This window comes from Taudactylus pleione, unplaced genomic scaffold, assembly GCF_031769625.1.
Source record: "Taudactylus pleione unplaced genomic scaffold, aTauple2 ptg000792l, whole genome shotgun sequence".
Taxonomy (NCBI): Eukaryota; Metazoa; Chordata; class Amphibia; order Anura; family Myobatrachidae; genus Taudactylus; species Taudactylus pleione.
Genome location: NW_028285194.1, coordinates 8,207,431 through 8,279,519, shown reverse-complemented (window position 1 = coordinate 8,279,519; position 72,089 = coordinate 8,207,431). Strand labels below are relative to the sequence as shown.

Genomic DNA, 72,089 nt, shown 5'->3' with positions numbered 1-72,089 from the left:
AGGCCCTCTGATCCTTAGTTCTTTCCATTTTCCAATTTTCAATGCAATTCAAGTCAAGTGATTGGCTGGGCCATTCTAGCAGCTTTATTTTATTTCTCTGAAACCAATTGTTTCTTGCGTGACACCTAGGTAATGACACCTAGGTACCTTTTTATAGGCCATCAGTTGGGACTGAACCAGCTTATATTAATTTGCACTGACAAGGGGCAGGATTGCTTTGTAATTACTGATAGATTTAAGCTGGTGTCTTGGCTTTTGCACCTCCCTTTCTTAATGTGTTCAATACTTTTTCCCTGTGTCATCTACCATTATTACACATACAGTAACTTTATTTATGGACATCTATGGTTTGATTTCTTTGCATGTGTGGATTGCATGGGTTGTGGCTGACAGTTGGTGAAAATGTAATTACAATAGCCCCATTACAAATATGTAGATATGTGAGAAAAATGTAGATGTGTTCAATACTTATTTTACCCACTTTATATATATATATATATATATATATATATATATATATATATATATATATATATATATAATTAAAATCAACAACTCATTACATGTCAGGAGCTCTCATACTGCAGTGGCACTACAAGTTCCAGCACACCCAGCTAATAAGGTGTACTTTGACTTGTAGTACCACTACTGCTATATACTAATGTTCCATTCTCTACTGGCTGGGCATGGTCATGTCAGTTACATGGATTAATACAGGACTCACATAACTACCAGAATCTGCAGCTGTGGTGGTTAAATGTTGTGACATGCAGCAGAGAAGGAAATAGGAGTCACACATCAGGTAAGGAAATAGGAGTCACACAGAGGAGAACACACTGATCCAAGACACAGACTGTACAATGAGTGTGTGCGTCTGCCAGCAACAGTTTGTAAAACGAAAAACATGTCCCCAAAACGAAAGGTGATCTGGTGATGACAAGGAAAGGACTAAGGGCCTGATTCAGCAAGGATCGCTGATGCAATCACGGCTGCAAAAGTATGCTAATGCATGCAATCGCAAAGCGCTCGCACGTACAACATGCAGACACCCAATTCCCCATTCTCTCACATCCGTTATACAGTACCTTGCAAACTTCCTCAAACATGGAAACATAATGGACCATTGACCCCTTACGCAGAGTTACAGCAGCCCTGACCTTACCTCTAAATTGCTAAATTACCTATCTAATTGCTAAATTGCAGTGAGTACTCAAGCTGATAGCAGTGGTGCCTTCGCGCGCACACACACTGCGATGCATACGCATGCACAGAACGCAACAATTGCCATCTGCATATGCTTTAGCAATAGCGATCCTTGCTGAATCAGGCCCTAAAGCCACAGAGGAGAGAGCCAATGGCTGACTTCCGACATCACAGAGCACATCAGTCATGTGACTGTCAGTGCTGATTTGTAGCCACATCGAGACTAGCACTTTTACCTGGTATAGTAGTTTAGTGTATGGGGTGAGATAAGTATATAGGCGGCTGATAAGTCCTGGGGCAACTGATGCTGTCAGCTCCATATAAAAGAAGGATGTCTCTCAGAGACACCTTTTTTTTTTGTTAGGCGGCTCAGTAGTGCCAGACCAATACTACTGAACTGCTGAATTAGACCAATACTCATGAAGTGCTTAAGTTAGTTCAGATAATAACCCAGACACCATAACAACAGATGTTGGAGGGGGGAGATTGTCCAGCATTTTACAGGACTGGCTTATATTTACTTAATAGGTTCAAAGAGGGTCTCTGAAGGTTGCATAATGTGGCCTGTACATTTCCTAAACCCATGAATCTTTAATCAATGTGTATTCACAGAATGACAAGGCCATGGATATAGTTCTGACTAATGCTATGGCCACCACGGTCGCCTGACATGAACCCAATCAAGCATTTATGGATGTGGTAGAGAAGTCCATTTGCATCCAAGTTCCTGCACCTACAAATATATCAGGAAGCTGTGGGAAGCTATCCAGACGGCATGGGTCAACATCTCTCCAGAGGTCTTCCGTCCACTTGTGGAATCAATGTCACGTCTAGTTGCTGCACTTAACTGGAATTACAGTGGGTCCTACATGATACTACTCATCTATCCCCTGACTTTTGGCACTTCATTGTACTTCACAGACAGGAGGCTCAAGTCTTGCTGTCACATCAGTGGAGCATTTGCTGTTGTTCCTACTTTTTGCCAGTAGACCAGAGTTACATTTCAAACATATTAGGATAAATCCATTGTCTTTTACTTTGGCAGGAAGCTCAGACAGACACCAATAATTTATTTTTTTCTAATAGACCTTATTCTTTTCTCTTCTGTATAAAACTATGAGGTTCTCAAATTAAGGTAGCTGAAGGCTGCATAAGCCTAAAGCTACATAAGTGTACAGGCTTGGAGCCAATAGTAATAAAGAAACCAGGTTACATAGTTGTTGATTGACAGGTCAGTAGGACCTGTGTTTCTTTGTCCTATCAGAGCATAGGTAGGGCGGGTCTTTAGAAATTATAACGGTTTAAGTGGAAGCTAAAGACTTCCTCTTTGCTCCAGGTTTCCCAGGATTCCGGAAGGCTAAGTGTTCTGTGTGCCACAACTTGGCCCTGTCAAATTGTTTGGCCTGTTAAATATAATAATATTCTTATTCTTTTATTCATTATCCCTTTGGTTATATTATTTTGTCTACAGTATTATTCATTATCATTTCTTTCAATTTATTACATTCTTGGAAAAATTTTCCTTTCACTGTTTTGATACGTCCAGACAATAGCGCTCCGCTCCCCCCCCAGCCATTTGGCTGAATTTTCTCACCCCCTGTCTTCTGGCTCCGCTGTCCGCAGGCATCTATCCCCTGCTGGGCAGCTCCCCCAGCCCTCCTCTGTAGCCCAGCAGCCCCCTGCATCCCGGCGTGCTTCAAAAAGGCATGCCCCTCCGCCCCCACCTTCCATGCCTCAGGCAGCAATGGCCCCTCACGCCGCCGCCGATGGTGCGCTGGCGGCATTCGCAGCGGCTGAGCTGGTTTCAGGAACAGCCAGTGCGCACCTGATGCCGGTGCCATTTCCCCCTCCTGTGGTGCTTGCAGCTCTTCTGGCGGGAGGCTTAGTCACTCCCGCCGTGCACGCGCCGCCAGGACCTGCCACGAGTAGCGCGGCCATTTTCTCCCTCCCTCACAGCTCACTGACTGTTCCCCCGGCCCGGGTGGGCTCCGGCCGGGGTCGTAAAGGGTGGCGAGTGTCTGCCATTAATGAGGCAGACACAGCCGTTTTGGCCACGCCCCCCGCAGCTATTTTAGGCTCTTATACTGGCCAGGTCTCTCATGAGTCAGCTAGCGCTGACAGAGACTTGGCCCCTTTCGCCTCGCCTCCATTTTCATTGTCCTCTATCCCCATGGCAGACAGCCTCACTGTCATAGCCCCTCACACAGTGCAGGTTCAACAGGACAGACATTTCACCAGCATGTCTGCCCCCTGTTCCAGCACACAAGCAGTTCTACAGCAGGTCACACCTTTATCCCAAGATATGGTGCAGCCTATCCTGCCTGCATTGCATTTGGATTCTGCCAGTGGTTCCAGCACACCTAGTGAGGAGGATGATTGTTTGTCTATTGTAGTTGAACCTGAAAATTCTGCTCCTCCACCTACATCGCCGCTACTTTTTTCAGAGTCAGCGGCGTCATCTTCTGCTCCACCCCCCCAGGCGCACCTTGGCTTAAGTGGGTCAGGTGTCCCCCCCCTCATTTTATTCCATTTTTCCATTTGGGCACGGTTTTAATGCACAAGCAGCTAATATTAGCAACCCCACCTTTCCCTTATGGCCATTTCCCCCTCAAAATATGCAGTTGTCAGCAAGTGGATTTAATCCAGCTGGCATGGGTTTTTTCCCATACTGGTCACCGCAAACCTGGGGTTTTTCTCCATTTAATTGGCCCGGGCAATCACAATTGAATGCTTCAATAGCTAACGCTAATGCAGCTCCTACCCCCAGCGTAGTTCGGGAACAAGCTTTAACATTACAGGCGCAAGTCACACCAACCCCTTCTCCTGTTATATTGCCAACAGCCGCTCCTCCAGTTGCATCCTCAATGGCAGCGGCGGACGCTGGATCATCCGTGCCAATGGCGACATCTGAGGCAGGCGATGGGAAGGCGAAGGAGACGAGTATATCACAAGCAGTGGAGCCAGTGGCTGGTACATCTAGTGCCAGTGAGTATGGTGCTATTACACAGACATCAGATCACACTAGCTCTTACACTAGCGATAGTAGTTCTTCTTCGGGCTCACCTAAGAGGCCAAAGAAAATTATGAAAATTTTGGAGAAACATTTTAAGGGCTCGCATAAGAGTGAGTCCAGTAAGCATTCTGCGCAGACAGTTAGCCTTCCTAGCAGTGGCGGAGATTTAGTGCATTGCGCGAATACAGCAATCACAAGGGGTTTGCGCAGAAGCGGAAAAGAAAGGATAGTTAAGGGACGTTTTGTGGATATGTTCAAAATTACGGAGGAAGGTAAAAAAGGTTTGTCAGCAGCAAAGGCATCAGGTGGCATAGGGGAGGAGGCCTATAGATGCTACAATAACTGGCTTAATGGTATGCTAGTTTTTGGGGCATGCTATGCAGAATCTAGGCCCACAGAGTATTTGAACATTTTAAAATACATACATTTGATACATGGTATGTACGTAAAATCTAGGGGCAATATTTGGCGATCTTACGACGAAGAGTTTCGTAAGAAACAGGACGGGCATACCATTATGTCTTTTGGATTTAAAGACGTAGAGGTATGGTTAGAAGTCACTCACCAGAAGAAAGGGCCGGAGGTGGCGGTTAGTAAAAAACAGTTTGGGGCAGCTAGAGCGAAGCAAAACACTTTCAAAAAGGGAAATGTTTTGCTTTCAATGGAGGGCAATGTGATCGGGGGGCGAGCTGTCGTTTTCGACACCTTTGTTCCAATTGTGGGGGAGGGCATTCTGCAAAGGAATGCCAGAGAGTAACGGCAGCAACAGCTCCCTCGGCGACAGAATCTCGGAAATGAGTTAAATAGAGCTCCTACCCCAGTGCAATTATCGCAATTGTCAAAATGGTTGGGGTGGTATCCAAACAAGCTTGATGCCGAATTTCTTAGGGAGGGTTTTACTGTGGGTTTTAGAATTCCTGTTTGCAGACCGGTGGTTGCCACTGCTTTGCGCAACCTTCGTTCCGCCAGGGATTTTCTTGAGGAGGTGCAGGCTAAGTTAGATGTTGAGCTAAAATTAGGTAGGATGGTTGGGCCGTTTAACAGCCAACCTATAGAAAAATTGTGCATCTCACCCTTGGGTGTTGTACCAAAAAAGACGGAAGGAAAATTTTGTTTGATTCAACATCTTTCTTACCCAGCAGGTACTTCAGTAAATGAGGCCATTGATCCTGAGATTGCTAGTGTAAAGTATCAGTCCTTTGAGGAAGCTTTGGTATTAATTCGAAGTTTTGGCCCAGGGGCTATGTTAGCTAAAATCGACATCGAATCGGCTTTTCGCCTGTTGCCTTTGCATCCGGAATCCTTCATGTTGATGGGTTTCAGATTTAAAGGACAATACTATATTGATCGTTGTTTACCCATGGGTTGCGCAATATCATGTGCTTTTTTTGAAAAGTTTAGTACCTTTTTGCAATGGTGTGTGCAAGCGGGTACAGGTCACACTGGGGTCGCACATTATTTGGACGACTTTCTGGTGGTCGGATCTCGGGATAGTGAGGCATGTAAGAAAACACTGTTTTCAATACAGGCGCTGTTTAAGGTTTTGGGGGTACCTATTGCTCAGGATAAGACGGAGGGTCTTGCACCTTGTTTGTCTTATTTAGGTATCGAAATTGATACGGTAATGGGATGCTGCCGTTTACCATTAGACAAGGTACAGCGATTAACGGAACAGATAAGCGGATCTTTATCAGGTAACAAGATCGAACTCAAGGAAGTTCAATCCCTTTTAGGTTTGATGCATTTTGCATGCAGGGTAATACCGGTTGGAAAGGTTTTCTGTAGGAAGCTTGAAAGGGCTACAGCCAGGCTCACTTCTCCGCATCATAAAATTAGATTATCTAGGGAAATAAAGGATGATCAGACCATGTGGTTGTCATTCTTAAGGGACTTTATTGGGGTTAGGATTTGGTTGAGTGGACCCACAGACAGCCCCTGCTTGCAACTGTTTACAGATGCTTCAGGTTCAGTAGGTTTCGGTGCGTACCTAGATGGGGAATGGTGCGCGGAACAGTGGCCTCAAGCTTGGCATACTCCCGGTTTGACCGCAAACTACTGCTATTGGAGCTTTTTCCAATAGATGTTGCAGTTGAATTATGGGAGCAGCAACTTCGCAACCGGAACATTGAGTTCTGGTGGTACAGGGGTGGTACAAGCTATAAATAATCAGAGAGCTGAATCACCTTTGGTGTTGCGTCTTTTACGACATTTAGTGCTTAAGTGTTTGGAGGCAAATTACTTTTTTCAGGCGAAACATGTCCCAGGAGTAGACAATTGCATCGCCGACGCGGTTTCACGTTTCCAGTGGTTGAAATTCAGGGCGCTCGCTCCCAAGGCGAATCTCCAAGGTTTAAAATGCCCTTCCTCTGTCTGGCAGATTATCGAGACGGGTTAGAAGGATTAGCTGCCATGGCGTTGGCGTCGTCCACGAGACGGGCCTATTCCAAAGCATGGAAAGATTGGGAACAGTTTCGGGTTTCTAGTTTATGCGAAGGTAAGACCTGCGAGCAGAGCTTAAGTGCATTTGTTTGGGGGTGTTACAAACAAGGTTGATCTAGAGCATCGACTGCTACAGCATTGGCAGGGATTTCATATTTCTCAAAAATGCATGGTAGAAATGACCCCACAAAATAATTTTTAATTACAAAAGCAATGAAGGGTTGGGCCAAATTGGAAGGAGTAAAGGAGGATAAGAGACGTCCCATTGACTTGGACTTGCTTAAGGACCTAATTAGTTGTTTGCCCAATGTAGCTTCCAATGAGTTTGAAACAATATTGTTTCAAACCGCATTTGCCATGGCCTTCTTTGGAGCATTTAGGGTTTGTGAGCTAGTAGCCGCCTCCAAGCAATCTGCGCAGACTGGTCTACTTGGAAAAAATGTGGTACAAAAGCCTAAGGCCCTACTGTGTAAAATTCATAGGTCTAAAACAGATCAGCTAGGTAAGGGAAAATGGGTGACGGTTCCAGCCCAAGTTGTAAGAGAGGTGTGCCCAGTAACCTTAGCAGAAAATAACTCAAGAGTACGTCCCAGGGATGGCCAGCATTGGTTGGCGCATGCAGATGGCTCACCGTTTACTAGATTTCAGTTTTCTGCAGTGTTTAAGCGATGCTTAGTATTTTTGGGGTTGGATGTGGCAGCATATGGCACACATTCATTCCGTATAGGGGCGGCCACTTGCGCAGCAGAAGCGGGTTGCTCAGAACCGGCCATTAAAGAACTTGGCAGTTGGAAGTCAGCAGCGTATAAAAAGTACATTCGCAGTAAGGCACAGCGCTAGGCATTATGCGCTCCCTGCGGGGTAAACCCAGGCTTAGTCAATTTAACTCGCCACTATTGTGGGGGTACGAAGGGATTTGCCCTAAATTTTTTCCCTTTAAATAAGGTTTTTTTTATTATATAGGTTTTACCTTCGTCTGGGTTGCCCGTCCTATTGCGCTCCACTCCCCTTCCCCCCCCATCCCAACCTTTTATGTTTCATGTTGTTTGTGTGAGCATGGCGTTGATTGGTTGGATTTATTATTAATTATATGTCGGATTATTATCTGTTACAGATGTTCTCCAGACCTCTTCAGAAGTCTGGTTCGTGGGTCAGTCGTTCATTTATTGGGCGGCCCACTCGACATCGGCCATGGAGGCTACTGCATTGCTCAATGGTCAGAGGGTTAGGTGGATAGGTATCAGGGGTCTAAAGTGGGAGGGTATGGATAGTTTAATTGAGGATTCCATAATAAAATGGGGACCCCCGGGATGCCTAGTCATACATGCAGGGGGTAATGATTTAGGTAATTGGACAGGGATAAAACTTATAATTAACATAAGGGCAGATGTTGATAAATGGCATTCAGTTTATAACTCAATGCAAATTTTTTGGTCAGACATAGTACAGCGTCGGGTCTGGAGGTGCCCTCACAAAGGACCGGTAATTGACCGCATACGTAGGAAAGTTAATGCTGCGGTTGGCAAACACATTGTTAGCTTAGGAGGCCTTGTGGCAAGGCATCCGGGTATCCGTACGATGACCCATTAACCTTCCGCAATGATGGGATTCATCTTAGTGAAGATGGGATAAGAGTGTTCCTTCAGGAAATTTTTTTAATTTTGCAAAAATAGTTATAGGGTCACTTGGTGGCGGGCTGCGATTTTAGTGATCGCTGCTTTGGCGGGAAAGCATTGCTTCTCAGCGGCCAATAGTGGATGCAAGTGGTAGCTGTTGGGGGCACCTTCCCTTTTGCAGGGCGAGCTGTCTCTGCCCAATGGGGGGACCTGGGCTTCTTCATTAAGGTTGGGCCCCAGCAGTGCTAAGCCAATAGATGGGGGAGTTTAGGCCTCCACGGCTCAGTTTGCGTCGGGGGGTGTACAGCCGCCTCCCCCCATTTGATAGTGATGAATGTTTGGGCAAGAGCTTTGGCCACCTTCTTTTTCTAATAAAAATTTGATTAGTTAAAATGAAATAATAAAAGTTGTGACCTTATTTAAATAGCAATTTCTGTGTCTGTCGTCATGTCTAGTTATATAGATATTAGTGAAGTAGGTTAATGAAGATTAGAGGTTATCAGACTATAGACAACTTATTGATAGAATCTGAGTTATGAACATCATGGAAAATATGATCTAACTAGAAGGGCTGGATATCAGGAGCCAAGCATCGTGGAGGCTGCTCCCATGGGGCAACTAATAGGGTAACTCTTTGCATATACTGTATGAAATGATCCTCAATGTGCACTTTTGCCTAGACTAGAATCGATGTAGTAGTTGCACCACAGAATGCAACAGCCACACCAATAGGAATATGTATGATAACAGTTTAAAACTTGAAAGCCAAGAGAGCTACTGTACGTGCTACAATAACATCTGTACTATCTGTATGTGTATGTCTTGCTTATGAACTTGAGATAAAAGATACAGATCATCAACACCTGTGACAAGTGGTTGTCCAGAACGAGATGTATGCTGCTGCTGTAACCTCTAGAAGAGAGTTGAAAAGCTGGAGCTGATACTTCAACATCTACTGAAAGAGGAAAAGCTTAAATGAGCAACTCGGACTATCTGTACTAGTCACAGTTATATAGGGGAAATATAAAATAGAATCTCATTACCAGAGGGTGCCTATTAGTATTTATATAAATTCAGTTTGGCTGAGATAATCTGCTGACTTCTTTATTTTCCATAATATTTTACACATATTCATACTGTCACCATCACTATGCACATTCATTTTATGGTAGCACAGTCTCCACGTGATAATCAGATGAAGACTTGTAACCTTGTCTTCATGCAGTCAGAGTTTTACTTTGTATTAATATGATTAAAACCCCCAGTAAAGTACAGCAATAATAATATATGCTGCCTATAACACACAATCTTGGCATGATGGAATTATGCTTGGACTCTCCCACCCACCCTTATGTTGCATATTAAAAAGGATGTGCACAGCTTAACAAACCAAACACTTCAGTGACTGGAACTGCCATTTTTATGGCTAAAGTACTTGGCTTGTTTGGGCTGCTAAGGTAAGCAGTGTTAATCATCCTCAAAGTTGGATAATGTCATCATCCTATCATCACCCTCAGCACTCTTGCTAATACCATCATCAAACAATATTATCTCATCCCCACTGGAAACCACCATAACAGTCTCGGATTTTATAACTGGCGGCAAAGGTCTTCCTCATAGAATTTGTAGTTTATTTTGATGAACATCAGTTTTTTCACACTTTTTGGAAGTTGCCTTCTATGCTAATTGCTACAAGGTTCCCAGCTGTGTTAAATACTTTATCAAGTACACACTGGTGGGTTAAGAAGCGTAAGTACACCATGCTGTAGCTAGTTTGTACAAGGGGCACTAAATTGCCTTTTCTTCCTCCCAGTATTCAAAGAGACTGTGTGAGATGCTAATTTGTACATTATCATTAAAGTAATCCTAAACCATTTAATGCTTACTGTATCAGATTGAGTCACGGTAAAGGCGGTTTCAATATATGTGTGCTATTCTTTTAAGCCTGACCAGATGTCATAATCTTGTTTAACTGTGTCACGATTAGTTGACTCATCATCATCACCAGTGTATCTCTTGGAAAAGGTCAATGTTTTCTGGCAGTAGCATTTGCATGCAAAACAAGCAGGAAATGTGCCACTTGAGCTGACAATTTGCTCGCAAAGAGCTCTTTGCATCTCTTAATCTGTGTCAGTTGGAAAGAAAGACATTACATACAGATGTGTCCGGCTACATCTTTGCTCATAGCATGCCATACAGACTTCTAAGTCACGGCATGAGAATAGCGTGGTAAGGCGCAGTGAGACTTGACAATATCTACAGCATGCAATACACAACTTCACTGCTGGGTGGCCAGTGCTTCACTGAATAAGTGTGAATAAGTGGTGAATAATACAGTAGTGGCTGGATGCACTACAGAATACAATAGAAGAGTAAGCTGACAGGTGGACCAATCCCATACTGTACAGTACTGCAGAGTGTAAACAGTGTCTTTAATACAGTATACAGTACTGTAGCTTTTCTGCATGGCAGGCTATTTTCGGCAGTGATGTGTGGCACTCACACAGTGATGGCATGCTTTAGAAATTAGTAGTGGGGTTTTAGCAGTGCTGTATGAAATCATCAATGAACCACAAATCTCAACCCAGAAAAAGGTGTCTTTAGATTAAATTTCCGACAATGTCAGCACTGCTGTGCCACTTGGAGTTTGTACAACATGTCACTACTTGGTACACATCAGTAAGTGCCAGTCACTACAGTAATGTAGAAAGTGGTGTGTAGCACTCACACACTGATGACATGCTGTAGAAATGAGTAGTGGGGCTTGAGCAGCAGTGTATAAAACCATGCTTGAACTACAAATCTCAGCCCAGAAAGAGGTATCATTTAATTACAAACTGACTGTGTGTTTTATGCAGCACACTTGTGGCAATGTCGGCACTGCTGTGCCACTAGGAGCTTGCACAACATGTCGCTAGTCAGTACACATCAGTAAGTGCCAGTCACTGTGGCACTGTAGAAAGTGGTGTGCAGTGCTCACACTGTGATGGCATGCCTGAAAAATGCACAGTGGGATTTGAAGGGCACTCAATAAAGTCATCACAGAACTACAAGTCTCAGCAAAGATATAGGTGTCTTTAGATTACAAACAAAATGTGCATTTTCTGCAGCACACTTGTGGCAAATGCCTGTGTTGTGACTTTTGCGGTGGGTGAGACTGCAGTATGCGTCAATGATTAGTGTACAAGCGGCTTGCTGTATAATATAATATTGCTGTAGGACTTAAACCTAGGATCAAGCATGGTTGCCAAAATTTACTGATACAATTGCAAGATATTGCAAAACTTTTGGTTTTGCAAAATAAAGAACTTGATCTACATGTACAACATACTTTGCATAATTGCTTTATTTCATATCATCCTCAGCTTCTCTAGCAGCTTTTCAAATAGTTTAATTAAGGGTATGACCTGACTCAGCCTAGCAGTGTTTGAACTCACTTCATTGGTTACAATTTCAAATAGCTTCAGTAGCTTGCATAAAACTGAAAGTATTCTTCAGTGTGCTGCAGTAAGGTACAGTAACCTGACCCCCTCTATCTACAGATATGTCCTCATACAGTATTGCCTCAGTCATGCCAAACAGCCCTTCCCAGTGTTCCAGGTCCTGTGAAACTCGGCTCCCACTGAGCCTCTTTTTTGCATCATTGCACTTCAATGTGTATCTTAGGAGGAGCCCAATGTGACAAAACCACTTCATGAGACTGCACTGATTAATTTGATATGCAACACTTTTATATCTTTTTGCGACAAAGGCCCATATTCAATTGCCGGTGAAAAGTCCTGGACTTTTCACCTGCCCAACTTTCCACCATGATTGCTCATTTTGCCTCTGGAAAAGTATCGTGCTTGTCCCTGCTATTCGCCCTATTCAATTGCAAAGGACGTGAGAACGCATACCGGCGAAACACACAGGTGAAAAGTCCTGTCAGATTTGGGGAAATCAGTGTGACACCCCCCAAAAGATGCACTGACATCAGGGATCACTATGGATACCCCCAAATAGCCCTGCTGAAGATATTTGGGGTGCTGAAATGCTCTCAATTGCTGCTAATTAGCGTATTTGCACAAGTGGTGAAAAATAGTATTTAGCAGTGTTTTTTGGCTAAAATAAGTAGTCCCAGCTAATTTTGGGTACATGAAAATGGGTGCAAGCATGTTTTAAAAAAACTTTAAAAACAAACATTCTGCAAACACCTGCAATCAAAAAAACACCTGGGGCATACTCGGGGGACCCCCTGGAGTGTATTTCGCTAGTTTTTAAATTTGTCCCCAAATTTGTTTTTTTTCACCTCCAAAACAAAAGTACTTTTCTGGGGTGATCTAAAGTATTTTTTAAACTTTTTTGGATGAAGTTTATATTTGGGGGACTGTCCCAAGGGTGCAGGGGTGTTGCCGCAACTTTGCACCCCAAACCCCCAATTCTGCACTTTTTCCCCCCCTCTTTTCAGAGGTGAATCTTTCCCGCTGGTTAGAAGGCGCAGACTTTTCGCACCAGTAAAAAGTCAATGGAATTGAATACAAGGAAAAGTTCTTGCCTGGCGAAATGACGTCACAGGCGAGAACTTTTTGCCAATCTCGGCTTTTTGCCGGCAATTGAATACGGCCAGAAGTCTTCTTCTTGGTCCCCTTATGTGATGAAGAATCACCTCCAGCAGCAGCAGCCCTAGCGTGCAAGGATTCTTTGAGATAGGGTATTTCTCAGTTTGCCTTTTCAAACTGGATGCAGGACTACCTCTGATCATTAGTGAAGAGGTAGTGATTAAGGTGTTGGCAGTAGAAATTGTATGTTCTGGGATCAGTCCATGCTGCTGGTAGCTGATGCAGGACTGCTTGTTATTATTTAACATTATTTTTTTCCTGATTGTGATAAATAATTTGAATGAACTTACTGCAAATAACGTAACAAAGAAGAGATGACTAGATGGTTAACATCCCGGTCTCTACTTATTTGGCACTAAAAATGGTACAGAAGCTTTGACAAATGTTGAGAGGATTTGAGTAAAAATTAGTCCACATGGAAGAGGTGGCTTTTGTTTATCTTATGCTCAGGCATGTAAATGTCCTTATCACTGGGAAAAACTGTTACCACTGATGGCTGACTGATGGCTCACTTCCAAAGTAGCATCCTCAATTCTATGTCTAAACCATCATCATCATTACATTTTACTACTTCTCATCCTCACATTTACACAGGATTCACAAATGCTAGACTCACACATTGCACTTCTGGGTACCCTCAGACTCTCCTCAGGGATCTGCGAAATTTGTGAACACACAATTTGTTCTTCAGCCTTGGGGCCATATTTAATTTTAGGCAAAAAGTCAGAGGTCGGACTTTTCGCCATCAACGCCATTTTTTCGTGGGATAAAGTATCGGGCATGTGCCCGCTTATCCCCGTATTAGGAATCGGCGAAAATGGGACCCGGCGGAAAGATAAGTATCTAAAAGTCCTGTCACTTTTGGGAAATCAGCCTGTCACCCCCCAAAAGATGGTCTGACATGGGGGATCACTATGGGTACCCCCGATTTGGCCTGCTGAAGGTAATTGTGGTTTTTAAACAGCTGCAGCAGGTGCATTAATGCAGCTTTGAAGAAGTGGTGAAGAATAGCACTTAGCTTTTTTTTGGAAAAAATAACTAGTCAGATTTGGGGTACATGAAAATGGGTGCAAGCATATTTTTAAGTCCCTAAAATTTTTTGTAAAATTCTTCAAAAATCCATCTGCCGCAGCAACCCGCTTTCTAAAACACCTGCCACATACTTGGGGACCTCCCCTGAGTCAATTTCGCTAGTTTTTTAAGTTTGTCCCCCAATTAATTTTTTTTTGCCCACAAAATGAAACCACTTTTTTTGGGGTGTTCTAGGCTAATTTTTTTTATAATATTTGACACAGATTACTTTAAGGGGACTTTCCAAAGGCTGCAGGCTATTTTTTTTTTTGTTCTGCATCCCAAAACCCAAATTCTGCACTTTTTATCGCCACCTAAGCAGTGGTGAAAACTTATCCCTCTTATTTTTACAAATACTTTTTGCAGGTTTGAAAAGTCTTTGAAATTGAATATGGGGATAAGTGAAAATGACGTCGATAATTTATTGCCGATAACTAACTTTTCGCCTCAAATTGAATATGCCCCTTAGTGTTCTTTTTCTTTTTGTGAACTGATTTGCCTGTTTGACACATCTAGACTCAAGAAGGTGGTGCATACAAGGTTACAGAAGATGCCTGACTGTGTTTGCTCTTGGCTTTCACAATAGCATTCTAGTGCATGAACGAGCAGTAGCAGGATCACAACCCACAAAGAATGACCATGCTCTGAGCCTCTACTGCCACTGCTTTTCTTTTTATAGTTAAACATTATCAAACATTGTTTAGATTTGGAATGCCCTTTCACACAACTTCTTCTAACTCCTTAACCTTGTTTAAAAGTAGATGATGAAGAAGTAGCATATCTGCCAGCACTAATACTGGATTTCTCCTGTTCTTCTATTGACTGATCCATGATTGATTTTTAGAGTTGGACAGGAGTAAAGCTACTGCAATTGAACTTCACTGCCACCACACCAAGTGAAACTACAATGAGATAGGGAATTGAGGGACTGTTATCTTTACCATGCAGTTGTATTAAAAGACTTGAGATGCTTTTGACACAAGAAAATGTGACTTTTTTGCACTGAAAGTTTTATGTGGTGCAGCTAACAAGGAAACCACATCCAGTAAGTACAGTAATATAAACTGCCTCTCAAAAACACACAATATTATCTTGATATATGATTTAAATTGAATTAGAAAATACTTAAGATTTTGTTTAAGACTCCAGAAAAAAAATATTTTTTTGCTTTTGTAATTTTTGGGGTGCATCTGAAAGAGACACCACACCCAGTAAATACAGTAATATACAATTCCTCTAACAAACCCACAATATTCCCTTGAAATATAATTTAAATTGAATTATAAAAGGCATAATATATTTTTTGACAATGGGTAAAAACTTATATTTTTGCACTTTTACTTTATTAATTTGGTGTGCAGCTGAACTGGACATGACCACATATAGTAAGTACAGTAATATACACTGCCTCTCAAAACACACAATATTGCCTTGAAATATGTTTTAAAATGAATGATAAAAGACTTGAGATTTTTCTAAAATAGGAAAAGATATCTTCTTTGTAGTGCAGCTCACTCAGACACAGCGCAGTATTTGTGGACAACTAAATCACACTGTCTCTGTCCTCATATACAAGTTTAAATACATACTGCAATGTAGATAGATTTTCTCATGAAAAACAATTATAACTAAGTGTAGCTCACTGCAGGATCACTTCTAACAAAAATACACAAGATCCTCTTTGCACTGGATTGCAGGTGCTACTACTGTCTGACAAACAAGCAAGCAAACACAAAGTGACCATGACAGTAGCCTGTTTGCATACTAGCTAGTGTCTGACAAACATACGCAGTGACAAAGATACTTGCAGTCCATTAAACCCACCCACATGCTCCATCTACCTATAACTCTCTCTAATGGCTTCTTAATTGTGTATATTTGAAGCACATCAAAGCCCACACCCTCTCCATGCACTCTTCTGTGTGCAATAGCACCTGATCATGAGGGAGGGACTCTTATATTCAATCCAAAACATGCAAGGTCTGAGACTTCCAGGAAAATTATGTTTTGCGACAATTTAAGATCCGAACTTGGCAGAAAGTCCCAGGCCGGGACTCAGTTCTCCTCTGAAACCACAAGTTTGGCTGGGTCCAGTTTTCTGCAAAACAGAACTGTTCCTCTCTAATATGAACTAACATCAGATCTCAGAACCCTTTGTAGAGCTGAACAACTACCTTGGGGAAAATACATCCAACTTTTCTGACAGTTCACATAATTCACACACCTTGCTCTGTAGACAATTGTACTTTTAAGTTTATATTGTGGAAAGATGTTTTTAACATCTAGCATGTTGCGTTGATCAGTCAATAGGCACGTCAAGCCATATATAAAATATAAATGAAAGTGTACATTGCAAATAAAGAAAGCATATAGTTCAGTACAAATCAGTATGAAACAGAAAACACATGGTCTAAATTCATCTTCCATCAGCAATAGGCTAAACTACACAGCTGTGCTCAATTACTGCTATGCATGGGGTGGCTGCGTATGGAAACCAGCTGAGTTCTATGTTCTTACCTTGTGTAACCATAGGTGACATTTCCCATGCAATGTGAACGTCTCCAGTCTCCTATGAGGCAGAACTCATCTAATTTAGTAAGCAGCAAAGAATTTAATGAATTACCTAATTTTAACCCATTTAAACTAATGTTGGTACAGAAGATAATGAAATATTGAAAATAATGATATTTGTCTTGAGGAAAGAGATAAACACAAAGGGCTGATTCTGAGTCACACACAGGTCTGGAGATGCAACGGCATCTACCGAGTTTTAGCACAGTGAACATTCGCCATAGGGAACATTCGCATTTGTGTATCTCTGAGAGATTCTGAGAGTCGGATGGATCTCAGATGTTTCTCTCCATCTGTAAAATGGATGTTTCTGGGTGTTAGCTAGGCATACAACAACCGTCTCATGGTAGTGTCAGGGGCATTTTGCCAGAGTTACATCCTATACTGAGTCGTGCATATGAAGAGTGGCCAACCATTTGGCAGAGCCTATGTTGATATAGGTGGCAGCTAGTGTTGTCAGGTCACAGGAACACATATGAATGACACTTTGCCTGATTAAAAGAAGGTGAAATGGAGATTTAGTCAACTAGTGACAGAATCTGTGAAATTCATATGTGATCCTTATCCTTGGCTGTTTAGATATGGAGTCCACTATTGCACAGTGTCCATGATGCTCCTGTAGGGAGCCATCATTCCTTTACCAAGATGGCCACCGTTTGGTCTTCTGCTCATGCATGGCGCCATGTCACTGTGTTAGAGTGCCACTGTGAGACACAAACATGTTCCACTTTGCTCACAAAGACTCTGCGATATCCTGAGATTCCAGTTACTGCTACAAACCACTACCACTTGCATATGCACCGCTGACCCTCATACATCACCGGCTGGTGCTCTGTTATGTTCCGCTTAAGCTCCTCTCCATTATCCAGATACTGAGTGTATATAAACTAGGGGTGTGCACCGGCCACTTTTCGTGTTTTGTGTTTTGGTATTGGATCTGGATCTTTCTTCGTGTTTTGGATCTGGATTGGTTTTGCCAAAAGCACCAGTGTTTTGGGTTTTGTGTTTTGGATCTGTATTTTTTTTTAAAAAAACATAAAAACAGCTAAAATCACAGAATGTGTGGGTTTTTCTGCTCCTATGCTATTATTAACCTCAATAACCTTAATTTCCACTCATTTCCAGTCTATTCTGAACACCTCACAATATTGTTTTTAGTATAAAAGTTTGCACCGAGATAGCTGGATGATTATGCTAAGCGACACGAGTGGGCGGCACAAACACGTGGCCCATCTAGGAGTGACACTGCAGTGGCAGACAGGATGGCAGTTTGAAAAACTAGGCCCCAAACAGTACATAATGCAAAAAAAAAAGAGGTGCAAGATGGAATTGTCCTTGGGCCCTCTCACCCACCCCTATGTTGTATAAACAGGACATGCACACTTTAACAAACCAATCATTTCAGCGCCAGGGTCTTCCACAAGGAGCTGTTGACGTGTCACCTTCCACGTCAGCTGACAGTGTTTTCACCAGCAGATCTTTGCACCTCTGCAGGCTTGTGTCGGCCGGAAAGAGAGACACCACATAGGCTTTAAACCTAGGATCAAGCACGGTGGCCAAAATGTAGTGGTCTGATTTCAAAAGATTGACGACCCTGGAATCCTGGCAAAGTGAATGAAGGGCTTCATCCACAAGTCCCACATGCCGAGCGGAATCACTCCGTCTTAGCTCCTCCTTCACTTTCTCCAGCTGCTTCTGCAAAAGCCTGATGAGGGGAATGACCTGACTCAAGCTGGCAGTGTCTGAACTAACTTCACGTGTGGCAAGTTCAAAGGGCTGGAGAACCTTGCACAACACGGAAATCATTCTCCACTGCGCTTGAGTCAGGTGCATACCCCCTCCGTTGCCTATGTCATAGGTGGATGTATAGGCTTGAATGGCCTTTTGCTGCTCCTCCATCCTCTGAAGCATATAGAGGGTTGAGTTCCACCGCGTCACAATCTCTTGCTTCAGGTGATGGTGAGGCAGGTTCAAGAGTGTTTGCTGGTGCTCTAGTCTTCGGCATACAGTCGCTGAATGGTGAAAGTGGGCAGAAATTTTTCGGGCCACCCAAAGCGTCTCCTGCACGCCTATGTCGTTTTTCAGAAAATTCTGCACCACCAAATTTATTGTATGAGCAAAACATGGGACGTGCTGGAATTTGCCCAGATGTAATGCCCGCACAATATTGGTGACATTGTCAGATATCACAAATCCCAAGGAGAGTCTAAGTGGGGTAAGCCACAGGGCGATGATTTCCCTCAGTTTCTCTAAGAGGTTGTCGGCGGTGTGCCTCTTACTGAAACCGGTGATACACAGTGTAGCCTGCCCTGGAACGAGCTGGCATTTCTGAGATGCTGCTACTGGTGACGCTGCTGTTGTTGGTGCATAAGGTGATACATCTACCCAGTTGGGCTGTCACAGTCATATAGTCATATAGTCCTTAGCCTGCCCTGTTCCACTTGTCCACATGTCCGTGGTTAAGTGGACATTGGGTACAACCGCATTTTTTAGGACACTGAGGACACTTTTTCTGATGTCTCTGTACATTCTCGGTATTGCCTGCCTAGTGAAGTGGAATCTAGATGGGATTTGGAACCGGGGACACACTACCTCCATCAGTTGGCTAAATACCACTGCACCAATTGCGGATACTGGACGCACGTCTAACACCAACATAGCAGTGAAGGCTTCAGTTATCCATTATGCTTCAGGATGACTGCTGTCGTACTTCATCCTCCTGTTGGAGGGTCAATTGTTTAGTAAAAATAGTGGTTTTCCTACTTCCTCTCTGGGATGATGAACGATTCCCAGCAGCAACAGCAGCAGCAGCAGTAGGAGGTAGCAATGCAGGATCCTCCCGAGGAATCCCGGAGAGGAGAGTCAGTCATGCCAGTGACATGGCCTGCAGGATTACTTCCGATCCTGACTAAGGAGGAAATTGATGAGGAGGGAGTTGACGGTGTGGTTTGCAGGCACTTGGATACAACAAGACAAAGGGATTTAGGTGTCTCTGGACTGCTTACGGTCTTAACCAAAGTTTCTGAACTTGACAGTAACTGTTAATGAATGCACTGCAGGTGACGTATAAGGGAGGAAGTTCCTAGGTGGTTAACATCCCTACCCCTACTTATTTCACCTTTACATATGGTACATATGGCAAGACAGTTGTTGTCTGGATTTGGATAGAAATATTGCCAGACCAAAGAGGTGGAATGTTTGGTCTTCTGCCCAGGCATGACCGTGATGGGCTTTTTCATCCCACGGACAACAACTGTCTGCCCCGGAGCATGATTTAAAAAAACCACATCACCATCAGAATCCTCCTTGCCAACTTCCTTCTCAGCACCAGCTACACCAATTTCCTCATCCTGTTGTACTTCAACAGTGACATCTTCAATTTGCATATCAGCAAGTGGACTGTGGGTGCTCCTTCCAGCACTTGCAGAGGGCATGCAAATGGTGGAAAGAGCCACCTCTTCCCGTCCAGTGTTGGGAAGGTCAGGCATCGCAACCGCCACCACACTTGGACTCTCCTTGGGGATTTGTGATATCTTCTTAGCAGTGGCGGGCTGGGCCAGGGGCAGGGTACCATGTTCCCCCCGGGCTGCCGAGTGCTGCAGGCAGTCTGTGTCTCTGTGACACAGACCGCACCGGGCGTGTAGTGCTGACCGGACCGAGTTCGGTCAGCACTTCACAGTGGCTGACAAACACACAGCCGCCGGCTTCGGCAGCTGTGTGCTTGTTTTGAGTGGCAGCCAATGAGAGTCTGTCAGACTGTCACTGACTGCTGCTGCGCCCACTGCAGAAGCCGCTCCATCTTCCGGCTCCTGCAGTGGGTAATGGGAGAGACGTCATGATGTCATATGATGTTTCTCCCATAATGCAGAGTGGCCCGGGAGCCAGGAGGACAGACGGAGGAGCGGATGGCGGTGGCGGGGGAGGGGATTCAGGTAAGCGTTCTTTTTTTAATTTATTACGTGTGTGTGTGTGTACTGTGGGAGGGTGTGGGACCACTACTGGGGGCACTACAAGTGGGAGGTTACTCCTGGGGGCACTACAAGGGAGGCTACTACTGGGGGCACTACAAGGGGGGGACTACTACTGGGGGCACTACAAGGGGGAGAGCACTACTGGGGGCACTACAAGGGGGGTCTACTACTGGGAGCACTACAAGTGGGGGCTACTACTGGGGGCACTACAAGGGGGGCTACTACTGGGGGCACTACAAGGGGGGGCTTCTACTAGGGGCACTACAAGGGGCGGAGACTACTACTGGGGGAACTACAAGTGGAATACTACTGGGGGCACTACAAGGGTGAGAGCACTACTGGGGGCTCTACAAGGGCCATTACTACTGGGCACACTACAAGATGGGACTACTACTGGGGGCACTACAAGGGGGGATCTACTACTGGGGCACTGCATAGGGGGTACCACTACTGGGGGCACTATATAAGGGGCTTACTACTGGGGGCACAAGGGGCACTGCACAGGGGGGACCACTACTGGGGCCAGTATATAAAAAGCTTACTACCAGGGGCACAAGGGGCACTGTACAGGGGGGACCACTACTGGGGGCACTGTATAAGGGACACTGCATAGGAGGATCACTACTGGTGGCCTGTATAAGGGGGTCCTCTGCTGGGGCACAGGGGGGGCACTGCATATGGGCACCACTACAGGGGGCTGCCCCATATCTTTCCATATGGACCCGCCTCCTCCCTGGAACACTTGAGGGGGGGGCTAAGCACGTACATGCTCCGGGCACCCTGGCTACACGCTACTCCTCTGCCAGGGCCACCTGCATGCATTTGGCCCCAGGCTAAAAGTTGCCAGCCAGCCCCCGCTTCTTAGAAAGCACAGTTCTTCGCTGTGCTTTTGCCAGCTTAACTCATTTGATTTTTGTAGCGGGAGGGCTTCCATCGTCATGTGAAGCTGAACCACTAGTCATGAACATAGGGAAAGACCTTAGCCATTACTTGCCACGCCGTGTCGTAAATGGCATATTGGCAAGTTTACGTTTCTCCTCAGATGATTTAAATGTTTTTTTTATGGTCATTTTCCTGAACTTTGTCATTTGGGATTTTATATGCCATCTACTATGACATTGGCCATCGACCTTGGCAGACGACGTTGATGGCATTTTATCGTCTATGTCATGACTAGTGGCAGCAGCTTCAGCACTAGGAGGAAGTGCTTCTTGATCTTTCCCTATTTTATTTTTATCGAACAAAGTTTTGTACTTCATTTATGTTATATTGATATATATGTGCGGCTAAGGTGCACACAAACACAGAAAAGAAGAATTTTTAATTTTTTATGGAGTGCACTATGGGGGTTATACCACCCTTTAACAGACAAGCCAGCTGGCCCTTTACTTATGACACAGGCACACACTTGGTGCTGCTGCTTTGTTGATGCACGTGCAGGTACACCGCACACAATTCACAACACAGAAAAGAAGAATTAAAAAAAAAAATTTAAGTGCACTTTGGGGGTTACACCACCCTTTAACAGACTTATGACACAGGCGCATGCTTGGCACTGCTCCTTTGTTGATGCACATGCAGCTACAGCACACACAATTCACAACACAGAAAAGAAGAATTTTTAATTTTATTTGGAGTGCACTTTGGGGGTTACAGCACCCTTTAACAGACGAGCCAGCCGGCCCTTTACTTATGACACAGGCACATGCTTGGCTCTGCTCCTTTGTTGATGCACGTGCAGCTACTGCGCCTACATTTCACACACAAACAGAAAAAAAGAAGAATCGTTTATTTTTTGCGGAGCGCACTCTGGGGGTTACACCACCCTTTAACAGACTTATGACACAGGTGCACGCTTGGTGCTGCTCCTTTGTTGATGCACGTGCACCTACAGCGCACACAATTCACAACATAGAAAAAAAAATTGTTTATTTTTTGTGGAGTGCAGTTTGGGGGTTACACCACCCTTTAATAGACTTATGACACAGGCGCACGCTTGGCGCTGCTTCTTTGTTGATGGACGTGTGGCTGCAGCGCACACAATTCAAAACACAGATAAGAAGAATTTAAACATTTTTTGGAGTGCACTTTGGGGGTTACACCACCCTTTAGCAGACTTATGACACAGGCGCACGCTTGGTGCTGCTCCTTTGCTGATGCACGTGCGGCTACAGTGCACACAGGGCCTGATTCAGAGGCGCTCGCAAAAAGCGAGCGCTCACTCTGAATCAGGGCAGGTGCTTGGTTTTTAAGTTGCAGCCTCTTGGCCACTTGTACAGCTGTGGGTTACCACCCACAGCTTATGCGAGCGGCCATGATGAAGGTTGCGATGGTCAAGACCATTGCGACCATCGGGCTTGCGATGAGACCCTTGTGGTAGGGTCTCATGGCCGCTAGCCCCAGAGAGCTTTCGGCTCTAACATTACTGGTGATGTCAGTGAGGCCGCCCACAAATGGCAGGCGTTCGCTTGGGAACACCTCCGTTTGTGAAGCCACCCCCGGCCACGTCTACAAAAGGGGTCGAGCTGTCGATCAACATCGACAGCCACCCCTTTTATAGTGAGCACTGGCCCACCATCGACCCGGTTGCAAGCGCACAGCGCTTGCGACCAGGTCTCAATCTGGCCCACAATTCACAACACAGAAAAGAAGAATTTTTTTTTTTTAAGTGCACTTTGGGGGTTACACCACCCTTTAAAAGATGAGCCAGCCGGCCCTTTATTTATGACACAGGTGCATGCTTGGCGCTGCTCATTTGTTGATGCACGTGCAACTACAGTGCACACATTTCACAAACACAGAAATAAATGGTTTTTTTGCACTTGGGGGGAGCACCCCTGATGGACAGCACCTCCTGGACAACACTACAGCACCCCTTTAGAACTACAGCCTTTATGGGACACTGCACAACAAAGCCCAGCCAGCCCCTATAGACTTTCGGAGTGGACACAGCCCCTATGGACAACTGACTGCACAACACAGTCCAGCCAGCCCCTATGGACAGCAGCAGCACAGCACAACACAACACAGCCCAGCCAGCCCTAACTCCCACCCTCCCTCTTCACTGTTCACAGCCAGAGTGAGAAATGGCGCTGACGCAGGGACCTTTTATAGAATCCAAAACCCGCGAGATCCAGTAGGCGGGATGATGATGTTTTGCCTCAATTTCAGTTCCGAGTCAGGCAGGAAAATCCGAGCCTGACTCGGTTCCCGACTCGGATTGGGGGAGCTCGGGGGGGTTCGGATTTCAGAATTCCAAACCCGCTCATCCCTAATATAAACATGAGTACGGCTATACAAACATACTGCTGCTTAATAAAGTATATCGCTGGTTAAGTACTGGGTGACATTGGGTCCGCTCGTATATAATATTACTCTGCTTATTCCATTGCTAAATAGTACACACATATTCAACATTGACTACTCTAGTGGCAGCATATGTGCTAGAGGGTAGTCCACATGTTGAATAGCTAAACCAGTGATTGGTTTATTAGCCAGGCAGACAACACAGGCTTAATGCAGCATATCTCAGGTACATGTAATATGATGCAGTTCCAGGTTGGAGGAGGTGAACAGTGTCTGGGCTTTGCATAGGGATAATGAATGCAGTGCTGGCAGTGGGACTTGTAGTTCCGTTATCAGTGGTGAGGCAGTGGTAAGAGTGGGACCCGATGAGGAGACATCGAGAACGCTCTCCTCCAACAATTTTGCTAGCATCTCTTGCACCTTCTGTATAGTAGGTGCACCTGCTGATATTAGTGAAGGTTGTGCTAGTAGATGGAGCGCTGTGACAGTTGCAGATATCCCTGTGACTCAGAATACAGGCTGATGCTTGCATTAGACTTCTGATCGCATACGTTGCAGCTCACTCAGACAAAGCACAGTGTTTTTTGGACAGCTAAGCTTGAAATATATAGTAAGTACAGTAATATACGCTGCCTCTCAAAACACATAATATTGATTTGAAATACTGTATGTTTTAAATTGAATGATAAAAGACTTGAGATTTTTCTAAAATAGGAAAGATGTCTTCTTTGTAGTGCAGCTCACTCAGACACAGTGCAGTATTTGTGGACAGCTAAATCACACTGTCTCTGCCCTCATACAAGTGACAATATATACTGCAGTGTAAATAGAGATCATTGTGAAAAGCAATTGTAAGTGCAGCTCACTTCAAGGTCAGTTCTAACAAACAATACACAAGATCCTGTTTGCACTGGATTACAGGTGCTACTAGCGTGTCTGACAAACACACAGTGACAGCAGCCTGTTTGCAGTTTGGACTGGACTGAAGCTGCTAGCTAACACATACACAGTGACAAAGATGCTTGCTGTCTTTTAACACCCTTCCCACCCACTTCATCTACCTACAACTCTCTCTATTGGCATCGATTGAAGCACAACCACAGAGCGCACACCCTCTGTGATATATGGAGTGCAAAGAGTCATCTGTATGGCAGTAACCAGCAATTCCGCTGGCTGGGGTCAGAATGATGCCTAGCAGTACCCCGAGGTCCGTTCCAGACGGGGATCGGGTGTATCACACTGATGCAAATAATATCACCAAGGTGGCAGATGCTGTGTAGATGATCCACGTGGCTATGGGGAAACTCTCGCTGGTTGTGCAATCTGCAAACTCTGTGTGGCTTTATCCTTTCTAGCAGACATGCATGCAGCGTGCTCCGTCTGCTTGTGCTTTACGATGTAACAAGTTTTCACAGCAGTAGAAACAAAGTGTCCATGTGCATGAGATAAGTACAAAACGTTAATAATGCGCGTGCCACTGCAAAGGGGGCGGGCATCACTGTAAGGGTCATGGTCTCACAATAAGAGCGTGGCCTCACATGACTTATGGCAAAATTACATTAACATAACCATAGGATTAGGGACAGCATAACTGCAGTTTTCCCAATTCCTGTTCTAAGGCACACCATCAATCCTGTGTACCCCCACAGGAGAAAGAAACACATTGCTCCCTCAGAGAAAAAAAAAGCCCACCACATTGCTCCCCCCCAGAATATACCACATTGCTCCCCCACAGAATACACCACATTGCTCCCCAGAGAAGAAAGCACATTGCTCCCCCACAAAATATATCACATTGCTCCCCCACAGAAAACACCAAATTGCTCCCCAGCAGAATATACCCCATTGGGGAGGTGGGCTAAAGTGGCCACCCTGGTTTTGAATAACGGCTCCCGGGAGCTCTAGGGGAGAGGCTGCTGTGAGGTTTCCCATGGTGGGGAGAAGGATGGCAGTGGCAGCTGGACCAATTACCTGGAGCAGGAGACCGAGGTGCTGCGGACCCCATGCATACTGTCCGCTGTAGAAGAGACCACTGCTGAGGTGAAGAGGATCCCCATTGCGAGGTGGAGAACAGCGCTGGACCCACTGCAGAAAGAAGTGGCTGCTGCGCTGCAAGACCCCTGAGGAAGCTGCTGTTAGCACTGCCCTGTGGAGGAGAGAAGACTCTGAAGCTGGATAGAGTCCCCACTGCCGTCGAGGACTCCTGGGAGACAGGAAGGACATGGGAAAAAGACCCCTTCAGCCACAGGCTGCATAGAGGAGTGCCCGCAGACCAGAAGTCCCCTGCCGAGAAGCTCACCACTGGGACCAGAGTGAGGGGGCCACTGCTGCTTAGGACGGGGGCCACTGCTGTTGGAGGAAGACCGTGCGAGGGACTGGAGTGAATCGCCGGCCAGCCGCGGGCAAGAGGAGAGAGGACGCCGTTGAGGAGGATCGTGTGTTATTGACAGGTAGCTGAGGGTTGGAGGTGGAGCGTCCCGTGCAATCCCGCCCCTAGAAATGGCCCTGGTGTGCATAAACAGTACGTGCATAGATTTCTGAAAGAGCAACAGTATGCAGGGAGGGGAAGTTAAGTTATGTACACACTATACAATTAATGGGACGATTTGCAATTAATTGAATGATGGACCTGATATATTGTATTGTATAGTGTGTAGGAATTAACTTTTTGAAGTTTCACCGGTAGAACGGTTAAAAAATGCCCATAAATGCACTCCTTTGATTATCTGATTGGTCGGCCAAAACAAAGAAATCTCTTGATATTGAGCAGTGTGTGTGCATTTCCTACATTTTCCTGTGACTACGTCATTCTGTTTGTGGACGGACAAATGCAAAATCACAGTGGTGTCACCAAAACTCAGTAACTTTTAATTAAAAAATTGCATAATGCAGTGGTTCCCAAACTTTCTCAGTTCATGGCACCCCTTAGTGCCCCAGAATACTTTTGTGGCACCCCTAATTTCCAGAGGGGCCAAACTGGTACATAGAGGTCAAACTGTAGTACCCACTGATATTAATAGGGAGTGCGGTCTGCAGCGCTGATTAGCCATTTGTAGGCGGTTTTTATAAAATCTTTAGGCTGTTAGCACATAACAACAAATCATAAAATTATACATAAACTGTTGTTTCTACATAATTATATGAAAAAAATGCTTTATAAATAGTAATGGAGGTATTAGGTCCACCCTAAGCGTATATATCACACCCTCTGTCCACGTATTTTTATACTCTGCAATGTGCAATATATACACAGTTTCTACAACCTCTATTCAGTAGCACACACACTGTTCTGGTTGGGCAACATGAGCAGCCTGGGTAAGCTACACAGTGATCGCTACACAATGTATATCATATGGATTTAGTTACAGCAGGACCACAAGATGCCCAGTTGGTGAGCCCAAAGACAGAATGTGAGCCATAGGTGCAGGCAGTAGAGGAATGTGGGAAACCACGGTTATTATTGTACCATGGTGATGTCAGGTAGGTCTCCTGCACAGGGCCGGCAACAGAAATCTCGAGGCCCGGTACACTGATGTCTCTGGGGGACCCACCTTCTCACCACCACCCCGGATCCTGCACATTCCTCCCCTGAATGTGTGATATGTGAAGCATGATATTATTAACTGAAATATATGCCAGCAGTTAAATAAAGTGAAAATACACTATGACTTACCACATCGTCTCTCTGTCACTGATGATGCAGGCTGTAGTTTTTGTATGCCATCTCTTGCAAGGTCTCCTTAATGGCAGTGCTGTGGATGCCTCAGGGGTAGACGGGATGATGTGTGAAGCCAGCCATCCTCAGCCATCATCCACTCATCACCTTCCTCAAATTCAGCCTCTCATCACCATCCTCTGAATCACCAGCCCAGAAACCCCCCATCATCCTCCTCTGTCCCCAGGCCCCATCACATTTTTCTGTCTCCAGTCCGTCATCTTCCTCTGCCCTTTCACCCTCCTCCGTCTCCAGCCCCAGCACCTTTCTCTTCCCCCAGCTCCATCACCTTCCTTTGCGACTTCATCTTCCTCCATCCCCAGCCCACATCACCTTCCTCTCTCTCCAGCCAGTGTTACCTTCTGCCCCCAGCCTCAGTCACCTTCTGCCTCAGCCCCCGTCACCTTCCTCTGTCAGCAACCCCTATCATCTTCTTCTGTCCCAAGCCCCATCACCTTCCTCTGCCCCTTCATCTTCCTCCATCCCCAGCCCACATTCCTTCCTCTGCTCCCAGCCAGTGTCACCTTCTGCCCCCAGCCCGTGTCACCTTCTGCCCCAGCCCTTATCACCTTCTGTATCCAGTCCATATCACCTTCTTGTGTACCCCGCCCCTATCATCCTCTTCTATCCCAAGCCCTTAACACATTCCTCTGCCCCAGCTCCTATCAGCTTCCTATGCCCCTTCACCACCTTCCGTCCCCAGCACTCAGCCCCTATTCCTCTATCATCACCCTACCCTTCCCTCAATAGCACAGCACAATGCAGAACAGCCTGCCTGATGGCCCAGCGGGGAAGATGTGCTGCGACGTGACCTATGATGTCTCTCTGTCGCATTGCACACTTGAAGGTCAGGCCCAGCCCATTCTGCAGCTGAGCCACCTGAAAGAGCCCAGCGCTGCCCGGGCCAGGCTACATGGCAATAGGAGCTGAGGCTGGGCGGTGGCTTTTGGTCCCAGCGGCACGGCCCGGCAAAACAAGTCTGCTGCCTTGTTTTGTGCCTGTCCAGTCCTCGGGGCCCTTCTGGACCTCAGGGCCTAGAACGGGTGTACCCATAGTCCCCACTGTCACTGGGCATCTACAGCAAGTCACTGCAATAGCTGCAATCATGTTAGCAGTGCCAGCTGTACAGTACTCAGATCAGGCATGTACAGATTTAAAAGCGGCAATGGGCAACCTGAGACATGCCAACTACTGTAGAACTACAAGTTCCAGCAAGACTCAATGGGAGTCCATCAACAGCTAATGAGCCTATATATATATATATTTATATATTAGAGATGAGCGTTTCGGATTCTGTGGAATCCGAACCGCTCCGAACATAGGGGATCCGAGTCCCCGCCTGATGTCGGATTCTCGCGAGAGAATCCGACGTCAGGGCTCCTCTAGTGTAGGGAAGACCGCTGTGATAGCGGTCTGCCCTACACAGATCAAACACACTGCCGCCAGTGGCAGCTGTGTGTTTGTAATAGCAGCCAATTAGAGTAAGGCAGACTCTCATTGGCTGCTGCACGGAGGGAGCCGGTTGGAGCTTACTCATGAGCTCCGTCTTCCAGCTCCCTCTGCGCATAATAGAGCAGCAGAGCGGGACAGACGGCGGCAGGAGCAGGGATTCAGGTAAGTTTTTTTTTCTTCTTTTTTTATGTGTGTGTGTTTTTAAGGGGGCGCTACTGGGGGGCATGCTAATGGGGCACTGCTACTGGGGGGCATACTAATGGGGGGCACTGCTACTGGGGGGCATACTAATGGGGGCACTACTACTGGGGGGCACTGCTTCTGGGGGACATAGTACTGGGGCGCATGCTAATGGGGGCACTGCTACTGGGGGGCATACTACTGGGGGGCATGCTAATGGGGTCACTGCTACTGGGGGGTATGCTAATGGGGGCACTGCTACTGGGGGGCATGCTAATTGCGGCACTACTACTGGGGGCATACTACTCGCGCATGCTAATGTGGGCACTGCTACTGGGGGGCATGCTACTGGGAGGCATACTACTGGGGCATGCTACTGGGGGGCATGCTAATGGGGGCACTACTACTGGGGGCCTGCTACAGGGGACATACTACTACTGGGGGCACTGCATAGGGGGCCCTACTACTAAGGGGACTGCATAGGGGCCACCTCTGAAATCCGAACCCCCCCGAGCCCCCCCGATCCGAGTCCGATTCGAGTCAGGCTCGACTTTTCCCGTCTGACTCGGATCTGAAATCGAGGCAAAATGTCATCATCCCGCCTTCCGAGTCTCACGGGTTTTGGATCCTATATAAGGTACCCACGTCGGCGCCATTTTCTCACTCGGCTGTGGACAGTGAAGAGGGTGGGAGTTAGGGCTGTGTAGTGAAGTGTAGTGTAGTGCTGCTGTTGTCCACTACTTCAAAGTCCATAGGGGCTGGCTGTGTTGTGCTGTGCTGCTGTTGTTAATAGGGGCTGTGTCCACTACTTCAAAGTCCATAGCGGCTGGCTGGACTGTGTTGTGCAGTCAGTTCTCCATAGGGGCTGTGTCCACTCCAATGTCCTGTGCAGTGTCCCAGTCCTAAAGGGGTGCTGTAGTGTTGTCCAGGGGGTGCTCTGTCCATCAGGGGTGCTCCCCCCAAGTGCTAAAAAAATTATATATTTTCTGTGTTTGTGAATTGTGTGCGCAGTAGCCGCACGTGCATCAACAAAGTAGTGCCAAGCGTGCGCCTGTGTCATAAGTAAAGGGCCAGCTGGCTTGACCGTTAAAGGGTGCTGTAACCCCCGAAAGTACACTCCAGTCCAAACCAAAAAATAATTTATTTTCTGTGTTTGTGAATTGTGTGCGCAGTAGCCGCATGTGCATCAACAAAGTAGTGCCAAGCGTGCACCTGTGTCATAAGTAAAGGGCCGGCTGGCTTGACCGTTAAAGGGTTCTGTAACCCCCAAAGTACATTCCACAACAAAAAAATATATATTTTCTGTGTTTGTGACTTGTGTGCACTGTGGCTGCACGTGCATCAACAAAGGAGCAGCGCCAAGCGTGCGCCTGTGTCCCATAAGTAAAGAGCCGGCTGGCTCATTTCTTAAAGGGTGGTGTAACCCACAAAGTGCACTACTCTCCAGCAAAAATAAAAAAATATTTTCTGTGTTTGTGTGCGCTTTAGCCGCACGTATATATCAATATAACATAAATGGTTGCAAATCCCGTCTAAATTCCACCTGCATCCTCAAAGCAGCAGCGATAAGCGTGCATCTGTCTGTTAAAGGGTGGTGACACCCTCAAAGTGTGCTCCACAAACAATTAAAATATTGTTCTTTTTTTTCTGTCTTTGTGAAATGTGTGCGATGTAGCCGCACTTGCATCCTCAAAGCAGCAGCGACAAGCGTGCGTCTGTCTGTAAAAGGGTGGTGACACCCTCAAAGTGTGCTACACAAACAATAAAAATATACTTCTTCTTTTTTCTGTCTTTGTGAATTGTGTGGGCTGTAGCCGCACCTGCATCCTTAAAGCAGCAGCGACAAGCGTGCGTCTGTCTGTTAAAGGGTGGTGACACCCTCAAAGTGTGCTACACAAACAATTAAAATATTGTTCTTTTTTTTTCTGTCTTTGAGAAATGTGTGGGCTGTAGCCGCACCTGCATCCTTAAAGCAGCAGCGACAAGCGTGCGTCTGTCTGTTAAAGGGTGGTGTAACTCTCAAAGTGCTCCAAAAAATAAAAAACAATTTTTTTAATGTGTTTGTGACTTGTGTGCGATGTAGCCGCACTTGCATCCTCAAAGCAGCAGCGACAAGCATGCGTCTGTCTGTTAAAGGGTGGTGACACCCTCAAAGTGTGCTACACAAACAATAAAAATATTCTTCTTTTTTCTGTCTTTGTGAATTGTGTGGGCTGTAGCCGCACCTGCATCCTTAAAGCAGCAGCGACAAGCGTGCGTCTGTCTGTTAAAGGGTGGTGACACCCTCAAAGTGTGCTACACAAACAATTAAAATATTGTTCTTTTTTTTCGGTCTTTGTGAAATGTGTGGGCTGTAGCCGCACCTGCATCCTTAAAGCAGCAGCGACAAGCGTGCGTCTGTCTGTTAAAGGGTGGTGACACCCTCAAAGTGTGCTACACAAACAATTAAAATATTCTTCTTCTTTTTTCTGTCTTTGTGAATTGTGTGGGCTGTAGCCGCACTTGCATCCTCAAAGCAGCAGCGACAAGCGTGCGTCTGTCTGTTAAAGGGTGGTGTAACCCTCAAAGTGCGCTCCACCAACAATAAAAATATTCTTTTTTTTTCTGTCTTTGTGAATTGTGTGGGCTGTAGCCGCACTTGCATCCTCAAAGCAGCAGCGACAAGCGTGCGTCTGTCTGTTAAAGGATTACATCGGTGACAGCATCCAAGTAGGCATGTCAGACAGTCCGTACCTGTACTGGCAGGAAAAAGAAGCAATTTGGAGGTCCCTGTACAAACTGGCTCTATTTTACCTGAGTTGCCCCCCCTCCAGTGTGTACTCCGAAAGAGTGTTTAGTGCAGCCGGGAACCTTGTCAGCGAAAGGCGTAGGAGGTTGCTTCCACAAAATGTGGAGAAGATGATGTTCATAAAATGAATTATCAACTCTTCCAGGGAGACCAGCCTCCAGAACGTACAGAGGGACCTGTGGTTCCAGCAGGGACAAATTAATACTCTGTGAGGATGAGGATGTACACACTGAAGAGGGTGAGGAATCGGTGGATGAGGAGGATGAGGATGACATCTTGCCTCCGTAGAGCCAGTTTGTGCAGGGACAGATTAATTGCCAGCTTGTTTTGTGGGGGCCCAAACGAACCAATCAATTCAGCCACAGTTGTGTGGCAGACCCTGGCGCTGAAATGATTGGTTTGTTAAAGTGTGTATGTCCTGTTTATACAACATAAGGGTGGGTGGGAGGGCCCAAGGACAATTCCATCTTGCACCTCTTTTTTTTCTTTGCATTATGTCCAGTTTGGGGCCTAGTTTTTCAAACTGCCATCCTGTCTGCCACTGCAGTTTCACGCCTAGATGGGTCACGTGTTTGTGCCGCCCACTCGTGTCGCTTAGCATAGTCATCCAGCTACCTCGGTGCAACCTTTTGGACATAAAAACACTATTGTGAGGTGTGAGGTGTTCAGAATAGACTGGAAATGAGTGGAAATTAAGGTTATTGAGGTTAATAATAGCATAGGAGCAGAAAAACCTACAAATTCTGTGATTTTAGCTGTTTTTATGTTTTTTTTTTAAATATACAGATCCAAAACACAAAACCCAGAACCCAAAACACGGAAGGGTGGTTTTGGCAAAACCAATCCAGATCCAAAACACGAAGAAAGATCCAGATCCAAAACCAAAACACAAAACACGAAAAGTGGCCGGTGCACACCCCTAATTACTACTGTGGGCTTTGTGTATAAGGGTCACTACTGTGGGCATTGTGTAAAAGGGGCACTACTGTGTGACGTAACATAAATAAGAGACACTACTTTATGGTGTAATGTGAATCAGGGACACTATGTGCGGTGTAATGTGAATAAGATACTGTGATTCTGTTGGCTGTACCCCATTGGGTAGGTGCACTACTTTTAATTTCTGCCACTGCTGTGTGGCAATGTGTCATTGATGTGCTTTAAACTGTGGTGTCTGTGACACTGCTTTGTCACTTGGTAACCAGTCAGCTCACTGCAACGTTTGGCCAATAATGGTGAAAACTATAATTTAAACTGTGAGGTGGTCTAAATTGACTGTAAATGACTGGAAATTAAGGTTATTGAGGTTAATAATACTCTAGGAAGAGAAAAAAGCCTAATTTATGTGATTTTAGCTTTTTGTTGTTAATTTTTGTAAAAAAATCCAAATCCAAAGCCTGACGGCAAACTAGAACCAAATCCGGCAAAAATCCCTAATATATATATATATATATATATATATATATATACTTTATATTATATTATGGGTTCACACTGCTGTCATGTTACCAGTACTGGGTGTGATACTACCCACCAATGAGATGAGGCAGACCAGGTGTAACACGATACAGCTGGTGCATATGTCTATTGCCGGCTGCTGGGAGCTATCACCCTCACAACACTAACATGGCGGCTCCAGCTGTCCCCACCCACTTTCTGATCAGCAGCCAATAGGCTATATATAGGGATTACCAATAGCAGAGTTGCATGACACGTCCCACATCAGCTGATGGTGCCTGCCGGCTCCCCTAGGACCACTGCCTGTACCTGCCTTGTCGGTAAGCCAACTGTGTGTGGCCCGGGAAACTTACCAAGTTATTTGATTTGGGACCAGACTGGAGATATTGGGGCTTTCGATTTGCCAAAAAAGAGCCTTGTTTGTTGGCCCAATCCAAAAAAAATATTGTACAGTGTGTACCCAGCTTTAGATGGGGTAAAAGCGTTTCAATAAAATATGGAATAGTTGCTTCAGTACACCCGGTTTTCCAGAGAAGTGAAATTAGATTTAAGTTTACATTGTTGGAGAATTAAGCAAATATTTTGTTTTCCATTTTGACTATGATGGATCAAGAAAGAAGGTTTTGTTTCCATTAAAAATGTAATGAATGAAGATTTTATTTTAGATTTATGAAATTGGTAGATAAGTATTTTGGGGAGTCTTCTATTTAATTACAATTTATTTTAATATTGTGCATTATTATTGTTAACATTTATTGTACAGATGTGTACTCATACACCATTGCCGCAGTCGCTCCAATCTGCACCTCTCAACGTGCCTGGTTCTTTTGACTTGGCCGCATCGAGCATCTTATTTGCACAGCATATACACACACCATGCAAAGTATAAGTTTATTACGCACAAAACACACACATACTATACTCACCTTGTCCCCAGTGATCGGTCCCCTTCTGCAGTAGAAACCCAGATTATCCCTAAACCAACAGCCACGTGGCTCACAGCCAAATAGCGGCCGCTTACTCTAGAGTGGCCTCTGATTGCCTGCCGGCCCAGCAACTGATGTTACCCATGAGGTCTCCGTCATTTGCCGTGGAAGAGCTATGTATGGACTAGAGATGAGCGGGTTCGGATCTCAGAGATCCAAACTCACCTGAACTAAGGGGATCCGAGTCAAATCCGAGTCGGCTCGGGTTTTCTTGCCTGACTCGGCTCTGAAAACGAGGCATAACATTTTTCATTCCAGCTGTAGAGAGTGAAGAGGGAGGGAGCTGGGAGCTGTGCTGTGCTGTTGCTGATGCTGACGCTGTGCAAAGGGGCTGGCTACTGTTTTCCATATAGGGGCTGGCTGTTGTCCTGTCCATAAGGGCTGGCTGTTTTCTACAGAGGGGCTGGCTGTTGTCCTGTCCATAGGGGCTGGCTGGCTGTTGTCCTGTCCATAGTGACTGGCTGGCTGTAGTCCATAGGGGCTGGCTGTTCTGCTGTGTTGTCCAGGGGGTGCTCTGTCCTTCAGGGGTGCTCTTCACCCCAGTGTGAAAAAAATATATATATTTTATTCTGTGTGCGTGTTAGCCACACTTGTCATCAGCATAGGTGTGCAGGGGTGTTGTCTGTCAAGGGGCTGCTGCCTCTTTCAGGGGTTTACCCCCAGTGTTCAAATAAAATGTTTTAAAAGAAATAGTGTGTGCATGTTAACCACACCTGTCATCAGCGTAGTTGCACAGACGTGCTGTGCTGCTGTCTGTCAAGGGGCTGCTGTCTCAAAAAAATAAACAAGTCTTTTTGTGTGCGTGTTAGTCACACCTGTAATTGGCATAGGTGTGCAGGGGTGCTGTGCTGCCTGTGTCGTTTATCAAGAGGCTGCTGCCTCATTCGGGTGCTCTCCCAAGTGCCTGAAAAAATTAAATCAATGTGTTTTTTTTCTGTGTATGTGTGTGTGCGCGCGTTAGCCATGGCATCACAAACACCTCTGCTGAGGATATGGTTTAAAAAATGGAATAAAGCAGCTAAAACTGTGTTCTCTGATTATAGTATCCCTACTCCATACCCATGGCCCATCTACCTGACTTTCAGTGAGTCAGAGGGGCAACTCCATGCAACCATATTCCAGAGTGCAGCTGCTTCTCCTGTAGCCCAGGTCAGAAGATGTGTAGGGGGAGTGGTGAGGATATGGACTAAAATGGAGCTCACATCCACTAAAGTGGACAATGAATTCCCAATCTAACAGGGAGCGCAGCAGTAATTTATTTTTATTTAATACACAACACAGGATGGGATGACGATATAGGCTTGGGTGATGGTATAATCTGGGGTGATGCATACATCATCTTCTTCACACAATATTAATTTGTCCCTGCTGGAATCCACCATTACAGGTTAATTTTTGCACATAATTGACGATAAAGGTCTTTCTCGTAGAATTTTTATTTAATTTTAATGGACATCATCTTTTCCACATTTTGGGGAAGTAGTCTCAGGCCAATCACTGACAAGGTTCCCGGCCGTGCTGAAAACTCTTTCAGTACACCTTAGAAGGTGGGCAGCTCAAGAAAGCAAAGGCAGTTTTTTGTGTAAGGGCCTCCAAGGGGTATATTATTTATTTACCCAAGTTTCTAAATATGAAAAGTGTTCATGTTGCCCATAGCAACAAATCAGATTGTAGTTATCATTTATTTCTCTATTGCATTGAATCTATTGCATCTATTGAAAAATGATAGACAGGACCTGATTGGTTGCTATGGGTAACATGAACACTTTTCATTTTTAGAAACTTTAGTAAAACTAAAATTACCCCTAAATTGCCTTTTTCCTGCCAGTAGTTATTTACATGCATCTCTTTCTCTTCAAATCTGTGTCCGTTTGGAAGAAAAAACAATGTCTTCATCCCTTCTCGAATGAAAATCCTCTCCCAGCAAGCAGGCATGGACCTCGAGATTTCCCTAGAAAGACACAACATAAGACTTAAATCTGAAATGTTGCATTTAATGCTGTTCCACTTGTTCACATATCTGATATGGTTAAGTGGACAGTGGGAACAATGGCAGTTTGAAGGCCACTAACTAGCTCTATTTTTTTAATGTCCCTGTACAGGTTGGGAAATGCCTTTACAGAAGGTTTGCAAAGAATTATTTAAGTCAATTGTTCATTTGTTTTTGGAAAGCAATCTTCCTGGTCCCCTTCTGGGATGAAAATCCACTCCTAGCCGCAGAAGCAGGTGCGGGATTCTCAAGAAAGACACAACATAAGGCCATAAATTAGGGGTAGCCAACCTCAGTCCTCGAGAGCTCACGTTTTCCAGATGACCAAGTTGGTGCAAAGGTGTATTCATCATTCACCAACACATTTAGAAAGATCCACGGGTGGAGTTAATTATTACACTTGTGATTCTGTGAGGAGACCTGGAAAACATGCACTGTTGGTAGCTCTCGAGGACCAGGGTTGACTACCCCTTCCTTAAATCATAGATCTTATGCTTGAGGCCACTAACTAACTATGTTTCTTTAATGTCCCTGTACAGGTTGAGAAATGCTTTTTCATGTGAAAAGCACTACTAGAAGTCTTCTTGGTCCCCTTCTGGGATGAAAAAATCAACTCCCAGCAGCAGCCATGCTCAAGGATTCTTCTGTGGCAAGGACTGATGTGAATGTATCACATTTTTTTTGTAAATGCATCCTCCCCTCCCCTCCTCCTTCATAAATTTTCTTTGGTATCAAAAAATTAAATGAAATTTACTACCAATCAACCCGTCCTGTCCCTGCCATGCCTTCAACTACATACATACTCCAACTCCCTCAGGCCTCTCTTGAATAAAAAAAGTGTTTCCTGATGTGCCATGTTTGAAGTCGAACTGCCATATGTTTGTGCCACCCACTGATGCCACTTAGCTTAGTCAGCCAGCTAGCTTGGGGCAAATTTTTGGCCTAAACTGGATGAAAACAATATAGTGAGCTGTAAGGTGGTCAAAATTGACTGGCAATGAGTAGAAATAAATGTTATTGAGGTTAATAATACTGTAGGAACAAAAAATAAGTCCAATTTTATGTGATTTTAGCTGTTTTTATGATTTTTAAAGAAAAAAATCCAGATCCAAAACCAAAACCGAAAAACGAAACACAGAGGTGAGATTTTGGCAAAACCAATCCAGATCCAAAACCAGGGGAGATCTAGATCCAAAACCACAACACGGGGGTCAGCGCACATCTCTAGTATGGACACACATACATCTCTTCACTGTCCATGGTTCACATTACTCAGTTTGTTATTTTGTGTGGCCAGGTATTTTTTTATTTTACGGATAATCTGGGATTTCGACTGGAGAAGGGGACAAGGTAATTATGTATATGTGTGTTTTGTGTGTAATAAACTTATACTTTGCATAATGTGTGTACTGTCATTTTTTTTTACTTGATAGGATGCGGCCTGGGTTCGTCCGCTACTCACCTCTGCACTGGTGTCCTTGGGCTTAGGTGTCCAGACACTGGGAGTGGAGGTGAGTGGTGACTGAGTATTCTCCCTGGGGTCCACTAGGGCTTCCATGCATGCGTCCTGGTTTCTGGGGTGCCGAGCATGGGCGCAGCCATGTTGGCTCATATCACCTGACTAGTCTCTCCCAATGATAGTCCTGTGGTCACTCAGCTGATCCTCTGATCCAATGATCAGCCACCCAGGGGTATTTAAGTCTGACTCCAGGAACAAGTAACTGCTGTTCAACTTCTTTTTTCCAGTGCCTGTGATACTCCCACTGTTGCTCTGTGCTAATTCTTTCAGTGTGTTGCTTCAGCATGCTCACAGTTTTCCAGTGTTTCATGTCTCTTTCCTGTGTGTCTTTGTATATGTGCTGCTAATTGTATTGCAGCTTTCCTGTGGCTATTACCCTGTGGTGCCAGATTACCTACTAGTACTAATTAGCTCACAGCTGGACCTCCCAGCACTCTCCTAGGAATTGCCTTTGACCAGTACCAGCATTACTAGCTTCCCCAGTTTATTCCTGTCTTCCCTCTGTGTTTCACTGTTTATCAGCTCCAGAATCTGTTGCAGTTCCTGTACATTTTTCTGTGTTTCCAAGCTAGCCTGCGACTGGATTACTACATGTACCACTTCTCTCTGTGTCTTGTCTGTGCAGTCAACACCTACATTTATAGGTTTCCAGTATATGTTTGTGTTCTTTGCTCTGTGTCTTGTCTCTGCAAATCAGCTCCAAACATATCTAGCAATTCGCAATATATGCCTCTGTTTTTCTGTGCAATCAGCACTTGGATTTCTCAGTGATTCTCAGTACACTTTCCAGTATTCCTATACTAGCCTGTGATCAGTATCCCTAACAGCGTTGCAATATCTAAGCATCCAGTTTACCGACTGTGCTCTAGCATTTGCTTCATTAAATATATTTTCCGGTCTTCTGCCATTCCCAGGTACCTGTCCAGAGGGCCGTGACCTGCTCTCTTGGTGCAGCGGAAACCAAAGGGTTTTGGAAGGGTCACTGGAGAAAACCACCAAGTGAGTTAGACTCCACGCCTCTGGGCAGGTCTAGCCAAACCTGTGTTCGGCCGCAACTAGGAGAACTAGTACAGTCACTTCCCAGGTCACCCAAACCCCCCAGCTTAACATCCTCCACAGAGGAACATTTCCACCGGATCGTGACATTACTATTTGCATTTAACTGGGGGTACTGGTGCCTGCCAAAGAGCTGACTAGTTTGGGGTGTTAATGCTTTGGCCTGGGGACCCGGTGAAAGGGTCCCCTGGTTATGGCATTACAGTCTGGCTAGTTTGAGCCTGGTGCTGGTTTTAAAAATATGGGGACCCTCGCTCAATTTTTTTCTTTTAAACAATGACCAGCTCTCAGAGCCCAGTGCTGGTTCATAAAATATGGGGACCCTGTATTTTTAGAATCAGGACTGACTCATGGAGCCTGGGGCTGGTTATGCTTTTGGGGGGTGAATCCCATGCCATTTTTTTTTCTTAATATTACACTTTATTTTAATGATTAGAAGCAGAAACATGCACTGATCACACTGATTTGTGTATCTTTCTGCTAGACATGCTGCTCAGGAGGGGATCTATTTAAAACTTCTATTTTTAACCTGAGTTAGCTTAAATTACAAATGTGATTATAATCACAATTCTTGGCAAATTACCATGTTGTATTCCTACAATATCTATGGAAAGTACTGCCGTGTTTAGATGATGGTATATTCTTTTCTATTTGTGTTCATGGGTGTATTTTAATTTCACATTTGGCTGTGTTCACCTCTGAAAATACACAAAATACACCCATTTTTTCCAAAGTAAATTGCCATGTTTGAAAAAAATGACAACATACATCTGTAATTTACATCTCGGACAAACACAGAGCTTAGTAAATTTACCTCTCAGAGTGTAAACATACAGGGATATCTAATGGGTCCCTGACAACTGGTGAGAATAGTATAAACTTGTTGAAAGACCGAGGACACATGAAATGGCAGAGAGACATTCTGTAACACTGACCAACACAGTTAAATATCTGGAGAGGATAGATAGGTTTGGGTATCATCCGCACAGAGATGATACTATAATCCAAAGGAGCTTATTCGCCTTCAAAAGAAAAAAAGTTGCATAGTTAGGGAAGAGTGGAGGGCCTAGCACTGAGTCTTGTGGTATGACAAAAAATTACAAGACAAAAAAGTGAAATTCGCACAGACACTAAATTTCAAATCATCCTTCCCTAGTGCTTAAATCGTAGTATTGTACATAACCAATTCATGGGGAGGTGCACCCAGGAATAAAAGTAAGCACAAGCAAAGCAAGAAGGAAACAATATTCCTTTTATCAGAGTACTCATGGACTGATATCAATTAGAGATGTAGCATATAGTGACCCATAGCAAATTTAAAATATAACTTCTAGATCAGGGGTTCCCAACCACGGTCCTCAAGGCACACTAACAGTCCAGGGATAACCATACTTGAGCACAAGTAATTTATTAGTGCCTCAGTTATTTTGATTAAACCATCTGTGCTAAATCAAGGATATCACTAAAACCAGGACTGTTAGTGTGCCTTGAGGACTGAGGTTGGGAATCACTGCTCTAGATCCTTAAAATAAGGTCAGAAAAATATTTAAAGAAATTAGATAAATTTATTTAAAAAAAAATCAAAATTGGTGTACAAGTGAATTAAAAATGCTGTTATCCGCAAATTGTTTCTTGTTTTTATTCTACAGTATATCCATGCACCACACTGTTAAATAATTAAATCAAGCACCTGTCATCTTTACCACCAACACCTTCATCAACAATATCCTCAATCATGATCAGAAGTAGTGCTGCATCCAAGTTGATAAGGCTAACTAACTCAGTCCTCCCCTATCCTGGATTCCTCAGAAGAATCCTTGAGTGCTACACCTGCTGATGCTGCTGGAAGTGGATCTTCATCCCAGAAGGGGTCCAGGAAGACTACTAATAGTAGTTAAAAAAAAAATTGACTGTTAAACAATCCTTTGCAAGGGGAGCAAGTATGACAACAGTCACCCAGTTGCAGTTAAAAAAAAACTTAATTAGTGTTTTCCAACATGCTGTTGTACCCACTGTCTACTTAACCACAGATATGTGGACAAGTGGAACAGGGCAAACACAAAATTACATAACTGTAACAGCCCACTGGGTGGGGGTACGGCCTCCAGTGGCACCAGCAGCAGCAGCAGAAAAAACAGCTAATTCAGATGCAGGCTACACTATGTCTAATCGGTTTCACTAAGAGGCATACTGCTGACAACCTCTTAGAAAAACTCAGGGAAGTCATTGCAAAATGGCTTACCCCGCTTGGCCTTTCCTCTGGATTTGTGATTTCTGACAATGCCACCAATATTGTAGGAGCATAACAGCTGGGTGATTCCTCTACATCCCATGTTTCCTCTAACTATTAACTTGGTGTTGCAACCTTTTTTAAAGAAATGACAGGGCCGTGCAGGAGATGCTCTCTGTGGCCCTCAAAATATCCTGGCATTTTTGCCATTCAGCAGGTGCGTGTAGAAGATTACAGCACCTGCAAGAAATGTTGAATTTGCCCTGTAACCAGCTGAATCAAGAGGTAGTTAGGAGGTGGAATTCCACCCTTTTATATGCTTCAGCAGATGGAGGAACAGCAAAAAGCCATCCAAAGCTACACAACGAAGTATGACATAGGAAGAGGAGGAGGAATGTACTTTACTCAAGCTCAGTGGAAAAAACTGTCCATGTTGTGCAGAGTGCTGAAACCTTTAGAAGTAGCCACCTGTGAAGTCAGTTCAGACACTGCCAGCTTGAGTCAGATCATTTGGCTAATTAGACTGTTGGAAAAGCAGCTTAAGAAACTGAAGGAGGAGCTGAAATGAAGCGATTCCGCTAAGCATGTCAGACTTGTAGATCAAGTCCTTTATTCGCTTCACCAGGATCCAAGGGTTGACAGGATCTAATCAATCAGAGCAATACATTTTGGCGACTGTGCTCGATCCTAGGTTTAAGTCATACATTGTGTCTTTCTTCCCAATGGACACAGATCTGAAGAGGTGCTAAGAGCTGTTACCTGCATTTTGAAGTGAGGATCTTGAATTGACTTGTGCTTTACTGAACTGATACTTTTTTTATACTATGGAATGGTATATAGCAGTGGTTCTCAAACTTGGTCCTCTGGACCCCACACAATTCATGTTTTGCAGGTCACCTAGCAGGTGCACAGGAGTATTCATTGCTCACTAACACATTTTAAAAGTTACACAGGTGGATCTAATTAGTTTACTTGTAATTCGGTGAGGAAACCTGGAAAATATGCACTGTTTAGGGTCCTGATGACCGAGTTGGAGAACCTGTGGTATATAGTAATCTTTTCATGTGGCTTGGAATTCAAATTGAACAAATAGATATTCTATATACGATCTCAAACTGCTAGGATTTAATCATATTTGTATGTGCAATTTTCATGTGCTGCTTTATATGTGTAGCAATTGTTTGTATATCGCATTTTAAGTACTTGTTTGTGTTTTAGTTATTTAACCATTAAATTGTATTTTCTAATTAAAGCCTCCTGTTTTTTAATAGAGAGCAAACTGTTTCATATTGATTTTTCCTACATTGATTATTAAGTATCAATACCAAGCGCAGCAATCATTGTATTTTAATAGATGTCCTATATTTTTTAAACTGCCATGCTTTTGTGTCGCTTTATAATTTCATACTGTATTTATTTCAACTAAAATCACAAATAGATATACTTGCAGAATACTCTTATGCCATTTTTCAACCTTGATTTGTAGATACCAACCTGGTGGGCTTGGTTTTTCTTGTCAGATGCAACTCAAACACCAAATGGAAAGGTTATTTTGTGATGGTATCTGCAGATGTTCTATCTCCTCCCCTCCCAGCCTTCCCATCCATAATCCCAGAAACACAATGATAAGAGATGTTCAGAGCTTCCATTTTGTGTGCTGACATCATCTCCTGCATGTCCCTTACATTTTTTTTACAAATAATACTGGACCACCACAAGAGCTTAACTGGGGCAAGGACTGATGTGAATGAGTCAAACATTCTTTGAAATGACTCCCCACCTCCCTCCCTCTTAAATTTGGTTTGGAACCAACATTTTTAGAAAATTTACTATGAATAAACCCTTCCTTTCTCTGCCTTAACTAAATACATACTCCATCTCCCGCACGCCTCTTGATTAATGAATACATATGTTTCCTTATGTGCCATGTTTGAAGTTGATCTGCCACCTGTTTGTGCCACCCACTGCTGCCATTTAGCTTAGTCAGCCAGCTAGCTTGATGCAAATTATGGGCCTAAACTGGATGAAAACAATATTGCGAGCTGTGAGGTTGTCAAAATTGTCTGGAAATGAGTAAACAGTAATGTTATTGAGGCTAATAATACTGTAGGAACAAAAATAGGCTCAAATAATGTGACTTTAGCTGTTTTTGTAATTTTTTAGAAAAAAACTCCAGAACCTGGAGAACAGTCACAGAGGTAGACTAGATGACCTGGCGCTGATTGCTCATTTCTGAGGGAATATAAAACTAGTTCCCAGGTGTAGCCCGCAGCTGCTTGATTAGGCAATCAGGTCTGCAATTAAAGACTAGCCAAGGTGTAGCGGGCTAGACAGGCCTCAGGCAAAGAGCGACACCAGAGGTAGGGAGGAGGAACTACACAGGTCATGACAAATGGGACTCATCACACTGCTGAATTAATTCACATATGTATATTGCTAATAATATGTGCATGTATATGTATATGCTATAAATATTTTATATTTATATTGATTTGATTTTTGAAATGTTTATGTGCATATAGATTTTTAGTTTATTGTATTTTTGCTCACTTAAATTGTATGTACTTTGTTTTCATAATTTATGCTATATATTTGTTTGCCTATGCCCGTACAACCACATATTACACCTAAACACAACTTATCCTGCACAAATAGAATTCCAATATATTAAGTTATTAAACACCAATGGATTTATTGATGTTTGCAATGTTTAATGTTACATTGGTATGTATTTGCAACCATGAGGACTGATTGAAGAGGTGTAGTATGATTGGTTCATAGTGACCATGTCAACATTCATCATGTCTACATGATGATATGTCGAGTAACTGTCGAGAAACCGTCCCTGGTGGTCTAGTGGCTTTTTACCTTCTTGTGGCTGCAGCAGCACCTCCAGCGTCTTCTTCCGAGTCCCGGTGGTCACGTGAGAAGCAGTTTCGGCGGTGACATCTCAGCATGGGCAATTTGGTAAGTATTCTACCCCCTAAGCTTAACCCTATCCCTAACCATTATCCCTCCTCTGCAGCCTAACATTAACCTCCCACCCCAGCCTAGCCCTAACTCTACAGGTGGCGCCTAACCTTAACCGCTGGCATCCTCAGAATGTTGACATTTCACATGGTGACATTTCAGATTTCAACATTGAGGAAGTCAACATGGTGCCTATCGACATTTGAACCTAATATCGACATTGTGGTGTCGACATTGTTACTGTCAATCAACTTACCGGATACCAATTGAAGGAGGCTGTGTATTTCCAGAGTGAGATTTGCTGTATTCATGTTATAGTAAAACAGCTCCAGTTTGATAATAAAAGAATGTAGACCTTTTATAAAATTGTCAGAAACTTAAGTACCCTACAGTGATTCCAAACTCGGACACGGTTCGACTCGGAACCCCCAAATTCGGTTGTTGTTAGTTCTCTGGGAACCAAACCTACACATCTCTAGTTAAACAGGGCCATGTTTACAGCATTGTAGGTTCTTGGCAAAGCAATGTACTGGGGCCCCTACCCACCCATTCACGGGAATAAAAATGTAAATGATCAATAAAATGATCCTTTAGATTTATTATTATTTTAAAACCCATGTAAAGCGAAGATTACGGACTCCACATCCTTCTTGTCTTCTCCAGCTTGCAGTGCAGATCCTGCTCTTCACTGCAGCTGTGATTAAAGTATGAAGGCTCCCTGAGAGAGGGGGGTCCGGGTGATCATGCCCCCTGTGCCCCCACCCCCTAAATTTGGCCCTGTGGCTGCAGGCTGAGAGGCAGATAGAAAACACTAGCAAGTGGGTCTGATTCAGGCACTGCATCGGGTAGTATTTCTAAAGATGCTGAAGTAAGTTGAGGCTAGTCAAACTTCAAATAAATAAGAAAATAAATATCCTTTGATAAAGCTGTGGGACACACAGGGAAATGCGTCAGAAGCATTCTGTACTGGACGGACATTTTATCACACCGGGACTCTCTGGCAATACTATCTTTCAACACCTAGACCAAGTCTTGGGAATTTTTCTTGGCACGTGTAATTTATACACAGTGAATGGTCATCTTCATCAACACAGCGATCTCATCCACAAAGGTTCATCTCTAACAAGGGATTATCACCATGCCATGCAGGACTGCTTCTGCTAATGAAGCCTACGATTTTGGACCATAGTGGTAATTATACGAGACTGCGTGACATCCAATTATACCATACATGTGGTAGTAACCTACTATCTGTCATCATAGAGGCTATAATAGGAACAGGTGTTTTATTGCAACATACAATATATTTCCCAGATGCTGATTATCTATTGATATTATATTATGTAATTGATACCATTATTCGTGATGATACTAAGATGTATTAACATTTTTATTGACTAAATGATTTTCTTACCTGTATGAAATATGAATATATCTTTTCATATTTTAGTTTTCTTATATTGAGATTGAAACATTTATGCACCATATCCATTCCATCTTTAGAATTCTTAATTCATTGTCATTTTAGCGCTGAATATTTTTATTTTCTTAGGTAGAAAACCTGCACTTCTGTAATTCACAATCAGAGTGGCTGGGGATCATCTTTCTCTGCCTGCCCTTCAGCTGGCTGCCCTATGGCTGCCCTATGCACGGAGTGTACGGCCACACTCTCCGTATAGATGCCTCCTAGCCCACCCTGCCACTTTTCAAAGGCCCCTAGAATCATGGGGCCCTGGGCAGTTGCCCAGTGTGCCTATATGTTAAGATGTCCCTTGGTAGAAAGGGTGGAAAAGATAGTAGCCATCTTTTATCTGTGTGTCTGTAAGGATTAGATACTAGCAAGCAATCAGCAACACATGCTCCTTTGTATATTATGTTTGTCATACACTAGAAACTGCAATCTGCAATACAGGCTCCTCCATTAAGTTTGTTTTCACTTGAAGTGAGTTGCACTTATCTATAATTATATTTCACAAGGGAGTCTCTATCTATACAGTCCTGCAGTATATAATGTGTATTAGGGCAGAGACATTAATGTGATTGAAGCTTAGCTGACCGAAAAAATATTGAGTTGTGTCTGAGTGAGCTGCACTCCAAAGAAAACAACTTTTTCTTGTCTTAAAAAAAAATCTCAAGTCTTTTATAATGCAATTTAGATATTTCAAGGAAAGATTGTGTGTGTTTGAGAGGCAGCATAAATAAAAAAATTAAAAAATATTTTTTTTCTTGGTTTAAAAAAAATTCTCAAGTCCCTCATTTCCCTATCTCTTTGTATATTCACTTGGTCTGGTGGCAGCTACAAGTTCAAGTACAGTAGTTTTAATCCTGTCCTAGTGTAAATCAATCGTCAATGAGTCTACAGAAGAACAGGAGCAACCCAATAATAGTGCTGGTACTGGCAATCATCTATTTTTAAAAAAGTCAAGGGGTAAGAGGCAGGTGCAAGAAAGCCACTCAAAATCTAAACCATGTTTGGTAATCTTTAAGAAAGAAACAATCATATCTAACTATGAAGGGAAAAGCTACTGCTGAATGATATAAAATTGTCAACATTCCGTACACCACATGCAGTGGCAGGGAAAGACGCACACCGTGGCTTTTCTTTGCAAGTGGTGGTCCTGCTACTACTCTTTCATGCACTAGAATACTAATGCTACTGCAAAAGCCAGCGCCAAAAAAAGGCATCAGGCATCTTCTGTAACTTTGCATGTACCACCTTCTCGCTCTAGGAGGTATAATAAATTAAAGTGCAGGTTTTTAGAAGTGGAGATATTGCAGCATCTGTGGGGAAGTGATCCCTCCCCTCTGGGCTCTTGTCATTGGTTTCCCCCGTTCTAGAACTTTTTGTTTTGGTGATTGCTGGCAGATCTGGTCTAGAGGCAGTATTCCAGGCACTTGTTTCCTCACAAATACCCTGTAATTGCCAATGTCGCTGATATTTAGTTCCTAAGGAATTGACAAAGCAACCCATATGATAAGGACCAAATGAGGCACACCATCTCAGCGCCACTTTTATAGACAGATATTTTTGTTGAAATTTGATTTTGAACGGGATTTGGTTTTATATTCAAATTTACATTCGATTTTGCCTTTAGTAAATCTCCATTTGCAAAATCAAATTAAAATCAAATACAAATACACCAAAACCCAAAATTTACCAAAATCGAACTTTAGTAAATGTGTCATCTCAAATTAGTGCACAAAAAGAACACTAAGAGTTATATTTAGTTACTAAAGTTCAATTTCGGTGCTGGTCAGTCCCCTTCTCCAGGTGGACATCCAGGGATCTTGGCAAAATAAAAGCAGCCAACCAGCAGCCACTGCCATAAAAAACGACCGCTGATTGGCTGAGAGATTGGCTGAAGTAACTTACCATGGCCTGCCTACTTACATGGAAATCCAGATGTTGAAGTACAGCTGATAAATTATGCCATTTTCATTTCACCATGTGCCATTTCACCATATAGTACAGTATATCCATTTCACCATATGCCATTTCCAATTCACCATATGTAATATTAATTTCACTATATGCCATTTCCATTTCATCATATGTAATATCCATTTCAACATATTTCATAGCCATTAAACATACAGGGCATTAACACGGGTTGAGTATGAAATCCCGGCTGTAGGGATGCCGCTGGTCAGAATACTGACAGCGGCATCCCGACACCCAGAATCCCTACACCCATAGGATGGCACATGGAGTGATTTCCTAACTGTTACCCTAACCTCTACCCTAACCCTCCCACCTTGGTTCCAACCCTAACCCACCCCCCCTAGTGCCTAAGCTTAACCTCTCCCTCCATGTACCCTAAACCTAACACCCCCTCCCCAGTGCCTAAACCTAACAGCCCCTCCCTGGTGCCTAAACCTAACCTCCCTCTACCCTAATCCTAACACTCCCTACCCGGTGCCTAACCCTCCCGCTAATGCCTAACCCTAATCCCGCTACCTAACCTCCCCCTAACACCCCAATACATACCTTCGGGATACGGGTGGGATACTGGTGCCGGGATCCCGACCTGTTGGGATTTGGTGCCAGTATTCATCCCATTAACACAATTACTGTAGACAGTAGTCTTTAGACTAAGCTTTCACATGCAGGGCCCTCCATCCTCAGCTCATTTGGTTCTCACCCTGTACTACCCTTATCTCCAGTGCATTCCCACTCACAGTCAGTAACATTATCCCTTCTGTATACTCTTCCCAGGCACTGGGTCATCAGACAGTTAATATCTCTATTATATTGTGTTTTATTTCAAAGTTTTCTTTTTTTTGGACCTGTAGGGCCAAATGAAATAGGGTGAGAGTTTAGAAAATGTGAGTGTAAACTCTCCCACTTTTAAACTCGCCAAATGTAATAGAGTTCGAGAACATGCAAACCCACATGTTTTTCAGACTCGAAAAAAACTTCCCTCACTATGCAAATAGGGAAGGATTGTGTTACTCTAGAGGTGAGAGAGGGAAATATGTTACAACAGCAGTGAGAGGGCAATGTGTTACTATAGAAGTGAGGGAGGGGAAATTTTTAATACACAAGTATAGGAGGGAAATGTGCCACTAATGTGTTACAACACGGGCAATAGAGGGGAATGTGTTAGTACAGGGGTGAGGCAAGGAATGTGTTGCTACAGAGGTGAGAGGAAAATGTGTTAAAACAGCAGTGAGAGGGGAATGTGTTACTATCGAGGTGAGGGAAGGGAATGTGTTAATACACAAGTGTGGGAGGGAAAGTGTTACTACAGAGGTAAGGGAGGGGACTGTGTTACTACACAGGTGAGGGACAGGAATGTCAAATGTGTTACTACGGGGTGAGGGAAGGGAATGTGTTACAACAGGGAAGAGGGAGGGGAATGTGTTACTACAGGGGTGAGCAGGGGTAATGTGTTACTATAGATGTGTGGGAGGGGAATGTGTTACTTCAGAGGTGAGGGAGAGGAATAAGTTACTACAGGGGTAAGTGAGAGTAATGTGTTACTACAGTTGTGAGTAAGGGATTATATTTCTACACAGGTGAGGGAGGAGAATGTTGAATGTGTTACATCATGGGTGAGTGAGGGAAATGTGTTACTACAGAGGTGAGTAAGGATAATGTGTTACTACAGAGGTGAGGGAGTGGAATGTGTTAGTATACAGGTGAGGGATGGTAATGTTTTACTATAGCAGTGAGTGTGGGGATGCATTACTATAGAGGTGAAGGATTAATGTGCTACTGGAGTGGTGAGATGGAAATAGAAACAGTAAATACCTAAGGTCTACTCGGGTGAAACCAGTTTCATCAGCTAGTATTTAAATATAACAGCAGCAACAGTGTTAAACCCTCAATTTGAAAACCTTCCTACTTGTACAATTTGCCACTATATGCCCCTATTGTACCTCTACATTAAAATAAAAAAATAAACAATCAGCCCTTTTATTCTAGCAGACCCTGAAGTGCGATGGTATCCCAATGCCAAGAATACAATCATTTCAATCACTTTTAGTTACTTATTTCACTGTGTATTATATTTTTGTTGATCCTCGGCTGTGAGCCTCAAGGGATCTTTCTCAATCCTTTTCTGGCCTGTTAGCAAGTGATGGATTTTATAATGAATAACAGTCATATTATTTTAGACAGCAGCAATGAAGAATGGCTTTTACAGGGCATAATTATATATCCCTTATATATTGTTTGTGAGATGATTGAAACAAATTGGTATTCTTACAGTCCACGCAGTAAAGAAGGATTATATGTTTTATAGGAGAGAGTCAACATTTGACAGCATATGTAATTCACTGGCGAGTTCTATATACAGTATTTAGAACTTTCAATGCTTACAGTTCTGATATGACTTGGTGATATAGATAATTTTGCTGTTCATAAATACAGATTGTACTGCTTACGAACACATGGTTGTGCCACCCGACCCCCAGGTTTAGTTAACATGAAGGTTCTTGGGTGTTATTCCAAACATGGTAACTTTTATTAATAGAAGTACGTTAAATTGCTGTTTAGTTATTTTCTGATTTTAATTGCTTGAGATCTACCTATATTACTATAGTTTGAAAAAACATGAAAATCTCTGTAAACCTAGAGGAAAATAGCTGCCAATTATATTATGTGATCATACAATATGTCTTGAAAGGGCCTTCGTATTATGGGATTGCATCTAATAACATGTAATTGTTTAATCAGTCATGGATATGAAAGTTTTCTACAGTACTTACAGGAATAGTACATCCCTAGCCGATGCAGAGCCACGGTTCTTATCATATGAGTACATGTTATTTTACGCTCTCTCATAAAGCAGACACAGATGTTTGTGGCACATTTATGCCTTGCCTTTGTTTCCCTCTTACTTCATGTTTTAAATGTTTAAACCAATAGATAATAAACACAGCACAAAACCACAATAATGACTTTCATTGCAGCGATGTGACTTGTGTCATTGGCACATACAAGACATAACATATGATGGGATCTAAGCAAGTCCAGATTTGTTGTGACATTTTATTGAGTAACACTTTTCTTATTTATCGCACTGACACCAATGCTCACAAACATGTGATGGATGTGAATAGATAAACAAGACAAAACAACAGTTATATACATATACAGTGGCGTAACTAAAAAAAAGTAAAAACGGAGACACCCCCCAAGTGGATGCGTGCCGAAAAAGTGGGCATGGTCAAATGCCACAAGGGGCGTGGCCCTGGAAAATGGGGGCGTGGCAAAATGACACACCACCATTTCTTGTCACTCTGGGAACATTCCTTTCCATACCATATGCACCTTAATGCCCCAAGTAGTAGTGCCCTTCTTGCAATGCCAACTGTAGTAGTGCACCTTATGCAATGTCCCTAGTAGCAGAGCCCCTTATGCAGTGCCCCTATACAGTTCCCCAAGTAGTGCACCCTTATACAGTGCCCCCAGTAATGCACCCTTATACAGTGCCCCTTATGCAGTGCCCCCAATAGTGACACTTATACAGTGCCCCTTATACAGTGCCCCTTATACAGTGCCCACAGTATTGCCCCTTATACAATGCCACTGGTAGTGGTCCCCCTATGCAGTGCCTCCAGTAGTGGTCCCCCCTATGCAGTGCTCCCAATAGTGCCCCTTATACAGTGCCCCCAGTAGTGGTCCCACCTATGCAGTGCCCTTATACAGTGCCCCCAGTAGTGGCCCTTATATAGTTCTCACCTGCGTGCGACTACGCATACCTACATAAACATCGGTACCATCGAAGTTCATCGGCGGACATTTTACCCTTGCAGCAGGTCTGACCTGACGCAGGCCAGGGAGCTCTTCTGCCACGCAGAGCTGCGTATGCAATTGTAGTGGCCAATTTATGCACGCCCACGTAACGGTGTTCAAACGGCCAGGCACACCTGCGTTTCGCTAACCATGCCCTGTCAACACGGTCACTTCCAGTCGATCAATCTGCAATGGGCCTCCGTAGTCTGCGTGAACGCAGAGCGATCGCACTGCTGCCTTTGCACACGCGCACTGCGATGCATACGCATGCGCAATGGCAAACAATCCCTCGATCTGCGTGCGATCTGCAGTTGCGTGCATCTCTGAATCAGGCCCTTAGTACCGGCTGTGGTAGTCTACACATTTTCAAAAATGGATTTTCCCTGAGGGTTCTATGGAGATATGTTATTTGAAGACAATCTAATAAAACAACAGCCATTAAATCTGTGCTTTACAGCAATTTTATTATAATAATTATGAAAATTCTGTGATTCAGTTGTTCAATCCGCCAGTCAAAATAAAATTTGTTATTTCTGTGCAGTAAGTTTTTATTGGAGAGAAAATAGGCACTTGTAAGGCAGACAATTTAATGTTTAACATAGCCACTTGCACATGCGCTGTCTAATGACCGCGCAGTAGGTTGCCTGAGGCAACGCAGCATAAAGTAAAAGGATTGCTGATGAAATCATTTTTCTCTACATGTCACATGGATGGGATCCTACCAGAGTCCCTACCTGCATGTGATATTTTATACAAACGAGCGGTGAATAAAGTATTATTGCCACAAATAATAAATTATAATTATCAGGACTAAAACCCAATAATAAAAAGCCCCAAAATATCCTCCAAACAGCTCTAACAAACGATGGGCCTCATTTATAGACAAGTTTCATCATTCACAATGAGTGATAAAATTCAGGGCCGTAACTAGGCTGGTGCGACATGTGCCACAGCACGGGGGCACCGCAGGCAGGGGGCGCTGTTTGGGCCTGTCAATTTTTTTGCACTGCGTAATTATTGTGCATCATCACTGCAGCGATTGGATTCACACTGTATTTGGCAGTGACACCTGGAGAACAATGGTACATAAATCAATACCCTTTCATCATCATACGGGACAAATAAGATTTGTCTTGGCCCCTATCCATGGGGCCACGCCCCTTTTTCGGTCATGCGTCTTATGCCACTATTTGAAAAATAGTGTGGGGGAGGGGGCACCAATATTCTTTATGGCCCAAGGCACCAAAAAGTCTAGTTACAGCTCTGATAAAACTGGTTGAGTATGATAATGGTGCTCCAGCCAATCAGCTCCCAACTGTCATCTGTTTGAAAAATTACAGTTGGGAGCCGATTGGCTGGAGCACCATACGCAATAATTGTATCACTCATTGCGAGTGATAAAACTCTTTGAAAAATGAGGCCCTATAAAAGAATAATTATAATATTAGATTAGGCCTTTGCAGCAACAGAAATTAAGCTTCCTAATAATTTTCTCATACCCATGGTTTCTCAAACCCCAGAAGTGTACCAAGTTATTTTCAAGGGTCCTACAAAAGATCTCATATGTAGAAATCTTTAATAGAATACAAAGTAGTAAAATATGATGAAGAACCAAACCTTTATATTGTCTACTGTTTATCTACTTGCCTTGCTCTTACCTCACTCGTAAGAATATATACAATTATTAATTACCTGTAGAAAACCTTACTGTACTTTAAAGCTAAACCCTCTACCATTACAGGATAGATTGTTTGTTACATTGTAATACCCCACTATGTGAGTTATTACGTCCGACTTGGCATTATATAGGCAGACAATTCCCAGTAGTCTCTACAGCTGCTGAAGAGGTCAGGAGCAGCAGGTCACATCACCAGTGTCAGGCAGGTGCCAGTTGGCAGGGAGCAGCAGTTGGCAGTTGCAGTCCTGAGGTAACAGAGAAGAGGACCAGACCTGCGCACCTACCTGGCAGCAGTCGGCAGCCAGAGATGCGATAATCTGCAGATGGAGACACCGGACCCATTGTGAAAGCTTCAGACAATCAGTCAGCAGGTAGACTGTGAGCCTCAAGTCCGTAAGACTGCAGCTAACTACCATCCACCCTTATAGTACCAGAGCAGCTCCCCTCAGTACTGACTAGTAACACTGGAAGGCACCCTATTAAGAAATACTGCCAGCCAAATTGCTACAACAGTGGAGATAGAGAAATAGCACAATGGAGACTTAAATTGAGATTGGATAAGTTGCAACTCCTAACCAGGGACATTGTCTTATCTAGTATATAAAATAACCTCCGTCAGAGTCATCAACCCGGGCAACGTTGCAGGCATAAAAGTGAGAATAGCGCTGGACTGTTACTAAAGTAGTGAGCTCATATACCAGTTTAGATATATTTCTAAGGTTAGTTAGACTAATAGATAAATGACTGTAGCTCAAGATAAGTTCAGTAAATGGCCATATATAGAGTTGATATTTATTGAGTGTCCAATGTTATGTGATTTCATATGGCGTTCAATGTACTAACCATTGCAGCTTACAGGGTTCAGTTCCTGTCAAATAAAATATACTAAGGTGTTTGCGCTTATTTATGTGAACTAATGTCAACTGAAAGTAATTTCTGAATTATTCTGTTCTTGTTGGTTGAAGTCACATACCAATTGTATTGTAGCCGTGTGACAGTTGTTGGAATAAAAGCAAAATTGTTAATCTACAGAAGTCGGATTTACTCAAATGAATTCGCTTTTCATATGTTTGCTGAAACAATCTTCACATCTGTAAGTAATAGTAGTTTATCACAACATGATATAGGCTGGTATTGATATTTCCCAATTAAGGCCCTCTTTTTACTGGGTGATGCTGCATCTAAAGCAGCTTCAAAATCTTACCTGTTCAAACTATCATGCACGCAGCAAGCTGGTCATCTGCATGTACATTGGCACAATACTATGGAGAAGGCTTACCACCTACTGCATACCCTCCAATTAGCTGGAAGGGAATTTTACCTCACACTCTGATATACCCTTAACATGAACAAGGCTCATTTTGCTCATTAGTCATCAATGCGTCATTTGTATAACATTATTGAAGACTTATGATCAAGAAAAGATCAGGTTTCTCAGAGCAACCAGCAGGTGTGTGGTAGTCTGCCAACCAGCTTTCCTTGTTCTAGGGAATAGGATTGCCACCTACTCTAGCAGCTCCCAACCCACCCTCCCAAAAATTACAAAGTAACTGCTGCATACTGTTGTTTACTCTTCCAAGACATTTAGAGAGTGATTCAGAGCTTGGCGTTATTACTGTAGTGGCTGCATCTTTTACATCTTATTCTAATGCCGTGGCCAGTGGGTGTTCAAATGAGATGCCCACCGGACGTTGCAAATCCACTGTTGTGCATACAAAGACGTGCTATTGGTTCAACATTGGCCATACCATTGGACATTGCACCTTCCCTATGGCAGATGCAGAATGTCCAGCCGGACATGGCCACTGGTGTAAGTGCAACTGTATGTGGCCATACCATTGGACATTGCACCTTTCTCTATTTTAGCTCTCTCCAAGGCTTAGTGAATAGACCCCATAGTGACATAATTCTCATCAGCAATTGATTTTGTTTATTTATACTAGTATATAGGATCAGGCATATGCCTTGGAGCCTGATTCAGCAGGGAACGCAGTTGCTTATACGAACGCAATAGGTCGACTGTTGTGTATTGCGCATGCATTGAAGTGCACATGCTCAAACTAGCCACTGCGCTTGGGACTGTGATCGCAGAGGATACGGCATACCCATGGCAGAGTGATTGATGGGAAGTGCCGTTTGGGGGTGGTGACGGAGGGGTGGTCGGGCGAATTCAGGAGTGCCTGTGCATTTCAACGCTGTTGCATGGGCATGCATGTATTAGCCACTGCTATATCAGACGGCACCTGTGGTCTCATAGCGTGCGCTGAAGTAAGCAATTCCCGAGTAAGGTCTGGGCTTTCCTAACTGTCCGATATTACTCAATGTTACCGATTGTTTCTCTATGTTATTAAAGTATACGGATATGAGTAAGGGGAAGTGGGTATCCTTATGTCAGGCTGTGATCACAATGTGAATGCAACCTTTTACATGTCACCGCTGATATTAGCAATGCAGTTGCGTGCGTATAAGCAGAATAGCGATCCGTAGACAATTGGTCCGTCCGCTGCTCCACCCTGTCCCGTCAACCTGCTCTGATCTGTCCTCTCCCCACTGTATATACTTACCTCTTCCCAGTGCATAGGGGTCCTCGATCCAGGTCTTTCCTGTTACTTGCTGTAGTGAGAGCCATTAGGGAACGGTGCATGCATGATGAAGACAGGATTATTATATAGATATTATATATATTGGTGGATTATTATATAGATATAGATAGAAGAACTTACTACATACATTATAAACAAATAGGAAAAGGAAATCAATAGAATGAAAACTATAATAGGGATTCACCACAATTCTAGTCTGTAAAAGAAGGAAACCTCATTTTATTTAGTTTCCCTTGATCACCAGATTAAGTAACAATTTTTTTTTAAGCAAAAAAGGGAATGAATCTTGCCCCAAACAACAAGAAAAATGTAAAGAAAATATAAAAAAAAAGAAAGATTTCACCGCAGACCCCCCGCATTTTGATTTAGGTTCTTAATCATCGTCTTTTGTTTGTTTTAACAAAACCCACCCTCAATTGTTTTGGTTAAGTTTCAGTTTTGAGTTTAGATGTCTTAAACAACTGATAAAAGCAACATGTAATTTGGGCCTGTTTTGTTCCTACATTTTTATTAACATCAATAACATTAATTTGCAGCCATTTCCAGTCAATTTTGACCACCTCACAGCACCTCAAATCACGAGGAAGGGACTTAAATGCAATCCAAAATATGTGCGATTCGGTTTTTGAATCCGAGTTATGAAATTGGCGAGGAGATCGGAGTCGGTTCTACTCAGAACCCTAAAGTTCGTGTGTGTTCAGTTTTCAGCAAAACCAAACCGCTCATCTCTATTACTCTAGTACATTTCTAATACGAAGTGGTCTCACATTTATCACAATCATTTCAGATGCAGTTGTAATGAGAAAGATTCACCCAGCGACAGAGCGGTGTTCTGCATGGTGTGACCCTTGTCGCATCTTAGCACGCCAAGGTGCGGCTTTGTTACAAGTTTTATAAAGATGGCTATTTGGCAAGATTTGAGAATAATGTGTATGTGGAGACGTCTGTATACTATCCATTGCCATCAAGAATATATTTATTACATATTGCTAGGCTGAAAGAATGCATACAGACGTGTCATCAAACACCTAGCGTCTATACGCCATATGGCACGAGATGACCAGAACAGCTGAGATGCTCCAGGAGGTGTAACGTATTATATTTTTCTTATTGGCATCACAGATGCAGTGTAACACTGGGCCTAATTCAGACCCGCTCGCGAGTGCTGATGGCGGAGCGCCAAGTGCGCATGCGCACAATGGAGGCGGCTCCATCGCGCGCATGTGCGAGACCCGAATAACGACGGCCAAGCCGTCGTTATGGATCTCGCACCAAAGTGGGCATGCTGTCGATGGTGAATTACAGAGCCGAAAGCACTCCAGGGCTTGCGGCAGCGAGACCCTACCGCAAGGGTCTCGTCGCAAGCCTGATGGTTGCTTTGGTCTTGACCATTGCGGCCATCATTTTGGCCGCTCGCTATAGCTGCTATGCACCCACAGCTATGCGAGCGGCCAGGAGGTCGCTCCAAACAGTAAGAGGGATGACCCTGATTCAGAGCGAGCGCTCTGTCAGAGTGTCCGGCTCTGAATCAGGGCCTCTACTCACAGTGCACTGGAGACGCTGGGCTGCCACTTTAATCACACCAGAATTACGGGTCTATTTACTAAGCTGTGTTAGGAGATAAAGTGAATGGTGATAAGGTACTAGCCAATCAGCTCCTCACTGCCATCTCACGTGCTGTGTTTGAAAAATGGCAGTTAGGAGCTGATTGGCTGGCACTTCATCACCGTTCACTTTATCTCCTAACACAGCTTAGTAAATAGACCCCTTCGTTTTAAATGCGTAAAAAGGGCCTGATTCAGAGATAGATGGAATTGCACAGCCGCACACAAGCGGCTGTGCAATTCCGTCCACTTAAAATGCAAATGAAGAAGGAGGTGCCAGACACCTCCTTGCTACATCTGCGTGCATCTGGGATCACTATCGGAAAAAATCGTGACCATCGGTTGCGATTGTTGTCCTTTGGCCAAGCTGCGGTAACTGAACCTTACCGCAGCCTGACCAGGTCCGGGCAGCTTCCGAGGCTAGGAAGTCTGCATGCACCCTCGCAGACTCTCACCTCGTTCCACCGGGAAAATGTGGGTGACGCGCCCCGGTTTCCATAAACGCTGCCCAGGAACTCAGGTTAGTGTACATCTCTGAATCGGGCCCAAAGTCACAGATGAGGCACAACAGAGCTTGGCGTGAGAAAAAGACGCCCCCCATCGGAGCCCCTCTTACAGACATTCAGATTTATTTCCACACAGATGTACTGTACAAATGTTGCACCTCGAATTGATCAGTGTAATCTAGCAAAGTAGCTTTGTTGCTTCAGTTGTTTTATTGATGTGTATAAGTCGCACATTTTGAGTGAGAATGATGCCCAGCGTCGCTGAGTAGGGATCTGGTCCGGATGTCGACAGGTTCTGATTGTCGACCTAAAGTCCATGTCAACATTCTGTCTGTCGGTACTGCAGCCGCTTCTCTGTGGCTGTGCAATACTGTACAACTCTGAAACAGGCCCTTTGTGTGAGGAGCTACTGTAATAAAATCAAGACCTTCTTGTACCTTTTTGTGAATACCCCATTGCCTGTTTGCCATAGAGGGGTGTTCTTCTGTATACAGTTAACTATAATAATGATACACTCTACTGTGTTAGTAGAATGCCCACATATGCCCCTGAGAAGTACATATACTTTTCTTAAACATTTGAACCTCATAACAAGTTCTAATGCTTTTTTTCTAGCATTCCAATAGTGCTAAATGTCTCCAAATATAGCATGAAGGACAAAGACCAAGGAATGTAGTGGTTTAGCTGAAATAGCTTTATTCATGGGAATCTTCCAATGGTCTGTTGACAGGTCTTGACCTATTATTTCTCAATAATGTGACACAGGAAGATCATTTTTACAATACCACCAAGAATTAGTAAAGCTGCCAGATTTATATCTATGCCATGAATCAATGGTTAAAAATGAAACAATACATTATTGAAGTACTGTACAAACTATACTGTATAGTATTCTTATTTTTACTATCAGTCTCATATAGCACACTAGTGGCTTACATACATGAGTAATGCTGGGCATACACGGCCAGATAAAATGCCTGTCAGACCAACAGACATCTTATCTGGCCGGCTGCCAGCCGCAGATGTCCGGGGCATACACTGAGATTTCTCTCACAGTGTATTCGGCAGACATCTGCGCTCCGCCCCCGGGGGAGGAGACATTTCCCTGTTCCTTCCGTAGGAATGAACAAAGGAAATGTCTATCTGTCGGCTGCGCTGGGCATACACTGCCCGATGCGGCCGACAGTTTACCGGGAAATATCGCATCGGACAGGCATGCTGGACAATCCAGCATGCCCGACCGAGCAATATTTAACCCTCGGTCGCCCCCCCACACGCTACAATTATCGGGGCGATCCGCCAATATCAGGCGGTTCGCCCCGATAATTGTAGCGTGTATGGCCAGCATTAGATGGATGAATTGGGAATGTAAATAGGTTTTTTCCATAGAAACAGAATAAATCAACTTATAAACCAGAATCATCGATATTCTTAAAGTTTTATTTTGAGAGTAGCCCCTTTACTTTTATACTAATAATTTATAAATTATTTTAAAAATGCAATGTCCAGAGATTTGCGGACCATAGATCTGATTCAGTTAGCCCTTAGTCGATATACAGCTTGCATGTATTGTTGAACATCTAAGACACCAGCAAAAGCATAAAACAGGTGATCTTATGATGATCTGACACAAAGGAGATTATATTGGACAATTTGGTAGCTTTCAATCCAATTGGTTAATCATTAAACCACGTGTTGTGAACCCTCAATCAATACCTCCAGTTAATTAAAATATAATTGGATATTACAGAATGAAAAATAAGGTCATGAAAATAAGAATGACAAAATCAGTTCTAATTTGCTCTAGGATGGCAGGCACCATAAATTTCTGAAAATGAACAATTACTTATGCCATTCATCCTTACTTACAGTAACTTTTTTTCTTATTGCATGTTGGGGCGCCAAGGAGGGAAGCTGGTACTAATTGCCGGGGCTTGTTGAAGGGTCCCGGGTCCGACACCGCCGCCCTCCCTTTTACCTTTCAGCAGCCCAGTCTCCTGCGATTAGGCCACACCCCCTTCCCCAATATCCGGGCTGGCTCTCTACGGCCCTAATTACATGTAACTATAAATGGAGCTAAATAGTAATGTATTAAGTAAACGTGTGAGATGGGAGCATTGTTAAAGTACATGCAAATGTTTTAATTTACTTATAGGGTTGCAATAATGTGTTAGTAAGGGAAATACTTCTGCATCAGAGGGCACTGCAACAGAAATCTTTTTTCTGTTCTTAAGTGAAAGAATGTAGCATAAAGCATAGATCATGGAAATGTGTTGCCAATATCTGAAATTAGAGGCAGATTCTATTTTCACTTCAATTTTGACTTAATTTGTGTAAAAACAAAAACAAACAAACAAAGTGTGTGTATGCTGATCCACACACTGCAACGGTCACATACGCACCAGATTTACACCAAGAGTAACAAATGTATAAAGGTGAGGCTTGACAATGATAGTACTAAATGCTACCCAACTTGTACACAATAAATGAGAGTTATTAGCAAATGCAAAGTCTCATTTATCATGTAAAATACAATTACATACAGTACAGAAACAAAAGTACAAAATAAACATACAAATAAAATTCAATTACATATAACATCTTTGGTCTCGCCATGTGTAAAAATCAAAAAAGAATCCATGTGTAAATATCAAACTGCGTGTCCTGAAAGCAAATATAGATTAGGCAAAGTGAATAGATGGGGGCAAATGTATCTAATATAGAAGCCACATTAATATATTTTATACTATCTATGGCATGTGTTAAAAAGCAATCAAATGTATCATTTATCATCATCATTAGAGAGTACTTTGCACCAGGAATTGTGCACCTGAAAGAGGTACCTCTTTTGACAAGTGCATTTAAGCTCCCACTCACTTACAGGGTTTGAAGTTTGCCCCAACATCTAAAATTAATTCCTTTAGAACTTTTTATTGATTTGTAGAAATGTATCCATAATATTATCGGTAAAGAAATTCTTCCTAACCGGGAAGAGCAGTAGGACCGTAGAGCTATCCAATCAGTGAAGGTGATACAGATTACATATCAGAAAACATTAGAAGTTTCAAGGACACAAAAAGCCCACCTTTTATCCCATTCACATTAGAGGTCACTGCATCAACACCTTTAACAAATTGGTCTCATATAGTTTCAAGCCTCTCTCTTCTGTGAACATCTTAGTAATAACAACATGAAAATGAACATCCATCTCCAGTTTAATAAAAAAAGAACCTCACAATTTACATACAAGATGGCACCATTCACACTACAACTTTAAAAAAACATACAGACTAATTCTACATAGAGGCGACAAGTAGACTTCTAGATCGGTGGTCAAAAAACTGTACGTGTGCTGCAATTTAAAAGGGTTAAGCATACTGTAATTGATCTGACCCTAAGAACTGTGAGAGTCAATTCAATTCAATTGTTATGCAATACAGAAATGGAACAATTTATTACTAACGGGTCTAAAACGGAAACTATTGATACAACATAATCAGAGGTAGCTAGGGTTAACAGCTAGGATATTTTATGTACTACAGTAGCTGTAAAAAATGGACCATTGATAACGGATTGACCATCATAAACTAGCCTTCAACTCCTGCCATAATATTCCACTAGTGATCTGCCCCGGCTTCGCACTGGAGCAATTTTGAATCTACAACAATAGTCTTTTTTAACCAAGGTCTTATAAGATTGTCTTTAGTAATTTATCCTCATTAAGTCAACATGAAAAGATTTAGTTTTGACGTGACACGCAAAAAGGCCACGTAAAGTGGTCCATGAGAAAAACAGTTTCCACTCCAGCAATGTTAAGTGTCTGTCCCTGCGCTTTATCTAGAATTGGACTCGTTTGAAATTAAAGAATAATTTTTCGCATAAATAAAATAGGAATGATAAAAAAAAAAAAATTGTATCAGTAAGCAGGGCTTGCATCAATTCTTATGGAGAAACCAGATAATATCTATCAATCTCTACATGGTAGAGATTGTCATACATTAATGTTTCATATACCTAAACCTCGATAAATACTTTATAGAATAGTGAAAACTGCATAAAAATGCGTCCAGTGGATCTTGAGATTAGCCTGAACAAACAGACAGACATCTACCAGGGATCGTGTTTTCATCGACTTTTGTCATACATTAATGTTTCATACACCTAAACCTTCCTCGACAGCTGTTCTATAGAATAGTGAAAACTGCATCAAAATCTGTCCAGTGGTTCTCCAGATTAGTCTGAAGAAACAGACAGGGACTCTGTCTCACCCACTACTCACTGTAACTCTCCTCTCACTACACTGAGCTTCAGTGTCCATTGATTCTCCTGCATCTTCTCTTGCTGCTGTAGTGCAAGGTATCTATCAGTGCTCTAGGCACACCCCCATACTCAGAGGCATGCCTCTATTAGCTCTCTGTCTGTACAGCTTACTGCCTGCGGTGTGACCCCGACCCCAGCTCTGCAAGCATTGTCTGCCTATACTGAAGTGAAGCTGAGCTGTTGCTGCCTCATCTTTCGTGTCCCTGCAGTCCTAGGGAATTCCACAAAGCTGGTGAGTTTTAAAAATAAAAATTATCACAATAAACAAAGAAGATGTTTATAAGTTATAGATATCTTCTATAAATTATTCTAATCATTTATATATCAAATTTCAGGAGTATGACAGGGAAGGCTCTGCCTCCCCTGACTGCACGTCCCTGTGTACTCCCCTTCATGGCAATGGTATTCCCTGATCATAGTGGCCTCAGCAGGATAATGCGTTCACTGCAAACATTGCTCAGTAATGGTTTGAGGAACATGACAAAGAGTTTAAGGTGTTGACTTGGCCTACAAATTGCCCAGATCTCAATCCAATGGAGCATCTGTGGGATGTGCTGGAAAAACAAGTCCGAGCTGTGGAGGACTCAGCTTGCAATTTACAGGACTTAAGGATCTGCTGCTAACATCTTAATGCCAGATACCATAGGACACCTTCAGAGGTCTTTTAGAGTCCATGCCTCAAATGGTCAGAGAGAGCTGTTTTGGTGGCACGAAAGGGACATACACAATATTAGGCAGGTGGTTGTGTTGTTATGGCTAATGGAGATTATATATATTTTAATCAGTGAACTTGATACACAGCGACAATAGTGCTAATTTAATAAATAAATAAATAAATGCTTGGTCTGTAAAATGTCAGTGCAAATGAATACATTCAGATAAATAATGTGTATAAAGTGTCTGTGCAAAATTAGCTAGTTGTGCTAAAATAACTCCTAAACCTTATTTAAAGGTAAATATTCCATTCAAAAGGTCAAACATAATTAATAACATTCCCAATAATAGCCCTTAAAACATGGTAGTGAAAAGTGACTGTGCAGTAATAAAGTGCTTATTAGACCTCCATGTGTCAATGGCTTATGAGATCAAAAAAAATATATAAGAAGCGAATATTCAGTATAAAAGGGGGATACAAAGTTTATTAAACTAAAAGACATAAAAAACACAAAGGATAAGGGACCAGGTCAACAATAAATTCATACATATAGTCTCCTAAAAGTACATAAGAAAAAAAAAACTATATGCATTTTTTTGCAAAGGGAAATTAAGGGAAAATAAGTAAGGATAAAGTGCCAAATGCTTATCTTATTTGAAAATTTCCCGGCAAGTTCATAAGGGAGGAGTGGAGTTTTCCCAACGCGTTTCGTCCTTCACCTAGACTTCAAGGGTTCAAGGGTAGTGATATATATATATATATATATATCTATATATATATAGTGACAAGAATTACTTAGACCGGGTAAAATCGATCAGTAGCTTTTATTGCTCACCACAGGCAGGTACACAGGATATGGCAGTTTCACAAGCAAGATGTCATACAAAGTCTTCCAATACAGCAGCATTTCTTCAGTGGACTCGCAGGTCCAGGAACCCTAACACTAGTCACCCCCAGGCCTATAAGCTGGGCGACTATTTCACCGTCAGGCTCAGTTTCATCAGTGTCTCTGCAGTTCTTAAACCAGCTTCTCACAGGTGTCTGTAATCAGCTGCCTTTCCAGGCACTGATTGAGGCAACACCTGAACTGGACATTTACACTAAACTAATGCCTTTGCTCTGCCAAACCTGGGAGATCTGGATATTCCACGATTACTTAATGTAGAATTATGCCGACCCTGTCACAATATGGGGCATATTCAATAGGCAGCGTGAAAAGCAAAAAGCTTGCACCTGCGAGGTTTTTCCTGCAGGTGCGGGTTTTTCGCTATTCTATTAGGTGCGTGTTTTGTTTTAAAACACGCGCCGGTAGGTTTTTTTGTGCGCACCTCCTGAGCAAGCGTGATTTTTCCTGAAATCGATGATTTCTGGAGAAATCACCCGGACTTGGTCTGACACCCCCGCGGCGCCCCCCCCTGAGGACTAATTAAGCAATTGGAAGTAACCATTTAGCTTAATTAGTCCTTAATTACTTACTTTCTGCAGCGCTGTCTTCTCATCTTCTTCTTCATCCTGCGTTGGGAGCCGCCTCTTCTGCAGCAGCGGTGAGTATGTCAGTGTGTGTGCTGTATGTAAGTGTGTTTGAGTGTGTGTGTGTCCCCGCAGTGCTTGTGTGGCCCCCCGGAATTGGTGCTGGGAGAACTATATCTCCCAGCAGCCCTTGCTCCTCCCATCAGCCCCCTGGACTCCCAGCAGACCCCTCTCCAGTAAGAAGAGAGAGAGGAGGCCGCCGGGAGCCGCGGGGACCTGGGCAGACTTTTCTTTTTTTTTTTTTAATTTACGCGGCGCGGGGTTTTCAGTGATGAAAACCCCGCGTCCACTGTTTTTTAATTGAATCCCGCGGGTATCGGGAGCACGCATACCCGCGGGATTCCGAAATTGGCCGCGAGGGGCACGAGGTTTTTTCCTCGCAAAACCTCGCGCCCAATTGAATATACCCCTATATATATATATATATATATATATGTATATATATATATCTATACAGTATGTACACATTTATGCACTTACTAAGAGTGACATAATTTCCTGTTTCAATATGAGTCTGTAGTATTTAAACCTCATCTTTGTGCTATCGAAGTATGTTGGTATATGTACCTTCCTGGGAAACATTGGCTGGCCACCCCATGTTAAACTCTGGTTTTATTCTTTGTTGGTTACTTTTTGGTACATTATATTGCAGAGCCGGCCCTAGCCAATTTGGTGCCCTAGGCAAAATTTTGATTGGTGCCCCCTAGCAGATAATTCCACCAGCAATCTGCGTTTATACATGTATGTAGTTATATTGCCGACGGACGGGATGCCGCTGTCCGTCCATATAACAACGCCGGAATCCTGCCGCCCGCAATAATGCTGGCACTGATAGCCTGAAGGAGATCAGGATACTGGCATCGGCATCCCGAACACCAGACTCCCGAAGTTCCAGACCCGGGTAAGTATGTTGGTTTCCCCGGGATGGGGGGTTAGGTTTAGGCACTCCCGGGGGGAGATTAGGGATAGGCACCCCCCGGTGAGGATTAGGGTTAGGCTACGAAGAGGGGGGGTTAGTCACCACTAAGAGAGGGTTGGGGGGTGGGAGAGGGGGAGGGTTAGGGTACTTACTTCCCCCGTCGGGATCTTTAGTGATAGGGCTTCCGTCTATTCAGACGCCGGCATATCATACTGCTTTAGTTTTTTTATATATATATATATATATATATATATATATATAGGATGTATGTGTTGTGTGTACAAAAAAAAAATTATATATATATATATATACACATAGGACCCTGTGCCTTTAAATATAACTAGTAGAATGAATACGAGTAAATGAATAAACTGTCTTACCTTTCCTAGCTGACAGACTACACGTTCCTCTCTTCAGAAACCAAATGTCATCCACCTCCATGCTTAGATGCCGGGCTGCTGCTGTACCCTCCCTTCCTCCCGCCTCCTCCTTCCCTGCAGCCTGCCAGTCACTGTGACGCAGGCTGCAGCTTCACAAGCCATTGGACAGCTGAGCCAGTGGTGGAACTAGAGAGTGATGGGCCCAGGTGCAAGAATATACTTTGGCCCCCCCCTTCCATTCCTGGCACCTCAACATTTTGTCACCACCCCTCACTCCCCCCCGCCCCAGTAATTAAATCCAGTGTCTGTCCTGCTTCCCAGCCTTGTTTTTTCACTACCCCCAGTCTTAAATCTAGTCTGTCCTGAGTCCTGCTACCCAGCCTTGTTTTTTCACCACCACACACCGCAACCCTCCCCCCTGTGCTGCCTTTTTTTCACCACCTCTTCACGCTGCAACATCCCCCAGAGCCTTCCCCCCTCCGCAGCGCTGCCTCATTTTTGCCACCTCCTGACACCGTAGCATTCCGCCCCGCTGCCCATCCATTTTTTCACCACCTCCTCACATCGCATCACCCCCCCCCCACATTCCCCCATCCTTTTTATCACACTTTGCACCGCAACCCCAACGCCAGGGTCATATTGGGATGGAAATCCAGCCCGGGAAAATTCTAGAAGCAGCCCTTATGGGGGAGGGTCTGTTGAAGGGGGCAGTATACTCCCTCCTTTTAGGGCCTGGAAGTGCTTTTGCAAGCCACTAAGGGGAGCAGGGTTGGCAACAGAAATCTTGGTGAATGATTCACCGTCCATCTCTCTGCACTAGGTACAGGCCAGTCAGTTTGGAAGTCTTTTCTTACCTACAGTATATGGTGGTTTCTCTGCCATGGAGAATGCAAGCCTCACTGAGGAGCGTCTTCAGCTGGTATACACTATTCACGTAGATCACACTGTCTGGAAGATGCCTGTTTACGTAGAAATATAACCAATGTCATCATCATAACCAGATAATGTATAGTAACAGAAGTTTTTGTGCAGGGCAAAATGTGAATTTCCCTGATCAAACAAGTTTTGTGTCTATCCAGGAGTGTTACTCCAAACCCTCTTACATCTCTCCATCCTCATGCTCCCCTGTGGTTCTCCAGGCTCCCTGTGTCTCTTCATCTCCCGGGCTCCATGTCTCTCCGTCTGCAGGCCCCCTGGTCTGTCTCCAGGACTCCATATATCTCTCCAGGGTGCCTCTCAGTCTCTACATCCCCAGGCCCACCTGTAGCTCTCAGCCCCATTCTCCCAAACCTAGTGTGTATCTCAGCCCCAATCTCCCAGACCCAGTGTGTCTCTCTGCACCATTCCCCCCACTGTGTCAGCCTCATTCTCCCACTAGTCCCAGCGTGTGTCCCAGGCTCAACATGTATCAGCCTCATTCTCCCCCCCAGCATGTGTCCCAGCCCCAGTGTGTCACCCTCTTTCTCCCCAGCCCAAGTGTGTCACCCTCTTTCCCCCCAGCCCCAGTGTGTCAGCCTCTTTCCCCCAGCGTATGTCCGAATAATTCTCCCCCCAGCATGTGTCCCAGCCCCAGTGTGTCACCCTCTTTCCCCCCAGCCCCAGTGTGTCACCCTCTTTCCCCCGAGCCCCAGTGTGTCAGCCTCTTTCCCCCCAGCCCCAGTGTGTCAGCCTCTTTCCCCCAGCGTATGTCAGAATCATTCTCCCCCAGCATGTCCCAGCCCCAGTGTGTCAGCCTCATTCTGCCCCCCAGCATGTGTCCCAGCCCCAGTGTGTCAGCCTCTTTCCCCAGCATGTGTCAGAATCATTCTCCCCCCAGCGTGTCCCAGCCCCAGTGTGTCAGCCTCATTCTGCCCCCAAGCCCCAGAGTGTGTCTCAGCTTGCCTTCCCGCCCCCCAGCCCCAGTGTGTGTCTCAGCTTTGCACCCCCCCAGCCCCAGTATGTGTCTCAGCCTTGCCTCCCCCCCAGCATGTCTCAGCCTTGGCCCCCCTCAGCCCCAGTGTGTGTCTCAGCCTTGCCTTTCACCCCACCAACCCCAGTGTGTCTCAGCCTTCATTTAGTTCCCCCCCAGCATGTGTCTCAGCCTTGCCTTCCCCCACAGCCCCAGAGTGTGTCTCAGCCTTGCCTCCCCCCAGCATGTCTCAGCCTTGCCTCCCCCCCAGCATGTCTCAGCCTTGCCTCCCCCCCAGCCCCAGTGTGTCTCAGCCTTGATTACCCCCTCAGCCCCAGTGTGTCTCAGCCTTGCCTCCCCCCTCAGTCCCAGTGTGTCTCAGCTTTGCCTCCCCCCAGCGTGTCTCAGCCTTGCCTTCGCCTCCCCCCCTGTGTGTCTCAGCCTTGCCTTCCCCCACAGCCCCATAGTGTGTCTCAGCCTTGCCTCCCCCCCAGCATGTCTCAGCCTTGCCTTCCCCCCCAGCATGTCTCAGCCTTGCCTTACCCCCCAGCATGTCTCAGCCTTGCCTCCCCCCAGCATGTCTCAGCCTTTCCTCCCCCCCAGCATGTCTCAGCCTTGCCTCCTCCCCAGCATGTCTCAGCCTTGCCTCCCCCCCCAGCATGTCTCAGCCTTGCCTCCCCCCGCAGCCCCAGAGTGTGTCTCAGCCACTTACTTACCTTGGTTCCTTGGCTGCTTCTCCATGGCTCCTTTCGATCCTCTCCCTTCAGCAGCCCGGCTCCTTGTTATGAGATGGCACATGTGACGTCATGACGTCGCGCGCGCCGTGTCATAACAAGGGGCCAGGCCGCGGCGGGTGATTGTTATGTTATGTTAGTGGAGCCGGATCGGCTGAAGCGGACCCGCTCCGGCTCCAACGAGGTGCGCGTGCGCAGCACCGGAGATCGGATCTCTATACTGATCCGATTTGTGGCAGGGGGCCCCATCAGAGAGGGGGCACGGGGATACTTACCCCCAGCACTCTCCCTTTAATCCAGCTCTGGGGGGCAGCGGCAGAGCCCTGGAATGCCCCTAGACATTCCAGTAGCCCTAGGCATTTGCTTAGAATGCCTATGCCTAGGGCCGGCTCTGTTACATTGAATTCTTTATTTATTCCTATATACAATTTCAGGTCTGTAGGAGAATTAGACCACTTGCAGAAAATCCACCTTCTAGTCCCATTCAAATATAATTTGAGAAATTGTTTGATTATCTTTACATCCAAAAATTGGGGAGAGTTTCTTTACATAAAGTACTTCATCCTGGCTGAGACTGTGAATGCACATAAAAAAAGACATGCAAAAAAGTATGTTTGTATGTGGGATGGATATGTCTCAAGATGCTTCCATATCAAAAACAATAATATTTGCAGGAAATGTACACGAAGGGGTATAATAGTGTTACTAGTGTAGGGTTGCTATATTTCAAAAATAAAAATTCTGGACACATTTTCATGATGTATTGATACAGAGATATGCATCGATGCATCAATGTAAAATTAATTTTAGGAGAAAACTGATATGGGAGACGGCGAATTGTAGCAATGCAGTTAATATGTGCTTACTGATAGGAATGAAAAAAGCACTGTGATCTTGCACATGTACTTGTGAGCAGCTCTACTCAATGGGATTATATCAAATAATAAGAATACTGATGAGTGCTGTGTAAAATAAGTTGTAATGTGACTGAGGGCCTGATTCAGAACCGGTCGCTCTGAAAGAGCGCTCGCTCTGAATCAGGGCGTTTTTTTTTTTGAGGGGCCCCTTGGCCGCTCGCTTAGCTGTGGGTGACCACCCACAGCTATTGCAAGCGGCCAGGTGATGGTCGTGATCCCGACGGGATCGCGACCATCAGGGCTTGCGATCCCGACGGGACCATTGCAACCATCGGGGCTTGTGACGAGACCCTTGTGGTAGGGTCTCGTTCCGGCAAGCCCCAGTGAGCTTTTGGCTCTATTAGAGCCGGAAGCTCACCCACTGACATCACTCGTGATGTCAGTGGGGCCTCCCCCATATGGCAGGCATTCCTTCGGGAACGCCTCCGTTTGGCCAGCCACCCCCCCTACCCGCCTCCAAAACGGGGCAAGCTGTCAATCAAAATCGGCAGCTGCTCCGCTTTGGTGCGAGACCCGTAGCGACGGAGTGCCCATCGCTAGCCGGGTCTCGCACATGTGCACGTCGGAGCCTGCTTCGGCGTGCGCATGCACAGTGGTCAAACATCGACCCACTCGCGAGCTCATAGCTTGCGAGCGGGTCTGAATCAGAGCAATTGAACGATAACAATATCGTTATCATTCAATCATTCATAAATCGTTTGCAAATCACTTGCAAATCATTTGTAAAAATGTCTTAAATGACCAGCGTTGCACATGCCCGCTGGTCGTTTAGACATCTATCATCGGGCAAACATGCTGGACAATCTGACGATATTGTCAGGTTCAGCATGTTTGCAGATGATGAATTACCCTGCTCTGAATGACTGTTCGTTCAGTGAAGGCACATCACAGACTGACAAACGTGCAGTCGTTTTCATGTCTGCCTTTACCCTACAGTGTCCAGTGGAGTCTTGCACCTTTACCTCACACTGCAGCTTCCTCTCCTTGCTGACATCTCTGGCATCTGATGAACCAAAAGTAGCCGGTGTGCTGCAAAGGCTCAGAGAGCGAGGTATCCGCAAATGGTCCCTAGCATTTCATACCCTAGATACCTTGTCAAGGATCAGTTGTGTAATATTCACAGTCCACAGTCCTGGAGCTAGTGTGTTCAGAAGTATTCTGCATTGCCCAACTGTCAAATCCCGGCAGGAGTCTAATGATAGGCGTCGAAATTCCGACGCCTATCATTATCGCTACGCCGCGAGCCCGACGCCTGACATACCGATCAAAGGTAAGCTGGGCGGCAGGCGCAAACAACCCCGGTGGGGGAGGGTTAGGTTAGGGGCTCCTGGGGGGGACTTAGGGTTAGGCACCCCCCCTGGGAGGGTTAGGGTTAGGCTAGGGGAAGGGGGGTTAGGGCTAGGCACCCCCCCGGGAGGGTTAGGTTTAGGCTGCGGGGAGGGGGGGTTAGGGATAATCACTACGGGGGAGGTTACGGTTAGGCACCCCTAAAGGAGGGTTAGGGTTGGGGGGGGACAGGGTTAGTTAATTTACTTATGCCATCGGGATCTTCACTTCCGGCCTCCGGCGTCGGGATTTGAACCGCCGGTAAATCATTCTGATTCCCTCTCAAGAGTAGATGATAAACGTTACTATTGTAACATAATATTACCATCTGCAACAAAAAACGACACAAAACTTTCAATAGGATACAATTTGTTAATGAAATCATAACTGCAGGGAAGTGAACCCACTGCAGATAAACTCAGTCATATTACGAGTGAATTGCAGACCAAAAGCCTGTATGTGATAGACAGATCATACTATGATTATATTAAGAGCCATAGAGACACTGGAAGCCATTCCTTATGAGTAATAAATATATATAATATCCAGCGGTATGGAGATAATATACTGTTTGATATTTTCTTTCTTTACACATTACTTTTTTCATTTTCTTCTATACATTTTTCACTTTGTGTAAATTTTAAATATTTTGCCTAATAAATGGAACCCTTGAAAACTTTTTGTTAACAAGAAATCAATAAAGATTATGATTTTTTTAACAGTATTGTGATTCTACTTATATATCAGGGTTGTGTGAATAATATAAAGTGCACCACACTTAATATTGCTTTGTCCTCTCGTGCTTGGAATGCAGATGTGTTCTGGTTCTGTTTTTCACAGATATCTATGGAATACAAGGCGCTTTGTGCGTTTCACCCAAGAGTTTCTAGATGCATGGAGTGAAACATATGAGGGAGTGGTCCTGATGTACTTGTTTGTAGTATAATTGAGTGATGTCTGGACAGGGCCAGATTAACAATGGGGAGGATGGCACTACAGCTCCAGGCCCCTGCATAAAAATATACCCAACACCATAACAGCATAAAACAGCTGCTCACACTTTCAGCCATAAATCATAAATTTTAAAATTGTATTTCTACATTACTAATAAAATGATGCAATTTTTGTACTTTTATGTGTTTAGGGAGACACTGAGGCTGATAGTGTAGGGGGTGTACACCCCCATATGGCAATGGCCTCACCCACCCAGCACTTTACACCTCTTCTGCTTTTCTAAATAGGCCCTTGATCATTTTGGGCAATTGCAGACTGTCAGGGATCCCTCCTATTCTTCACTCAGAGTAGGCTCAGGCATAGACAACCTAGGCAAATGCCTAGGGGTGTACCAAGCCTAGAGCTGGCTTGGTACACCCCTACCATGCAGCAGGAAGCTGGCAGCAACTAAAATGTCCGCTGGTCCGGCGGCACTAGCGGCGGTACAGCCAATACATTGCACCAAGGCCCGCCACTATGAAGGGCCCGCAGCTGGCCTAACCAGCCAGGTACTACACTTATTATCATCAGACAGCAGCAACCTAGTGCTGCCTGTGTCGTCAATCACTGCTGCCTCGGTCAGGGGTGCTGCTCCCGGCCACAAGTTTCCTGACGTTTTGAATTTGATTGTTTATGAATGTCCAGAAATAGTAATGGCCAC

The 72,089-nt window shown here is 44.2% G+C and overlaps 1 long non-coding RNA gene across 1 annotated transcript; it reads right to left on the bottom strand.

Moving 5' to 3' along the window:
- Positions 1-36,181: 36,181 nt before the first annotated feature.
- Positions 36,182-68,232, bottom strand: LOC148474976 (uncharacterized). The gene is made up of 3 exons (XR_015872808.1): positions 68,175-68,232; positions 66,425-66,529; positions 36,182-36,318 (listed from the first exon to the last, which is right to left on the bottom strand). It is a non-coding gene; the product is annotated as an uncharacterized LOC148474976 (long non-coding RNA).
- Between the last annotated feature and the right edge of the window lie 3,857 nt (positions 68,233-72,089).